General features: G+C 46.6%; 3 protein-coding genes and 1 pseudogene across 3 annotated transcripts; all 4 read left to right on the top strand.

The window, feature by feature from the left end:
* The first annotated feature begins 37,268 nt into the window (after positions 1-37,268).
* Positions 37,269-42,097, top strand: LOC123063246 (auxin response factor 4). The gene is made up of 15 exons (XM_044486990.1): positions 37,269-37,432; positions 37,518-37,624; positions 37,755-37,850; positions 37,977-38,033; positions 38,135-38,299; positions 38,386-38,470; positions 38,704-38,794; positions 38,868-39,032; positions 39,143-39,262; positions 39,371-39,443; positions 39,522-39,690; positions 39,776-40,686; positions 41,094-41,284; positions 41,359-41,528; positions 41,680-42,097. Exons 1-15 carry the CDS (start codon positions 37,378-37,380, stop codon positions 41,697-41,699), a joined length of 2,475 nt encoding a protein of 824 aa, XP_044342925.1. The 5' UTR covers positions 37,269-37,377; the 3' UTR covers positions 41,700-42,097.
* A 2,271-nt stretch (positions 42,098-44,368) lies between these two features.
* On the top strand, positions 44,369-47,668 carry LOC123063244 (thiamine pyrophosphokinase 1). The gene is made up of 6 exons (XM_044486989.1): positions 44,369-44,613; positions 44,760-44,856; positions 45,771-45,843; positions 46,786-46,887; positions 46,979-47,228; positions 47,313-47,668. The coding sequence occupies exons 1-6, from the start codon at positions 44,454-44,456 to the stop codon at positions 47,432-47,434; spliced, it is 804 nt and encodes a 267-aa protein (XP_044342924.1). The 5' UTR covers positions 44,369-44,453; the 3' UTR covers positions 47,435-47,668.
* Positions 47,669-48,225: 557 nt separating this feature from the next.
* LOC123063243 (uncharacterized) lies at positions 48,226-51,752 on the top strand. Its single transcript, XM_044486988.1, has 7 exons — positions 48,226-48,704; positions 49,104-49,222; positions 49,306-49,371; positions 49,659-49,856; positions 50,395-50,513; positions 50,685-50,790; positions 50,876-51,752. The coding sequence occupies exons 1-7, from the start codon at positions 48,392-48,394 to the stop codon at positions 51,479-51,481; spliced, it is 1,527 nt and encodes a 508-aa protein (XP_044342923.1). The 5' UTR covers positions 48,226-48,391; the 3' UTR covers positions 51,482-51,752.
* Positions 51,753-52,265: 513 nt separating this feature from the next.
* On the top strand, positions 52,266-58,053 carry LOC123063245 (uncharacterized; annotated as a pseudogene).
* Positions 58,054-71,541: the final 13,488 nt, after the last annotated feature.

The following is a 71,541-nucleotide window of genomic DNA, read 5'->3' as shown; positions in this document are numbered from 1 at the left end:
GTTGTGCAACATACACTTCTTCTTCAATCTTGCCATTGAGAAAGGCACTCTTCACATCCATTTGATACAGAAGAATGTTATGATGATTTGCATAGGCCAGCAGCATGCGTATAGCTTCAAGCCTAGCCACAAGAGCAAATGTTTCATCGAAGTCAATTCCTTCAACTTGAGTGTATCCTTGAGCAATGAAACGAGCCTTGTTTCTGACAACTTGACCATGCTCATCTTGCTTGTTGCAATATATCCATTTAGTGCCTATGATATTGTGCTTACGAGGATCAGGATGCTTGACCAGTTCCCATACATTATTTAGCTCAAACTGTTGAAGCTCTTCTTGCATAGCTTGAATCCATTCAGGTTCCATGAAGGCTTCATCAACTTTCTTGGGTTCAAATATTGAGACAAATGCGAAGTGCCCATAGAAATTTGCTAGTTGTGTTGCCCTTGAATGAGTGAGTGGACCAGGTGCATTGATGCTATCAATTATTTTCTCAATTTGTACTTCATTTGCAACACGAGGATGAACATGACGAAGATTTTGCTCTTGCTGATCATTGTCATCGTTAGAAGGATTGTCTTCAGGCTGAGTATTGTCTTCAGGTTGATCAGGTGCATAGATGATGAGTTCCTCTTCGGGCTGTGCTTCAGACGGTATGATTTCTCCAGTTCCCATAAGCTTGATGGATTCACTAGATGGAACTTCATCTAGCACACTTGGCAGGTGCTCTCTTTGCGAGCCGTTAGTCTCATCGAACCGCACATCCACAGTTTCAACCACTTTATAGTCAAAGAGGTTGAAGACTCTGTAGGAGTGCGAATCCTTTCTGTATCCAAGCATAAAACCATCATGTGCTTTCGGTGCAGATTTTGAAGTGTGATGTGGATCCTTGATCCAGGACCTGGCACCAAATACTCTGAAGTAACTGACATTTGGCTTCTTACCAGTGAGGAGCTCATAGGATGTTTTGTTCAGAAGCTTGTGAAGATAAACATGGTTGATGACATGGCATGCAGTATCAATGGCTTCAGGCCAGAACTTTCTTGGAGTCTTGTATTCATCGAGCATCGTCCGGGCCATCTCAATGAGTGTTCTATTCTTGCGTTCCACGATGCCATTCTACTGCGGCGTGTACGGAGCTGAGAACTCATGAGTGATGCCCAAAGTATCAAGATAAGTGTCGAGGCCAGTGTTCTTGAATTCAGTGCCATTGTCACTTCTGATGTGCTTGATCTTGACGCCATAGTTGTTCATGGCTCGATTGGCGAAGCGTCTGAACACATCCTGCACTTCAGTCTTGTAGAGGATTATATGCACCCATGTATATCTTGAATAATCATCAACAATGACAAAGCCATAGAGACAAGCAGTAGTAGTAAGAGTTGAGTAGTGAGTGAGACCGAAGAGATCCATGTGTAGCAGTTCGGAGGGTTGAGTCGTTGTCATGATTGTCTTCGAGAGATGCTTGGCCCTCGTCATCTTTCCAGCTTCGCATGCACCGCATAAGTGATCCTTCTTGAACTTGATGCCCTCGATGCCTATGATATGCTTCTTCTTTGCAAAGATGTGCAAATTCCTCATGCCAGCATGCCCTAGCCTCCGATGCCAAAACTAGCATTCTGAAGCTTTTGCAAGAAGACATACGGCAAGCTGTGGTCCTGTTGAGAAATCTACCATGTACAAATCATCTTTCCGATACCCTTCAAAGACTAGAGACTTGTCAGATTCCATTAGAACAAGGCAACGATATTTTCCAAACATCACAATCATGTTTAAATCGCAAAGCATTGAGACAGACATTAAGTTGAAACCAAGGGATTCAACAAGCATCACTTTATCCATGTGCTGATCCCTTGAGATTGCAACTCTACCTAGACCCAATGTAAGTGCATCTAGTCCCACCCCTAGTTGGTTTTGGAGTATTGATGACAAACCTAGTTCAGGGACTAATGTGTTTGTGAGAATTGCAGGATAACACAGGTAGAAGTCCCTCATTGATTCGGTTTTCCTACCAGAGATGACCCCTAAAAATGTATGAAGACATTGATGTCAAAGGTGGTATGTGAAGATATTCACATTGAAGACTATGACAAGAAGACATCGCATGAAGCCTATGGAGCTCGAAGACTTAGATCTTTCATAGTTCTTTTTCTTCTTTATTGAGTCATAGGAACCACCGTACTGTTAAGTGGGGTCCAAGAGAACCAGTCAGAATGACTGAAGTGATGCTTAACCAAAACCTATGTCTTCAAGTGAAGACTATGAGAGCGAATCTTGTCCAGAGTCGGACAAGTCAGCTTTGCTTGTAGCCCAAGTAAAGTTTTCGTGTGTGTTTGAAATCTGACCATTGGAACACGTGTCAGTTCCTTAGTGACCCAGGGTCATTTCGGACAAATCAGGTCGGGTTGCCTAGTGGCTATAAATAGCCAACCCCCTACAACCATAAAAGGTTGGCTGCTCAGAGTTAAAGTACGCCTTTTTTCGTTTGAGAGCAACCCACCTCGAAGCCTTTGAGAGAGAATTCCTTGAGAGGATAAAGCCCTAACCACCCAGAGCCAAAGAGTGTTAGGCATCACTTAAGTCTTCTTGTCTGTGTGATCTGAAGACTTATTACACTTGAGGACTGTGAATCCTCCAGCCGGTTAGGCGTCGTTTTCTGAGCATCCAAGAGTCATTGTGGATTGCCGGTGAACGAAGTATGTGAAGGTTTGGAATTCTACCTTGAAGACTTACCAGAGTGATTGGGCGAGGACTGGGTGTCCTTAGCTCAAGGGGAATACGGTGAGGACTGGGTGTCCTGAGCTGCGTGTTCAGGACTGGGTGTCCGGGACTGTGTGTCCTCAGGTTTAAATACCTAGCCGCCTAACCAGACGTACAGTTGTCACAGCATCTGGAACTGGTCTAACAAATCATTGTCTTCAACGAATCACTGGTTTCATCCTTCCCTTCCTTTTACTTACTGTTGGTCCTTGTGAAGTCATTGTATGATTGCACTATCTTTTGTCTTCACTGAGTGACTGCTTGTTCTGATTGGCTTCATAATATCTTCCTACCTGATCCTTACTACCTAGCTGCTATAGGTCATTGTGCTTTCACTTCATTGAATACTTGACTATGGTTTTCCTAGTGTAGTCTACCTTCCGCTGCATGGTAATAGGTCTATTTCTATCGTTTGTCTTCGAAACTTCCACGTTGTGAAGACTTTCATAAAAATCGCCTATCCACCCCCCCTCTAGTCGATATAACACACTTTCAATTGGTATCAGAGCAATTCGATGGAACTGAATATCCCTACTGGAAGAATAAGATGCGCATGCATCTTGAAGCCATTGATGTCGACCTATGGTATGTCATCAAGAATGGTGTTCCTAAGGCTGGTGAAGGTGACACCGCTGCTGATGTCAAGAAGTTCGTTCAACTGGACTCCACTGCCAAGAATATCATCTGTGGTCATCTGACCAAGGGACAATATGGCCATGCAAGTGCTTTGGAAACATCTAAGCTAGTATGGGACTGGCTCTCCAAGGTCAATGAAGGCGTCTCAACCCAGAGAGATCAGAGAATCAGCGTCCTTCGCAACCTCTTCAACCGCTTCAAGAGAAATGACAATGAGAATGTCCAGCTCACATTTGATCGACTCACTAATATCACAAATGAGCTTCAAGCTCTTGGCGCCACTGAGATCACCAAGCATGAAGTCGTCAAGACACTCCTGAGATCACTTGACAGCTTGTTTGACACCCTAGCCCTGATGATTCAAGAACATCCTGACTTCAAGACACTCGATCCGTCTGACATACTTGAGAGGCTCAACACACACGAGTTTCAGCTTTCTAAGAAAAGAGACATCTACGGTCCCAACTATGGGCGAACTCGTGCCTTGAAGGCAAAAGTTGTCTCCACATCTGAAGAAGAATCTGACAGCAGTTCTGATGATCCTGAAAACATTGGAAAGGAGCTTGCTATGCTTGTGAAGAAGTTCCAAAAATTCACCAAGAAGAAAGGCTTCAAAAAGTCTTCACGATCAAGCTCAAGGAATGATGAAGCTTCTGCTTATGACTACAAGAAAAGATCATGCCACAAGTGCAAGAAACCTGGCCACTACATCTCTGAGTGTCCGCAGTGGGACAATGAGAACAACAAGAAGAAGAAGAGCAAGGAGTATGACTCTGACGACAAGAAGAAGAAGAAATACTCAAAGTTCTCTTCCAAGTCTTCCTCCAAGTCTTCATCACACAAGAAGAGCTCATCTGGCAAGGCACGTGCGTTTGTTGGCAAGGAAATGGATTCAGAGGAGGAGTCTGCTTCTGAGGAGGCGGAGGTGGAGTCTGAGGAGGAGTCCGATTCTGGCGTTGCGAGTCTGGCTACAGCATACGTTGCCAAGTCCATCTTCAACACTGAAGACAACGACTTCATCACCGACACCGATGCAAATGACAAGGACTACTCCGCTCCTACCTACTGCTTCATGGCACGCGGTGCCAAGGTAAACACACGCACTACTCACTATCAAACATCTAGTGAAGATGACTCTGATTGTGATTCCAAACCCAGCTACAAAACACTTGCTAAAATTGCAACTGAACAACAGAAAGCTATGGAACATATTCAAAAACTGTTAGACAAAAGCGATGATCTGCTAGACGCTGAAATGACTCGATCTCAGTCCTTAATTGAAGACATAAAAAATCTTCATGTTAAGTATGAGGAACTTGAAAGTCGTCATGAAACGCTCTCAACAACTCATGAAAGGCTTTCCTATGATTATCTTCAAAGGAAGCAAGATCTTGAGAAATTGAGAGCGGCTCATGAAGATCTTCAAAAGGAAAACGAGTCACTTCGCGCCAAACAGATCAGTTCCGCTCAGGAAGGATTTGAACCACCATGTCTTAAATGCATTGAGCGTGATAACGCTACCTCTGTTGCTGAATGTTCTACTGCTGCTACTATTGCAATATCTTCAACTGTTGATGTGGTAACTAACCCCTCCGCTGAGGATACCACTGCTATTGCTGATGAGAATGCTAGGTTGAAGACACTGCTTGAAACAGGGATGTACAAAAGTCTCAAAGGGCATCAGACACTATGTGATGTCCTCAAAAGGCAGATCCTGAACCGAAACCCTAGGAAAGAGGGTGTTGGGTTCGAAAGGAAAATGAATGCTGATGGCTCTTACTGGAAACCTGAGCAGTACCCCAAAACCACATGGGTTGCTGCAAAGGAACCTTCAGCGGATCCATCCACCCTATCTGGCTTCACTTGTGCTAATCCCATCGTTATTGATGAATCCTTTGATGCAAACTATAAACTGTTTAAGAATCAGAATGGTGAAGTGTTTGCCAGGTATATTGGTACTAACTGCAGGAATGGACCGCCTATGAAGAAGATCTGGGTGCCAAAAAGTGTTTGGAGAATCTTCCTGTGAATGTCATCATGACACCACAGGTGAAGAAGACAAACCCCAGACCACAGGCTTCATACGGTCCAAAGGCTTCATACAGACAGAGGACTCACCTGAGTCGCACTAACGCAAATGTTTTGCAGGGAAGCCATACTCAGGCCTATGAATATGAGTGTGGTTCATCAAACCGCCATGTTCATAAGACCAAGAACTACTCTGCTTATTCTTATGAGTACTATTGTCCACCTGCAAGACTATTTGCTAGGGCTCCAAAGCCAAAGTTCTCAGATGCTGCACTTAGACTCATTGCTTCTAAGCCACCCTTGAAGATGTGGGTGGCTAAGAAAGCTTAACTCTCTTTTGCAGGGAAGGGTCTCCAGCAGAAAACCAAAATCGTCTGACGCTATTGCTGGGGACCTTAAACATCTTGTAGGGCGCAAGATCAAATGCCCAAATGGTCTTATTATGTACTTTGTTCCTGAATCGCTTGCTACTCGCCCTATCAGTCCAAATCTCGATCTAAGCTTTCATAACCCACTGGTTCGTCAAATGTTTTTGCTTCACAATTCTCTTCGTGAAGCCTATCCCCCTAACTGCACTGTAGGGTACGACACCAGCAGCTTCAGAATGGATTATTGATAGTGGGTGTACCAATCACATGACTGGCAAGAGAAGCCTTCTTATGGACTCAACCTTACGTCCATCCGACAAGAGTCACATCACATTTGCTGACACTGGTAAAAGTAAGGTATTGGGTCTAGGTAGAGTTGCAATCTCAAAGGATCAACACATGGATAAAGTCATGCTTGTTGAATCCCTTGGTTTCAACTTAATGTCTGTCTCAATGCTTTGCGATTTAAACATGATCGTGATGTTTGGAAAATATCGTTGCCTTGTTCTAATGGAATCTGACAAGTCTCTAGTGTTTGAAGGGTATAGGAAAGATGATTTGTACGTGGTAGATTTCTCAGCAGGACCACAGCTTGCCGTATGTCTTCTAGCAAAAGCTTCAGAATGCTGGCTCTGGCATCGGAGGCTAGGGCATGCTGGCATGAGGAACCTCCACACCCTTGCAAAGAAGAAGCATGTCATAGGCATCGAGGGCGTCAAGTTCAAGAAAGATCACTTATGCGGTGCCTGTGAAGCAGGAAAGATGACGAGGGCCAAGCATCCCTCGAAGACAATCATGACAACAACTCGACCCTTCGAACTGCTCCACATGGATCTTTTCGGTCCCACTCATTACTCAACTCTTACTACTACTGCTTGTCTCTATGGCTTTGTCATTGTTGATGATTATTCTAGATATACTTGGGTGCACATAATCCTCTACAAGACTGAAGTGCAGGATGTCTTCAGACGCTTCGCCAATCGAGCAATGAACAACTATGGCGCCAAGATAAAGCACATCAGAAGTGACAATGGCACTGAATTCAAGAACACTGGCCTTGATACATATCTTGATACTTTGGGCATCACACATGAATTCTCAGCTCCGTACACGCCACAGCAGAATGGCGTCGTCGAACGCAAGAACAGAACACTCATTGAGATGGCCCGAACGATGCTTGATGAATACAAGACTCCAAGAAAATTCTGGCCTGAAGCCATTGATACTGCATGCCATACAATCAACCGTGTTTATCTTCACAAGCTTCTGAACAAGACATCTTATGAGCTCCTTACTGGCAAGAAGCCAAATGTCAGTTACTTCAGAGTATTTGGCGCCAGGTGCTGGATCAAGGATCCACATCACACTTCAAAATTTGCACCAAAAGCACATGAGGGTTTTATGCTTGGATATGGAAAGGATTCGCACTCCTACAGAGTCTTCAATCTCTTTCATTATAAAGTGGTTGAAACAGTGGATGTGCGGTTCGATGAGACTAACGGTTCACAAAGAGAGCACCTGCCAAATGTGCTAGATGAAGTTCCATCCAGTGAATCAATCAAACTTATGGGAACTGGAGAAATCATACCCTCTGAAGCTCAACCTGAAGAGGAACTTATCATCTCCGCACCTGATCAACCTGAAGACAATGCTCAGCCTGAAGACAATCCCTCTAACAATGACAATGATCAGCAAGAGCAAAATCTTCGCCCTGTACATCCTCGTGTTGCCAATGAAGTGCAGATTGAGAGAATAATTGATAGCATCAATGCACCCGGTCCGCTCACTCGTTCAAGGGCAACACAGCTAGCAAATTTCTGTGGGCACTTCGCATTCGTCTCAATAACAGAACCCAAGAAAGTTGAAGAAGCCTTCATGGAACCTGAATGGATTCAAGCTATGCAAGAAGAGCTTCAACAGTTTGAGCTGAATAATGTATGGGAACTGGTTAAGCGTCCTGATCCTCGGAAGCACAATATAATAGGCACCAAATGGATATACCGCAACAAGCAAGATGAGCATGGTCAAGTTGTCAGAAACAAAGCTCGTCTCGTTGCTCAAGGATATACTCAAGTGGAAGGGATTGACTTCGATGAAACATTTGCTCCTGTGGCTCGACTTGAAGCCATACGCATACTGCTGGCCTATGCAAATCATCATAACATACTTCTATATCAAATGGATGTGAAGAGCGCTTTTCTCAATGGCAAGATTGAAGAAGAAGTGTATGTTGCACAACCGCCTGGCTTTGAAGATCCAAACATCCTGACATGGTATACAAGCTCAACAAGGCACTGTATGGCCTCAAACAAGCCCCTCGGGCTTGGTATGACACACTCAAATACTTCCTGAAGAGCAAAGGCTTCACACCTGGTTCCCTCGACCCCACTCTCTTCACGAAGACATATGATGGTGAACTGTTTGTGTGCCAAATATATGTGGATGACATTATCTTCGGCTGCACCAATCAGAAATACAGTGAAGAGTTTGGATATATGATGCAAGAGCAATATCAGATGTCCATGATGGGAGAGCTGAAGTTCTTCCTTGGTCTTCAAATACGACAGCAACGCAACGGCATCTTTATATCTCAAGAGAAGTATCTCAAAGATTGCCTGAAGAAGTTCGGTATGCAAGACTGCAAAGGCTTCACGACGCCAATGCCAGCCAAACATCATCTGGGTCCCGACGACAATGGTAAAGAGTTCGATCAAAAGGTATACCGCTCCATGATTGGTTCTTTACTTTATCTATGTGCATCTAGGCCAGATATTATGCTTAGTGTTTGCATGTGTGCTCGATTCCAAGCGGCACCAAAGGAATCGCATCACTTAGCTGTGAAGCGAATTCTTCGATATTTGGCTTACACCCCAACTCTAGGATTATGGTATCCAAAGGGCTCAGAGTTTGATCTGGTTGGATTCTCGGATGCTGATTATGCTGGTGACAAGGTGGATCGCAAGTCTACATCAGGCACATGTCATTTTCTGGGACGATCACTTGTATGTTGGTCTTCAAAGAAGCAGAACTGTGTATCTCTCTCCACTGCTGAATCTGAATACATTGCTGCTGGATCTTGCTGCGCTCAGCTTCTGTGGATGAAGCAAACACTCAAAGACTATGGCATTCATCTGAAGCAAGTGCCACTCTACTGCGACAACGAAAGCGCCATCAAGATTGCCAACAACCCAGTTCAGCACTCGAAGACAAAGCACATTGAGATTCGTCATCACTTTCTCAGAGATCATGTTGTGAAGGAAGATATTGATATCATACACGTCAACACTGAAGAGCAATTGGCAGATATCTTCACCAAGCCCTTGGATGAGAAGAGATTTTGCAAGTTACGGTGTGAGCTAAATATCTTGGAATCCTCAAATGTCCTGTGATCAGGCACACATCCTAACACTTATGCATATTGATGACTTAGATGTGCAACACACGAAGTAAAGTATATCTTCAATCAATGAAGACATGCATTCTAAGTGTGAATACATTAATGAGGAATTTGACTTCGGAGCGCCACGATAATTGTGCGCCGTGTCTGGGTCTAATACTTCCTATACGGTGGGTAACGCCACCACCAAATGTTCTGTTTGAAGTGTTTCACTCATGGCGTTACATTTGCTATGTCTTCACATTTGGTTTGGCTTCAATCTCAACATGTCTTCATGATTATCTTCACTATGTTGATTATATATATATACTAGTGTTCTGTCCTCTACAGCATTCACTTATAGCTATGTCTTCTTGTTGAATCTTTTGAACTAAGTGAATGTGATCGGACCCTAACCTCTCTATGCTTTCTATCTCAAACTCTATCTCTCCAAATCATATGCATTCTCTTGAAACTGTCAAATGTCTTCTCTGCGTCCTTGTCAGCAGAAGATACAGAGACAAACATTAAGTCCGCTTTCAATGCTAATTCCTTCACCTGAAACCCGGAGAAGTGGGAACGACCACCCGACAATCCAGGCGTGCGTGGGACGTGGAACAACCTCCGATATGCTGCATGATGGCCACGTGTTCCTCAGATGTGAATCGCCAGGGGCACCTGTGTAATAACACTGAGCCGCCCCTGTCCCTATAAATACACGCCTCACCACAGTCATTATCTCTTCTTCCACTCTCGCACGAACCCTAGCGCCACCGCTAGCCCTCGACGACACCGGCGACGAAGCGCTTAGCTGCCGCAACCTCTCCGACGCCGTCTTCACGCCGACCGCGGACATCGTCTTCTCCGCCGTCGCCGTAGGTGTCCTCCGTCGCCAAGTTAGGGCACGGACGATCGAACTGCTCGGCCTCCTCTTCCACTCCGTCTAGCAGTTCCTTGTGTGGTAAATAAAACTTCCTTTTTGCAGCCCCTTTGATCCTACAGATTCGTCACTTTCTACCACAAGTAGTTTCTGTTCACACATGTTGGATCCACTTCATACTGCATCTCATATTATGCCTAGTATGTTCACTTATGCTTCACAAAGTAGTTAGATTCCTCACTTGTACTGATCTCTGGATTCGTACAAATCTGGAACCAACTCCTTATCTATGAGTGAATGTCTTCGCACGATGAGGTCAATGTCTTCTAAACTGATTTATCTTCAAAATCTTCTGAGAATGCATATGACCTCTTCCCCTTCCCTCGCACCTTAATGCTGTCACAGGTACATGTCCATGGGAGAATCCCTTGGTTCTCATAGTCTGCATTCATTTGCAGAATTCTTACAGCATCATATAAATTCTCCTGAAGCCAGTTCCTGTTTGTCCAGCAAGCGAAAGCCTCTGAAGCCTTTGAACATGTTGAAGCCATTTAGTTTAAAGTTCATGGCTACAGAGATATCTGCAAGGAAGGGAGGCAGACAACGTCGTGGGGGAACATCAAGAGATTTGCCTGATGACCTCTCAGAGCTTTACAAGACAGATCCTGAGGAGGATAAGAATCAGCGCAAGACCCGAATCCAATGGATTCAAAGATATTGGGCAGAACAATGGTTCAAATACCGGTTTGTGACCCAGGAATATGCTGAGAAAAATGCCATCAAGCGACCTTGGGGAGACATCCTATACAAAAATCTTCAACCCAGGTCCAGAGCTGAAGCCATTGAACAAGGCTTTTATCCCTGCATGGTCCGTGGACCACAGCCTGCAGATGCACACCCATCGTCACTACTATGGTGTCGTGACGACAATCTGTTCAAGCACAACTTCCAGTTTGCCAAGAACTCAGCAAAGCAGAACAAGAAGTCTTTGGGACTAGACTTCAACCCTGGTCCCTCTGCTCCCCGTACTGACGGCACACGTGATGCAGAACCCAATGTCATCGGTCCGTTCTACAACCTGGATGGCCTCATTACTCACATTTTTGTTCTAGGTGCCAAAGTGGATCGTTCTGATAATGATGCTGACACTGATGAAGCCCCAGCCCCTACTCCAAAGCCGCAGAAGCCAAAGAATGCTAAGGCTTCAAGATCAGCTGCTCCACCGAAAATTTCACGGGCAAAGCCACTGGCTACTGCACCTCCTGAAGACAGTGTGCAGTCTGAAGATCTGTCACGCATCTCCAAGCCCCAGAGAGTCAAGATGCCTCTGCCACACACCATCCAAGAACTGACTATTGCTGCCATTCTGCGCAATGATGCCATTGATCTGTCCAGTGATGAAGATCTGGCAGATGATGCTCTTGAGCAACTGATCAAGAGCAAAGAAGAAGCAGAAATCTTCAATGATCTGCCTCTCTTTGACGTGGCAATCATCCACAACTTCATTGATGAGTGGTTTGACACGCCCAACCTCAGCTTCGAAGATCTGCAACTTCCAATTGGCCTCAGTGTCGCCTTCCATGGCACCATTTCTTCAGAGCTAGCTCTAGCTCAGCGCATCGTCGAACTGAAGCAAAAGATTGACTTTGAGAAAGCTCAGTTCAAGAAGCATATGGCCAAGCTCAGCATGCAAGAGGTGAAAAACTTCAAGATTATGTTGCACGAGCTCAAAGAAGCCTTTCTCAAGAAACATGCAGAAGCTCAAGGTTCTCGTGAGTGCATGAAGGTCCTGGCTGACAAGAGTGTGCAAGCCTACAATGAGGCTGAGAAGCGCAAGGCCCTTGGTCGTCCTGGCATTGACCCCAGGATGGCTGCAAAGCAGAAGAAGAAGAAGAAGAAGAAGCCCGCTATGGCTGAACCCGACGCACCAAGGCAGGAAGCACATCCCATTGTCTTCCCAACCAGCATGACTGGCTCGAAGCCAAAAGCCAGGTCTACCGCTTCAGAACTGAAGAAGACAAGGACTGCTGAGGCTGAAGCCAGAAATAGGAAACATTCTGAAGCCTCTGATGCTGCTCCCTCCAAGAAGAAGCGGAAGACCAAGAAGGAACGGGCTGCTCCCACAGAGCCCTTACTTGTTGAACCCATCTCCATGGTTCGCCCTGCCGCTGAACATCAAGAGCGCCAACTGACTGTCCATGAGCCTGCTTTCACAGAAGCTCATGAAGCTGAAGACTTTCCAGCAGCTGATCCCACTGCTGTTGAAGACATTGGTCACCATGACCACGTTAAAGATAATGCAGTTCTTCCTCAGATCGAGCACCAACAGGTATCATCGCCTGTGCTTACACACAGTGAACTCATCAGCATTGGTCGTCCTCTAACGCCAATTGCTCAGGATGCATCATGGGCTGATCACTCACAAGAACAAGAAGAAGATGACCTTGAGGCCCAGCCAACTCCTTCTCCAAAAGCGTCGCCAGCATTACGCAGGCTTCGCAAAGGACCAAGGCCTCCAGTCTTTGAATCTGAAGCCAAAGCTGCTGAAGACATTCTGGCTGCATCAGCCGATGACACCCAAGAAGAAGAACGTGTCCCCACTCCGCCAACTACTGACGAAGCTGTTCTCGCGAAGAATGTGTCTGTGCCCGACCCTCCAGCTCATCAAGTGGAGGTAGAAAATATTGAGGCTGCCACCACCAACACCAATGAAGCCACTGATGTTGTCATGGCTGAAGCAAATGTGGAGCCTACACCAACCCAAGAACTAGAAGTCAGCGAAGCCAATGATGCTACTGCTTCTGTTCCTGCGCCTGCTGCTGGTCCTCAGTTTGACTATCATATAGAGCATAAGCCTCAGGTACAGAAGCCAATTCCAAGGTTGCCCAGGTTTCCAGGTCCTGCATCAGCACCTGGATCCTTCAATGTCAACGGCTTCAAAGCAGACAACACTTTCTTCAACAGCTCCAAGAACCCCTACTCAAGGGAACGAATATCTTCTGATCGGTTCTGGAGCTATCCACAGCGAAGCTATTACTCCTGCATTCTGTACAATCAAGGTCGCATCTTCCCACATAAGCGTCTTGACACCAAAGCAATAGCTAGTCTGCCCTGTCTGGAAGAAGCTCTGGATTGTTTCAAAGAGGTTGGACTGTTGCCTTTTGTCACCGACCAAGAGCACTGGAACAAAGAGTTACTGCTCCAATTTTATGCCACACTCCACATACGTGGCTACAATAGAGATCCGAAGACTTGGGTCCTAGAGTGGATGACAGGAAATGTTCATCACGAAGCCAAAGCCTTTAATATCATTGAGCTCACTGGTCTGCCCACTCCTGGAGATCTCTATGAACCTGGCTGTCAGCTTCACAGTGAAGCTCTGGAAAACATCTTTCAGAAGCCTGAACCGAACATGAGTCAGATGCTCAGTATGATGAAGCCCTTGCCACAAGATGCTGCATATCCTAAGGAGTTCTTTGTTGAAGACCTTGAGTATCTGCCAAGGACTATCTATCACATCATAAGGCGAACTCTCTGGCCCATCAAAGGACATTCTCCACATGCCAAGCTGGAAGGTGCAATGAAGACTTTGGTCTTCTATATTCTTCATGGCAAATGCTTCAATGCACAAGACTTCTTCATCCGCCAACTTGCTGCATCAGGCTCTGATCTTTTTGGCTTGAAGTTCTACGCTCCATGGATAATGCGACTGATTAAACTCCACTCCGCTATCTCATATCAGCCATCTGCTCGCAATCATCGGATCTTTCTGCCTGATGTGGATATGTCTGTTGAAGCCATTTATCCTGAGCCTGCCAAGGAGCCTCTTAGTCTTCAGAATGCGGAGCATCAAAGTTTCTCTCAGAACATTGAAGGAGTTGAAGCAGTCACTCGTGTTTATCCTCTGGCTGGAACTACACGTGCACCTCATCGTGCCCTTACTAAAGCCACCGAAAGCACTATTGCCCAACGACCCAAGAAGCGATCTCGTGTTCTCAATGACCGAGAGCTTCTGGTGGCTCTTCATCAGAAACAGGATAGGCATCATGACTGGCTGAAGCGCCAAATGCAAAGCCTCTTGGTGGATGTTAACCGCATTCGCAATCTTGCCACCAAGAATGCCTTTGTTGCCCATGAAACCTCTCGACGCACATGGAAAGGGCTGACGCTTATGTGCTCTGAAGATGATCTTCAAGAGGATGGCTTCTCTGAACGCTTCAAGTTTGACTCCACACCTCCCCGAAGGGCAGTGCTGCGACGAACTCCATATCTTGAAGACTCTGAGTTCTCTTCCTCTGCGGCAACTGTGAATGCCAGAGTGATCGAGGACAAAGACGATGCTACTTCACCGCCCCCTCCTTCAGCACGCTTCGACACTGCTCCAAGTTCTTCTGCACCGCCGAACACCACCGACGACCCTGCTGCTTCACCTACTCTTCATGGGAACGAGTAGATGCTCTATGTCTTCAAACCTTTTTGGTCCTTACTGACAAAAGGGGGAGAAGCATATGAGTTCGATAGTCTTCAAGCGGGTCCATATGGGCGGTTGCTTTATATTTTGCCTAGTGTTTACAACTCTCGTTTTGATACATTTGGTTCTTTGAGTTGTAACACTTAAACTCGATGGTCGTCTGCTACTTATTTGCTACTTGTGATGCGATGATAAATTCCGCATGTGCGACGATAAATTCCGCACTTAGATCATTTTGCAGACGTCCATTTTCCATTATGCATGTCATTATCTTCACATACCTTCACATGCATAATGAATTGTCATCATAAGTTGAAGAGGATCTCCACAAGTACAACCTGCCATGTGCATTTGCATTCCAAAAGCAAATTACTTATATGCACATCTTCAGGGGGAGCCCTTGCAACTTATGAAGACAATTCCTTATCCTTTACAATTTCACATATTATATTCCCCGTTGAAAACTTCAACTAGTTTGTCATCAATCACCAAAAAGGGGGAGATTGTAAGTGCATCTAGTGCCACCCCTAGTTGGTTTTGGAGTATTGACGACAAACCTAGTTGAGGGACTAATGTGTTTGTGAGAATTGCAGGATAACACAGGTAGAAGTCCCTCATTGATTCGGTTTTCCTACCAGAGATGACCCCTAAAAATGTATGAAGACATTGATGTCAAAGGTGGTATGTGAAGATATTCACATTGAAGACTATGACAAGAGAAGACATCGCATGAAGCCTATGGAGCTCGAAGACTTAGATCTTTCGTAGTTCTTTTTCTTCTTTATTGAGTCATAGGAACCACCGTACTGTTAAGTGGGGTCCAAGAGAACCAGTCAGAATGACTGAAGTGATGCTTAACCAAAACCTATGTCTTCGAGTGAAGACTATGAGAGCGAATCTTGTCCAGAGTCGGACAAGTCAGCTTTGCTTGTAGCCCAAGTAAAGTTGCCGTGTGTGTTTGAAATCTGACCGTTGGAACACGTGTCAGTTCCTTAGTGACCCAGGGTCATTTCGGACAAATCAGGTCGGGTTGCCTAGTGGCTATAAATAGCCCACCCCCTACAACCATAAACGGTTGGCTGCTCAGAGTTAGAGTACGGCTTTTGTCGTTTGAGAGCAACCCACCTCGAAGCCTTTGAGAGAGAATTCCTTGCGAGGATAAAGCCCTAACCACCCAGAGCCAAAGAGTGTTAGGCATCACTTAAGTCTTCCTGTCTGTGTGATCTGAAGACTTATTACACTTGAGGACTGTGAATCCTCCAGCCGGTTAGGCGTCGCGTTCTGAGCATCCAAGAGTCATTGTGGATCGCCGGTGAACGAAGTCTGTGAAGGTTTGGGAGTCTACCTTGAAGACTTACCAGAGTGATTGGGCGAGGTCTGTGTGACCTTAGCTCAAGGGGAATACGGTGAGGACTGGGTGTCCTGAGCTGCGTGTTCAGGACTGGGTGTCCGGGACTGTGTGTCCTCAGGTTTAAATACCTAGCCGCCCTAACCAGACGTACAGTTGTCACAGCAACTGGAACTGGTCCAACAAATCATTGTCTTCAATGAGTCACTGGTTTCATCCTTCCCTTCCCTTTACTTACTGTTGGTCCTTGTGAAGTCATTGTATGATTGCACTATCTTTTGTCTTCACTGAGTGACTGCTTGTTCTGGTTGGCTTCATAATATCTTCCTACCTGATCCTTACTACCTAGCTGCTATAGGTCATTGTGCTTTCACTTCATTGAATACTTGACTATGGTTTGCCTAGTGTAGTCTACCTTCCGCTGCATGGTAATAGGTCTATTTCTATCGTCTGTCTTCGAAACTTCCACGTTGTGAAGACTTCCATAAAAATCGCCTATTCACCCCCCTCTAGTCGATATAACGCACTTTCACCCAATACCTTGCTTTTACCAGTATCAGTAATGTGATGTGACTCTTGTCAGATGGACGTAAGGTTGAGTCCATGAGAAGACTTCGCTTGCCAGTCATGTGATTAGTACATCCACTATCAATAATCCATTCTGAAGCAGCTGGTGTCATACCCTACAGTGCAGTTAGGGGGATAGGCTTCACGAAGAGAATTGTGAAGCATAAACATTTGACGAGCAAGTGGATTATGAAAGCTTAGATCGAGGTTAGGGCTGATAGGGCAAGTAGCAAGCGACTCGGGAACAAAACATATAATAAGACCATTTGGGCATTTGATCTTGCGTCCTACAAGATGTTTAAGGTCCCCAGCAATAGCTTCAGACGCATTTGTTTTCGGCTAGAGACCCTTCCCTGCAAAAGAGAGTTAAGCTTTCTTAGCCACCCACATCTTCAAGGGTGGCTTCGAAGCAATGAGTCTAAGTGCAGCATCTGAGAACTTTGGCTTTGGAGCCCTAGCAAATAGTCTTGCAAGTGGACAATAGTACTCATAAGAATAAGCAGAGTAGTTCTTGGTCTTATGAACATGGCGGTTTGATGAAACGCGCTCATATTCATAGGCCTGAGTATGGTTTCCCTGCAAAACATTTGTGTTAGTGCGACTCAGGTGAGTCCTCTGTTTGTATGAAGCCTTTGGACCATATGGAGCCCGTGGTCTGGGGTTTGTCTTCTTCACTTGTGGTGTCATGATGACATACACAGGAAGATTTTCCAGACACTTTTTCGACACCCAGACTTTCTTCATAGGTGTCCCATTCCTGCAGTTAGTACTAATATACCTGGCAAACACTTCACCATTCTGATTCTTAAACAGTTTATAGTTTGCATCAAAGGATTCATCAATAACAATGGGATTAGCACAAGTGAAGCCAGATAGGGTGGATGGATCCACTGAAGGTTCCTTTGCAGCAACCCATGTGGTTTTGGGGTACTGCTCAGGTTTCCAGTAAGAGCCATCAGCATTCATTTTTCTTTCGAACCCAATACCCTCTTTCCTAGGGTTTTGGTTCAAGATCTGCCTTTTGAGGACATCACATAGTGTCTGATGCCCTTTGAGACTTTTGTACATCCCTATTTCAAGCAATGTCTTCAACCTAGCATTTTCATTAGCAATAGCAGTTGCATCCTCAGCAGAGGGGTTAGTTACCACATCAACAGTTGAAGATATTGCAATAGTAGCAGTAGTAGAACATCCAGCAACTGAAGTAGCGTTGTCACGCTCAATGCATTTAAGACATGGTGGTTCAAATCCTTCCTGAGCGGAACTGATCTGTTTGGCGCGAAGTGACTCATTTTCCTTTTGAAGATCTTCATGAGCCACTCTCAATTTCTCAAGATCTTGCTTCCTTTGAAGATAATCATAGGAAAGCTTTTCATGAGTTGTTGAGAACGTTTCATGACGACTTTCAAGTTCCTCATACTTAACATGAAGATTTTTATGTCTTCAATTAAGGAATGAGATCGAGTCATTTCAGCGTCTAACAGGCCATCGCTTTTGTCTAACATTTTTTGAATATGTTCCATAGCTTTCTGTTGTTCAGTTGCAATTTTAGCAAGTGTTTTGTAGCTGGGTTTGGAACTACAATTAGAGTCATCTTCACTGGATGTTTGATAGTGAGTAGTGCGTGAGTTTACCTTGGCACGGCGTGCCATGAAGCAGTAGGTGGGAGCGGAGTTGTCCTTGTCATTAGCATCGGCGTCGGTGATGAAGTCATTGTCTTCATGTTGAAGATGGACTTGGCAACGTAAGCTTTAGCCAGACTTGCAACGCCAGAATCGGACTCCTCCTCAGACTCCACCTCCGCCTCCTTAGAAGCAGACTCCTCCTCTGAATCCATTTCCTTGCCAACAAATGCATGAGCCTTGCCAGATGAGCTCTTCTTGTGTGATGAAGACTTTGATGAAGACTTGGAAGAAGACTTTGAGTATTTATTCTTCTTCTTGTCGTCAGAATCATATTCCTTGCTCTTCTTCTTGTTGTTGTTCTCATTGTCCCACTGCGGACACTCAGAGATGTAGTGACCAGGTTTCTTGCACTTGTGGCATGTTCTCTTCTTGTAGTCATGAGCAGAAGCTTCATCATTCCTTGAGCTGGACCGTGAGGACTTTCTAAAGCCTTTCTTCTTGGTGAATTTCTGGAACTTCTTCACAAGCATAGCAAGCTCCTTTCCAATGTCTTCAGGATCATCAGAACTGCAATCAGATTCTTCTTCAAATGAGGAAACAACTTTTGCCTTCAAAGCACGAGTTCGCCCATAGTTGGGACCGTAGATGTCTCTTTTCTCAGAAAGCTGAAACTCGTGTGTGTTGAGCCTTTCAAGTATGTCAGACGGATCGAGTGTCTTGAAGTCAGGGTGTTCTTGAATCATCGGGGCTAGGGTGTCAAACGAGCTATCAAGTGATCTCAGGAGTGTCTTGACGACTTCATGCTTGGTGATCTCAGTAGCGCCGAGAGCTTGAAGCTCATTTGTGATGTCAGTGAGTCGATCAAACGTGAGCTGAACATTCTCATTGTCGTTTCTCTTGAAGTGGTTGAAGAGGTTGCGAAGGACACTCATTCTTTGATCTCTCTGGGTTGAGACGCCTTCGTTGACCTTGGAGAGCCAGTCCCAAACTAGCTTGGATGTTTCCAGAGCACTCACACGGCCATACTGTCCTTTGGTCAGATGACCACAGATGATGTTCTTGGCAGTGGAATCTAGTTGAACGAACTTCTTGACATCAGCAGCGGTGACACCTTCACCAGCCTTGGGGACGCCATTCTTGACGACATACCAGAGGTCGACATCAATGGCTTCCAGATGCATGCGAATCTTATTCTTCTAGTAATGATATTCAGTTCCATCAAAGACTGAGCACGCAGCGGAGACTTTGATTATCCCTGCAGTCGACATAGCTAAAACTCCAGGTGGTTAAACCGAATCACACAGAACAAGGGAGTACCTTGATCTGATACCAATTGAAAGTGCTAGTGATCGACTAGAGGGGGTGAATATGCGATTTTTATGGAAGTCTTCAAAACATTGAAGTTTCGAAGACAAATGATAGAAATAAACCTATTACCATGCATCGAAAGGTAGGCTACACTAAGCAAGCCATAGTCAAGTATTCAATGAAATGAAAGCATAAAGACTAATAGCAGCTAGGAAGTATAGATCAGGATGGAAGATAGTATGAAGCCAATCAGAACAAGCAGTCACACAGTGAAGATAAATAGATAACGCAAACAGGCAATGACTTTACAAGGACCAATCTGCAAATAAAGAGATGGGAAGGATAGAACCAGTGGCTCGTTGAAGACAATGATTTGTTGGACCAGTTCCAGTTGATTTTACAACTGTACGTCTGGTTAGGGAGGCTGAGATTCAACTCAGAAGACCGCATCTTCACCTTATTCCCCTTGAGCTAAGGACACCCAGTCCTCGCCCAATTACTCTGGTAAGTCTTCAAGGTAGACTTCCAAACCTTCACAGACTTTGTTCACCGGCAATCCACAATGATTCTTGGATGCTCAGAACACGACGCCTAACCAGCTGGAGGATTCACAGTCCTCAAGTGTAATAAGTCTTCATATCACATAGACAGGAAGACTTCAGTGATGCCTAACACTCTTTGGCTCTGGGTGTTTAGGGCTTTGTCCTCGCAAGGATTTCTCTCTCAAAGGCTTCGAGGTGGGTTGCTCTCAAACGACAAAAGGCGTGCACTAACTCTAAGCAGCCAACCAATTTATGGTGTAGGGGTGGGCTATTTATAGCCACTAGGCAACCCGACCCGATTTGTCCGAAATGACCCTGGGTCACTAAGGAACTGACATGTGTTCCAATGGTTAGATTTCAAACACACACATCAACTTTACTTGAGCTACAAGCAAAGCTGACTTATCCAGCTCTTGATAAGATTCGCTCTCATTGTCTTTGCTCGAAGACATAGGATTTTGGTTAAGCATCACTTCAGTCATTCTGACTAGTTTACTTGGACCCCACTTAACAGTACGGTGGTTGCTATGACTCAACAAAGAAGAAAACGAAACAACGAAACAACTAAGTCTTCGTGCTCCATAGTCTTCACACAATGTCTTCTCTTGTCATAGACTTCAATGTGAATACCTTCACATACCACCTTTGTCTTCAATGTCTTCATACATTTTTAGGGGTCATCTCCGGTAGGTAAACTGAATCAGTGAGGGACTACTACCTGTGTTATCCTGCAATTCTCACAAACACATTAGTCCCTCAACCAGGTTTGTCGTCAATACTCCAAAACCAACTAGGGGTGGCACTAGATGCACTTACAGATTGCTTCCTTCCTTGGTCTTTTCTTGATTCGGCGGTATTGTTGGATGAAGCGGCCCGGACCAACTTTACATGTCCACGTACATGAGACCGGTTCCATCGACAGACATGTGACTTTGCTGCATAAAGATGGTTGGCGGGTGTTTGTCTCTCCCACCTTAGTTGAATCGGATTCGACAAAGGCGGTCCTTGTAGAAGGTTAAATAGAAACTTGCATATCACCATTGTGGCTTTGCATAGGTAAGAATTGTTCTTGATAGATACCTATAGCAGCCACGTAAAACGTGCAACAACAATTAGAGGACGTCTAACTTGTTTCTACAGGGTATGTTGTGATATGATATGGCCAATGACATTATATATTTGATGTATGTTGTAATAGTTTAATTTGTTCACCCACCTTATGTTTTCTTTCAAGAGAGAGAAGCCTCTAGTGAAACTTATGGCCCTGGGTATATTTACCATCATATATTTTCACATCTATAAAACCAAAAAAACCAAAAATATCTCATTGCAATTTATTTACTTTACTTTGTTTTATGTTTTGGTAATCTTTTATATTCATCTCTATCATATCTCATCCTTGCAAGTGACCGTGAAGGGATTGACAACCCTTTATCGCGTTGGGTGCAAGTGTTTAATTGTTTGTGCAGGTGCATAGATTGGGGACTTGTTCGTACCTCCTACTGGATTGATACCTAGGTTCTCAAATATGAGGGAAATACTTATCTCTACTTTGATACATCACCCTTTCCTCTTCAAGGTAAAAACCAACGCAAGCTCAAGAAGTAGCACTGGATTCGAGCACCAAATTGTCGGCCACGTCATTTAGATATCGACATTGTCTAAAGGGCTCATCTAGATCAGAGCACATGTTGTGGGGCCATGTCATATAGATCCTAGCACCATCGAAAGGGCTTTGGATGGATGCGAGCACCGTAGACCCCTCTGTTGCTGCCAAATTCAGTGGTGGCAAGGTAGGACACCAACTGGAGCACTGCTTTCATCAAGCAATACTCCATGTCATCTAGATCCTAGCACCGCCGAAGGGCTTTGGATGGATCTGAGCACCGTAGACCTCTCCGTTGCTGCCAAATTCAGTGGTGGCGAGATGGGACACCAACTGGAGCACTGCTTTCATCAAGCAACACTACATGTCATCTGAATCCTAGCACTGCTGAAGGGCTTTGGATGGATGCGAGCACCGTAGACCTCTCTGTTGCTGCCAAATTCAGTGGTGGCGAGGTGGGGCACCAACTGGAGCACTGCTTTCATCAAGCAATACTCCATGTCATTTGGATCCTAGCACCGCTGAGGTCCATATGGTTGCCAGGTTTGGTGGTGGTAAGGTGAGGCACCAAGTGGAGCACTTCCTTTATCAAGCAATACTCCATGCCAGCCATCTGTATCTTGGCATCCACTGGTGCGCGTCGGTCCTAAACTAATGGTTTTTAACCCCTTTCCGCGATGGCATTTGGAACCGTCGCCAAGTGAGTGTGGGCGATAGGGGGGTCCTTCCCACATGACCCAGAAACCGGCGGGGATAGGGAGCCTTGATACATACAGTTGTCCCTATATAACCGTTTTCGATATCTCGAATATCCCAAACGCTTCATCCTTGCTACTCATTTGTGCTCGCATTGCCATCGCAGTCGAAGTTTTGTGGTTCTGCCTAAAACCAGGCAGATTCCAGGCACATGAGTTTTCCAGGCGGATTCTAGGCACGGGAGTTTTACGATGCCTGGCACATCACAAACAGTTCATGATTATAAACCGTGTACGATGGGTAGACAATCACACACATTTAGTTTTCCCGCATTGTATGTGATAGTGTCTGACATCACACACGCTTTGCAAACGGCAATTGTGTGCATGCTTGCACACGTTTCCTCTCTGTTAACTGTCTCGGATTATGGTGTATATTGCAAATGTTTGTGTTTTACCAACCGTGTGTGCCGTAATGACCTACACAACGTAATTTCGCCCTAATTTAATTGTTGCTATTTAAAATTGTACCTAATTTAAACTTGAAAGTAGGTTATATCTTTATTCATATCCATCAGGTTCAAACAACCAATGCATTATTCGACTCATAGGTACATATGTTTAAGAATTACATAAGCACCAAATAAAGAATGATGTACCAGGGTTTTATACTTGTACTATTATAGATGGTAAAGAAAGAGGCGACAGACATTCCAGTTGCTGAATAAGATGAAGCGGAATGGCCCTATTGTGCTCTCCTGGATGCAGAAGGCATGCAGGACTCTAGTCCAACCCCTTGTGATGGTCGGCCGCCAATCATGTAGTTTGAGAGGTAATCTTGAGTAAACTGCTTCAGGATCCACTACAAAAAAAAGATTCAGATATTGTCATCTAACATAACTCATTATGGGCAGTAATAAGAAGGCTACAAGGTTCTTACTTACCATCCTGCAGTTCACTGTTGTCTTGCATAAAGTGTAAACAAATAGTTCGATTGACATCTTTTGACCCGTTTTAATAACAATCTTTATCAGTTTCCTCACATGATGTTGGTTCATGAATATCTCATTGCCCCATACGTAGAAAGGGTCAAAGTGTGGATCTTCGGCAATGATATATGTACCTAAAAGCACCAAGTTAATATTAGAAGCTAAACAACAATTAAAAAATGATGTAGTACAACACTCCATCCATCCCATATATAAGATTTTATTACATGTACATCTAGACATCATCAGAACATTAAGGTAACACTCTTCTTGGTTGCTATGTAGCATGGGATTGCATATTTAGTCATTCAGTACAATGCATGTTGCTAAACAACAATTGAAAAACGAAAAGGCATGTTAACTGCAATATCCTTAATAGCAACCAAACATCGTAATTCATAGTGATATTGTTGAAACTGTTATTGATGAAATTGAACTGCACGCCAAATAGTTGCATATATAGAGCATCACATTGTGAAGAACTGAAATAAACAAGTCATAAGGACATCTCTAGGCGATCCTTAAAAAGTTAAAGGACTAAAACCCTTAGTGGATATATATATACTCCAGCAATTTTTGCCCTTTTCTAGTCGATCCCCTAAACTTAAGGTTGTAAACTTCAATTTGATCAAGTTCAAAGCAGGTTCAACTGAAAGTAGCATGCATTCAAACATAAACATAGATACTTTTGCATAACCGAACATAAAACATAAATTTAAACTAAGCTAAACTACTTTCGGTCGAAGTAGAGGTCAAGCCAATCCTTCCTCGTCATGTACGGTGTGCCGCAAGCTGGGTCCGGGCCAGTACCGTCGTCGGGGTCGTTGGGGAAGGCACTCCTCCACTCATTGACGTCGATCTCCTCGTCCTCGGGGCCCACCTCGATGCCCTCCGCCCTGCCGTCGCCGCCGCCTTTAACCTCGTCATCAGAGGAGAGCGCGATAACCTCGCCGCCCTCCGCATCGTTGTCCTCACCGCCTTCGACCTCGTCATTGGAGGAGAGCGCGATAACCTCACCGCGCCGGCAAAGATCACCCGCTCCGCCTCCACGAGCTCCGGGTGCTGCCGGCGGAGCTCTTGCATGTAGGCCTCGTCGGCGGCCTCGGCCTCGAGGCGCTCCCACGCCTCACGGTCCTCTCGCGCCATAGCCGAGCTCACCACCCCTGGTTCCAGCGGAACGAGGTGGACCGGACGTGTGCCGAAGGGGAAATTGAGCCTAGCCGCCGCGTCGTGGTAGCGGACCTGCCAGTGGTCGTACTCCATGGTCGCGAGCTCGGTCGTGTGGAAGCTACCAAGCCACCAGTGGGTGTGGGTCTCTCGATCTGTAATCTCGGTGACCCATGTCCCCCACCACTGCTGTCGGACTTCGAGGTAGGACTTTGTCGGCTCTTGGGTCCGAGGGAGGACGGGGAAGTCCTCAAACCGGCGTAGGGGCGCGACGGCGGGTGGATCGGGCCCCCGGAGGATGACGGGGACACCTCGGCGGCCACCTCGCCGGCGTCGGGCGAAAAGGCCGTGATAAACCTATTTTTGGCCATTGGCTCCTCGAACTCCCCGACACATGGGCAGAGGTTGAGGATGGAGGCGCCGGTGATGGCGGCGACCTACCAATGGTTTTGAGGGTTGTGTGTATCTGTGTGAATGGAGGTTTTGGGGGGGTGTGGAGGGGGGCAAGGTTGTGTTTGAGGAAATACTGCGTCAACTGAAAAATTTACTAGGTGGGAGTAACAAGTCGGGGCTACTGAAAATTTGGATCAAGGGTGAGCAGATATTTTTGAGATTGCGAGGGATGCAGAGGCGGGAGTAAAATGCCGGGGCTACTAAAAATTTGAATCAAGGGACTGAAGCAGAGAGGGAGTAACAGACATTGCACATGGTCCGCACATACTAATCGTATGCTATCAAACATTAAAACCTTCCAGGCGGTAGATATTTTCAAGATTGCGAGGGATGCAAAGGCAGGAGTTTTTGGGGAGTGAGCTAGTGTGCTTGACACGCCGGCTGTAGACTGTAACCGACGCACCTTCTCGCGTAAACCATAGGCGTACTATACACCGATGATGCTCCAAGATATTTTGTACTACATCTCACACGGTTGGTGATAATAAACTGTGTGGGATCTACTTGATTTGAATTACAAAATGGGGTCACAACGACAATGGATGATGTTTGAATTGCTAGACATTTTATCTGTAGTGAACATGCAACTATATGTGTGTCGTAAAAGAATTGGAATTATTCAGGGTTCGTTTGGACATTTTATACAATAAAATGGTTTTCTAGCCATTTCACGTGCACAATTCAAAATTAAACTACATGCACATGCTCCAGTGCATACAAATTGGTTGAAAAAACAAATCTATGTCCTTCTGTGCATGCTTAGGTCCCATGCAAGAAATGGGAATGAATTTTTCAGGGTTTGTTTGGCCTTTTTATACATTAACTGGGTTTCTAGGCATTTTATGTGCATAATTCAAATTTGAACTACAAGCACATGCTCTAATGCACCAAAGTTGGTTGAAAAATCACATGTGTGTCCTTGGGTGAATTTCTAGGTCCCATGCAAGAGATGGGAATGAATTTCAAACACCATAGCACTGTTGATTGCTGGCAAAACATTGAGATACCTGGTTCTTAAATTCTAGTAAATCCAAAACTCGTCTGAAATTCATGATACTTGGCACGCTATCATGGAGTGGCAACAACATGACGTGGTGAAAATTTTGTCCCATTTTGGGCAGGTTTGGGTATAAGCTTCTCACAAACCAGAGCTTCTCACAACAAGCATGATGGTTTCGATAGGGAACGTACCACCTTTGGGGATGGACGATATCCGTTGCCTCTTGTTGCTTTAAATTTTTTTCTAGTGTCAACATAGAACAACAGGAGTGTTGTGTTTAATCTTGAATTTTTTGGGGTTCGTTTGGCCTTTTTTATACATTAACTGGATTTTGTAGGCATTTTATGTGCATAATTCAAATTTGAACTACAAGCACATGGTCGAATGCACTAAAGTTGGTTGAAAAATCACATGTGTATCCTTGGGTGAATTTCTAGGTCCCATGCAAGAGATTGGAATGAAATTCAAACACCAGGGCACTGTTGATTGCCGGCAAAACGTTGAGATGCCTGGTTTTTAAATTTTAGTAAATCCAAAACTCGTCTGAAATTCATGAAACTTGGCATGCTATCATGGAGTGGCATCAACATGCCGTGATAAAAAACTATCCCATTTGGGGCAGGTTCGGGTATAAGCTTCTCACAAACCATAGCTTCTCACAACAAGCATGATGGTTTTGATAGGGGACGTCCCACCTTTGGGGACGAAATGATATCCATTGCCTCTTATTTCTTTCAAATTTTTCTCGTCTCAACATAGAACAACAGGAGTGTTGTGTCAATTTTTGGAATTTTTCGGGGTTCGTTTGGACATTTTTATGCATTAACTGAGTTTTCAATACATTTATGTGCACAATTCAAATTTAAACTACATGCACATGCCCCAGTGCATATAAATTCGTTGAAAAATCAAATATGTGTCCTTGGGTGCATGCTTAGGTCCCATGCAAGAAATGAGAATGAATTTCAAACACCAGGGCACCGTTGATTGCCGGCATAACATTGAGATACCTGATTTTTAAATTCTAGTAAATCCAAAACTCGTATGAAAATCATGAAACTTGGCATGCTATCATGGAGCGGCATAAACATGTCGTGGTAAAAAAATTGTCACATTTGGGGCAGGTTTGGCTATATGCTTCTCACAAACCAGAGCTTCTCACAACAAGCCTGATGGTTTTGGTAGGGAACGTACGTCCCACCTTCGGGGACGAAACAATATCCATCGCCTTTTATTGCTTTCAAAAAAATCTCGTGTCGGCTTTTGGGATTTTTCGGGGTTCGTTTGGACATTTTTATGCATCAATTGAGTTTTCTAGGCATTTTATGTGCATAATTCAAATTTGAACTACATGCACATGCTCCAGTGCATATAAATTGGTTGAAAAATCACATGTGTGTCCTTGGGTGCATGCTTAGGTCCCATGCAAGAGACGGGAATGAATTTCAAACACTAGGGAACTGTTGATTGCCGGCAAAACGTTGAGATACCTGGTTTTTAAATTCTGGTAAATCCAAAACTCGTCTGAAATTCATGAAACTTGGCATGCTATCATGGAGCGGCATCAACATGCCGTGGTGAAAATTTTGTCCCATTTGGGACAGGTTTGGGTATAAGCTTCTCACAAACCAGAGCTTCTCACAACAAGCATGATGGTTTCGATAGGGAACGTACCACCTTTGGGGACGGGACGATATCCGTTGCCTCTTATTGCTTTCAAAAAATTTCTAGTGTCAACATAGAACAACAAGAGTGTTGTGTTTAATCTTGGAATTTTTCGGGGTTCGTTTGGCCTTTTTTATATATTAACTGGGTTTTGTAGGCATTTTATGTGCATATTTCAAATTTGAACTACAAGCACATGCTCCAATGCACCAAATTTGGTTGAAAATCACATGTGTGTCCTAGGGTGAATTTCTAGGTCCCATACAAGAGATTGGAATGAAATTCAAACACAAGGGCACTGTTGATTACCGGTAAAACATTGAGATGCCTGGTTTTTAAATTCTAGTAAATCCAAAACTCATCTGAAATTCATGAAACTTGGCACGCTATCATGGAGCGGCATCAACATGCCATGGTAAAAAATTTGTCCTATTTGGGGCAGGTTCGGGTATAAGGCTCTCACAAACCAGAGCTTCTCACAACAAGCATGATGGTTTCGATAGGGAACGTCCCACCTTTGGGGGCGAAACGATATCCAATGCCTCTTATTGCTTTCATTTTTTTTAGTGTCAACATAGAACAACAGGAGTGTTGTGTCAATTTTTGTAATTTTTGGGGGTTCATTTGGACATTTTTATGTATTAACTGGATTTTCTATGCATTTTATGTACATAATTCAAATTTTAACTACAAGCACATGCTCCAATGCACTAAAGTTAGTTGAAAAATCAAATTTGTGTCCTTGGGTGAATTTCTAGGTCGCATGCAAGAGATGAGAATGAAATTCAAACACCAGGGCATTGTTGATTGCCAGCAAAACGTTGAGATGCCTGGTTTTTAAATTCAAGTAAATCCAAAACTCGTCTGAAATTCATGAAACTTGGCATGCTATCATGGAGCGGCATCAACATGTCGTGGTAAAAAAATTGTCCCATTCGGGGCAGGTTCAGGTATACACTTCTCACAAACCAGAGCTTCTCACAAGAAGCATGATGGTTTCGGTATGGAACGTCCACCTTTGGGTACGAAACGATATCCATTGCCTCTTATTGATTTCAAAAAAGTTCTCATGTCAAGATAGAACAACAGGAGTATTGTGTCAATTTTTGGGATTTTTCGGGGTTCGTTTGGATATTTTTATGCATTAACTGATTTTTTAATGCATTTATGTGCATAATTCAAATTTGAACTACATGCACATGCTCTAGTGCATATAAATTGGTTGAAAAATCAAATCTGTGTCCTTGGGTGCATGCTTAGGTCCCATGCAAGAAATGCGAATGAATTTCAAACACCAGGACACCGTTGATTGCCAGCAAAACATTGAGATGCCTAGTTCTTAGATTCTAGTAAATACAAAATTCGTCTGAAATTCATTAAACTTGGCATGCTATCATGGAATTGCACCCGATATGTTGTGGCATTTTTTGTGTCCATTTTGATAGAAGGCACACTCGAATAATGACAGCCAACAAAGGCATTTTGAAAAATTAGCTGCCACTTTAATATCTCAAACATTTGTAGAATTCAAACTGTGTGCATTCTTTTAACCATTCACGTGACGCCACATGTCTTGGCTTTAATTGCTGTAGGAGGTGTCATGCGGACAGCTATTTGACCTTGACTGAACGGGAGGCATGCGAGCGCAGTCCGGTGCGTAGGCTGACCGAGAGGCATGCAAGCTGTCCTCTAATGCGCAGGCTCAACGGGAAGCGTGCGAGCTGTACGCTGCGCATGCTCACTGGGAAGCGAGCCCTTTGACTTCCATGGCCGCCTGCCTTCCTCTCCATTAATGGCGCCAGAGCCGCTGTTTAATATAGGCGGCCTTACTGTTCGCCTCCCATTCCCCTCCCTCCCCCAGACCTCCACCAACGCCATGGCGCGGAACGATCATCTACCAATAGTCTTCAAGTTTGATGAAGTCGACTCTGAGCCGGAGGAGATAGAAAATAAGGAGGAATGGAGCCTCATGGACATGGCCCAGAAGAAGCTGGTTGCGATGGTTGATGCCCCCGCTCCCGTCCCAGCTCCCATCCCCGCACTCGCGCCAGCGACCATCCCCGTAGCATTGACGGGCTGGTAGCCGAGCACTATCACAGAGCTGGAAGCCGCAAGCATCAGCGAGGTCTCGGCGGACCCGCGCAAGCTCGTGTACATGCCAGCACCAGCGCCCGTGCCCATGCGTGCCCCTCCACCCACCATGGTGCCGGCCCCCATGCGTTTGGCTGCACCCGCCGCGCCCGTGCCCGTGCCCCCCTTAGTGGCATGGGACGCTACCGTCGACCGCTACCTTTCAGCGATGCCAGTTGCCGTCCTCCCGCGCCCCGCTCATCGATCACGCGACGACATGATGTTTGATTTACATGTGAAGAACATTTCGTGCTGCCTTGAAGACTTCAACAACGGCGTCTCGGAGGACGACAACGACGGCGACGGCGCGGCATGCCGCCTTCGCCACCGCCGAAAATAGTTTATTTGGGGTTTAATACTGTATCTTGAATTCTCGGTCATATGAATATAAATTCGTAGTGTGACTGAATGAAAGATATGGTTTGAACTAACTTGCGTTTTTCTCTCTTAGTGTACAGACTTATCAAACGATTTTGTTTTAAAAAAAATGCCAATGGTTTTTAAATATAAAACACTCATCGCAAACGTTTTAGTTAGAACACCCAGATGCAAACCGATAGCTTCCCCAGGAAGCCAAGGGAAAATGTGCCGAACAGGATTTCTGCATCCCTTCAACGCAAACGGTTGTTTTGCATGACCTGTGTGCAACCACGTACAAACAATTGGGTAAGATTTGCATATCTATCATTTTGGGTATGTTGCCATTTGTCAAACTGGAAAGGTTGACATTTGTTTATCTAGTAATATTGCCATTTGTCAACCTTGTAACACTGCGATTTGTCAAAATATGCAGCTAAAGATCACTAGCACTATCTAATTTTTGCAACTAAAATCACTAGCACTGTTCATATGGACACCACTAGCAGGCGTGAGTTGATGGACACATATGCAAATGTACCATTGATTGCATACAACAAGTCATCAGCCCACAACGACAACGAGGATACACGTTGGATTATAGATCATTTCCAACAAAACATTCTAGTAAAGTTTTTCTCACACAACAAATAACAAAGCGATGAAATGAACTTTAGCTCAACCACTCATCAGCATTGGAAACGCTTGCTCTGAACCGGAAGTGATTCTCTGGGAAGGGCCAGCTACTATCAATCTCGAGACCAACGCAGGACTGATCATCCAGGCTGAAGCGGTCTATGTCAGGACCCATATTGGGATGGTAGGGAAGCATAGCAATGTCCGAGGTATAGATACAATTGCTTCTCATAAATGGTAGTAACGTTGTGTCAACAGCAGATGGATCGCCTTACACCATCATTGGATAGTTTTGTCCAAGGAAGAGCGAGTCTCCTCCAAGACTTTCAATACTGAACCAGGGAGAAGGTGTTGGCGCTAGTACACTAGTATCCATCCCGAATACCCTGCAACGGATGTTGGAATAGGTTTGGAGAGTGCGACCATGCGAGACAACACCTGCTTCCTTAGTAACATCAGCAGTACCCTGTATACAGACAAGAAGAGGTGATCCATCGGAATAAGTTGCCAGGCGCCACTGAGTATATGGGTCTAGCTCGTCCTCATGCTCGTGATCATCAGAATCGTCATCTCCCCCTTGGTTATAATTTTTTTTTTCAATTATAGGTGATGGAATGTTCACAGTACCTTGGAAACACAAGAATGTTAATTAATTAGTAAAGGGAAACTAGCTAACCCACATGCATGTGGATGAAACAATTATAATTACGGTGAAAGAAAAACGTACCGAAAGCATGATAATTCCAAGCAAAAACAGTGCCACGAGTGGTGGCAGCAAACACAAGACCCTCGTATTGAATTGCATCACAGTACTCATCCATATACAAAAATTGATTTTTGAGCAATATCCATCGAGGCGTGGAAGTAAGGAAGGCAACAAGGTTGTCGAAGATAGCAACAACTTCATAGTTCGAGTAATCCCAATAGCGGTTGGGAACTCGACAAATTGCTATCTCCCGTAGACGACGGTCACCATGATCGTATTTGAACTCACGTAAACGACGGCCTAAGATTTTTGGAAGTGGAACCCGGTGATGAGTGTACACATTCACAAGTTCCCACTCGCAACTATACCCAATATAAACAAACCAATCTCCATTTGCGCCTGCCCAAGCCTTGCCCTCAAGCGATGGCATCTTAACATCATACGTATCAGTATCAAGCGGCATCAACTTGCACAAGGCGAGGCTTCCCTCGTCCCCGCGCCAGTCAGCGGGGTCACGACGAAGAAGATAGGGGAGATCAAACCGCTCCTGGACCCTTGGGTTCCTTGTAATGATGTTATTAGTTGAGTCAAGAATGGCCTTGAACGAACCTGCCATGCTAGCCGAGGTGATGACGTCGCACCGATCAATGAGTTCCTCCACCAGGTCATCTTTCAGATCGGGGCAAGAATAACAAGGTCGTTTCCAGCCTGTTCCCTCCATGGAGAAGATGATCGAACAATGGCAGAAGGAAGGGTGAAGGCAAATGGAGGAAGGAAGAGCGTGCGACAGCAGTTTCAAATCAAGAGGGAAAGGTGAAGAGGCGGTGGACGGTTGCCATGGTACACGAAGATGCGCCTGGAGAGCGGACGGTTGCCACAGAGGTCACACACTGACGACAAGGGCCGAGTGAACCGCATGCGTGTATCGCACACACCTTGATCTGGCTGACCGTTTCTTTTGTGTTGCCTAATCATAAACAGTTTATCCGAGTGAACCGTATGCTGTATATCGCACACACCTTCATCCGGCTGTCCGTTTCTTTTGTGTTGCCTAATCACAAACAGTTCATCCGAGTGAACCGTACGCTGTGTATCGCACACGCCTTCATCTGGCTGCCCGTTTCTTTTGTTCCTCCTCATCGTAAACAGTTAATTGAACTGAACCATATGCCCTTCATCGCACACGCAACTAAAACCTGAACCGTGTTTGATGCATCTGTCATCGCAAACGTTTTATACATTTCTGACGGTTTCCATACATCACCGTTTGTGATTAGTGTATCACACACATTTTCTCGAAGGGTCTCTGATCGTAGTGTCGTGTTAGCAGCATCCTGCAGTAGTGATCGCTGAAAGGGCTCGATCGGATTCGAGTATTGACAAGGTCCATGTAGCTGCCAATTCAGAGGTGGCAAGGTGGGACACCATGTGGAGCGTTGTCCATGTCATTTGGATCCTAGCTCCTCCGAGAGGGCTATGGCTGGATTTGAGCACCGCTGAGGTCCATATGGTTGCCATGATTGGTGGTGGTAAGGTGAGGCGCCAAGTGGAGCACTTCCTTTATCAAGCAATACTCCATGCCAACCATCTGTATCTTGGCATCGCTGAAAGGGGTCGATCGGACTCGAGTACTGACAAGGTCCATGTAGCTGCCAATTCAGAGGTGGCAAGGCGGGACACCATGTGGAGCGTTGTCCATGTCATTTGGATCCTAGCACCTCCGAGAGGGCTATGGCTGGATTTGAGCACCGCCGAGGTCCATATGGTTGCCAGGTTTGGTGGTGGTAAGGTGAGGCACCAAGTGGAGCACTTCCTTTTATCAAGCAATACTCCATGCCAACCATCTGTATCTTGGCATCGCTGAAAGGGATCGATCGGACTCAAGTACTGACAAGGTCCATGTAGCTACCAATTCAGAGGTGGCAAGGCGGGACACCATGTGGAGCGTTGTCCATGTCATTTGGATCCTAGCACCTCCGAGAGGGCTATGGCTGGATTTGAGCACCACTGAGGTCCATATGGTTGCCAGGTTTGGTGGTGGTAAGGTGAGGCACCAAGTGGAGCACTTCCTTTATCAAGCAATACTCCATGCCAACCATATGTATCTTGGCATCGCTGAAAGGGGTCGATCGGACTCGAGTACTGACAAGGTCCATGTAGCTGCCAATTCAGAGGTGTCAAGGCGGGACACCATGTGGAGCGTTGTCCATGTCATTTGGATCCTAGCACCTCCGAGAGGGCTATGGCTAGATTTGAGCACCACTGAGGTCTATATGGTTGCCAGGTTTGGTGGTGGTAAGGTGAGGCACCAAGTGGATCACTTCCTTTATCAAGCAGCACTCCATGCCAGCCAGTTGTATCTTGGCATCGCTTGAAGGGCTCGATTGGATTCGAGTACCGACATGGTCCATGTAGCTACCAATTCAGAGGTGGCAAGGCGGGACACCATGTGCAACATTGTCCATGCCATTTAGATCCTAGCACCATCGAGATGGCTATGGCTGGATCCAAGCACCTACGGGGTCCATATGGTTGCCAGGTTTGGTGGTGGTAAGGTGAGGCACCAAGTGGATCACTTCCTTTGTCAAGCAACACTCCATGCGAGCCATTTGTTTCTCGGCATCGCTGAAAGGGCTCGATCGGATTTGAGTACTGACATGGTCCATATAGCTGCCAATTCAGAGGTGGCAAGGCGGGACACCATGTGCAGCGTTGTCCATGTCATTTGGATCCTAGCACCTCCGAGAGGGCTATGGCTGGATCCGAGCACCCACGAGGTCCATATGGCTGCCAGATTTGGCGGCAGTGAGGTGTGGCACCATTTGGAGTGCTGCCTTCACCACACAACAATTTCGAAGGTCATGTTCTTCAGTTTCCCAAATTCTTTCGAGGATGGTCTAAAAGTCAGGCCGAAGACTTCAAAAGTTTTATTTGCTGGATATTTAAAAACGTCGTTGAATTATTTCTTAAGCTTTTTTAATCATACCTATGAAAGTTGGGCCAATCATTTCGAAACCCATCTCCAAAGTCTCTGAAAGTTCTCCCAACATTTCTCACATTTATGAAAAAGCTCACTCCGAAATGTTGAAACCATCTTGGCTTCTTAGTTGAATCTTTCTGTTCTATATACCGAAACTCCTTGAATCTCAAAACCGCTCACCCATACATTCTTTTCCCTATAATATGAGCGTCGGACGGGAGAGGAGGGGGGGGGCACGACAATGTCGAAAACGAGGAATTTCTCTCGCAACCGTAAGACGCTCCGTTGTGATGACTCTTAGTACACCGGGTGGCCTCGATGAAGGCCCTTCACATCATCCGATCAGCGCCTACTAAACCTCAGTTCCAAGAAATTATATCTTGTAGCAAGACGTTCACCGCGTTGCCCAGGTAAGGCTGGTCATAGTGGGGAGTAACTTAGACTAGTGTCATGCATATAACACTAGTCTAAGTTACTACCTTCATAATGCAAAGTAACATACTAGTAGTATCATAGATGGCTTCATTTATTAACTCGTAGACTTATCTTGTCTTGAAAAGCGTTATGTTACAGTAACATATTATGTTATCACCTCTCATTAATTATGGAAAACTCTTTGTGTAAACCGACTGATTTTTGCGTTGGGTAAGCCGCGTCCCAAGCCATCCGATTGAGCTCATCGTGCGGTACACACGCTTCTCTTTCCCATGGACACACGCAAGCCGCCTCAACCTTATCCTTTGACGCGAGCATGTGAGCCGCTCATCTTCTCAAACTGCTCTGCTCTTTCTCCAAGTGCATGGCAGCGATGGCTGCTTCCCATCCGCAGCCACCAGCACTACCACACTGTCCACACACGATGCTCCAACGCAGCATTCGCCGTTGGAACCGCGCCATTGCCGGCGCCGCGTGCTGTCGTTGCATCCATCGTCGTCGCTGCATCGCAGCATGCGCCGTCGCCGCCGCTGCATCGTAGCAAGTTTCCGTCGTCGCTCGCATGCTGCATACGAGCATGTGCCATCCCCGCAGGGTGCTGTTGCTGCATCCGCCATCGTTGCCGCGTGCTGTCGTTGCATCCGCTGTCGCCGCCGCATGCTATCTCTGGATCCGTCGCTGCCACCGCGTGCTGCATAGCAGCATCCGCCGCCGTCGCTGCCATGTGTTGTCGCTGCATCCGTCGTTGCTGCGTGCTGCCGAGGAGCCGGAGCAGCGACGAAGCATCGTTGGGTTTGCCGGTGCTGCGATGAAGCATTGCTGAGGCGCCGGAGCAGCGACAAAGCATCGTCGGGTTCGTCGGTGCTGCGATGCAGTATTGCCGAGGCGCCGGAGCTGCGACCAAGCATCGTCGGGTTCGCCGGTGCTACAATGAAACATATCCGAGGCGCCGGAGCTGCGACGAAGCTCGGGTTCGCTGGTGCTGCGATGAAGCATTGTCGAGGCGCCGATGCTGCGATGAAACATTGCCGAGGCGCCGGTCCTCGGGTTCACCGGTGCTGCGATGAAGTATTGCCGAGGCGCCGGAGCTGCGACCAAGCATCGTTGGGTTCGCCGGTGCTACGATGAAACATATTCGAGGCGCCGGAGCTGCGACGAAGCATCATCGGGTTCGCTGGTGCTGCGATGAAACATTGCCGAGGCGCCGGAGCTGCGGCGAAGCATCCTCGGGTTCGCCGGTGCTGCGATGAAGCATTTGTCGAGGCTTCGGTGCTGCATTGGAGCATCGCCGGGCGGCCAGTGTTGCGTCAGAACATCGTCTGTGGCCGATGGCGGGGTTGCTGCGACCAGACGAGACTCTGGCAAACGGCAGCGCTTCATTGCCTGCTGAGGAGGAGCTGCTGCTTCCAACAACTGAGCACTGCGAGAGAAGAATACAAAGGAAGAAGAGGAAGACGCGTTGTTGGGAGCCTACGATCTAACGGCCACCTACACCTAAATCAGACGGCTGCGCAGGCGGCTGATCTTTTCTAAGATCAGCCGGCTTACACCTAGCAGCCGCCATAATTATTTGCTACATAAGGGCATCTCCAACAGGTTGTATGTTAGTCTTATTGATAAAATGTCCATGTCATCAACCAATAAGCTATAATACAACTACTTCAATGGGTTGTATGTAAGCTATCCAATAGATGGTGAGACAATAAATATGATTGCTCTCTATTTCACCTTGGAGCTTGTGCAAAGGTTGTTGGTTAATCTACATAGTACAACTTTAATCTCTCTCCACATTTAATACATGCCACATCATCACTATGTCCTACTTCCTCCGTCCGGGTTTATTAGGCCTAAAGACAACTTCTCTTAGACCAAGATGTGTAGTAATTTGCGCACATTAAATTCTTCCATTTCACTCCCAATGCACTCTCTCACATGCATGCAGCCAATGAAAAACACGCATGAAGTGTATTAATTTCCCAGACATGGCACCAACAACAATGACTTTCAATGCAACCAATGAAATGGTTGCATGCATGCACCTTTCCAAAACGAGGCCTTATAAAAAGGGACATGCTTGTGATGCTGAGAGGCCTAATAAACCCGGACGGAGGGAGTAGATGACAAATTACCAACACCTATCTCACAACTGTTGGAGATGCCCTAAGCAGAATTTTTTCGAAGTGTGTTATGTTACTAGCTAAGTTACTTCACTATGACTAGCCTAAACAAGAAAAAAAAATCACCACTCGGAAGGTAAATAATTGGAGGGAACAACCATGTGGTAGGACGCGGTGAGCTGGGAGAGGGACAGGCGATCGGAAATATTATACCGGGTGCGCTACTCGGGGGGGACAGGGAGGGCCCCGCGGCTTGGGGGCTGTCGGGGCCGGTGTGTCACGAGGCGCGTGCGGCTGTCGGCGTCGCCCTCCCTCTTTCCGTGTGCGTGTCAGTGTCTGATTCACTCCCCTACTCCCTACCAAGAGACCACCACCAAATTAATCAGCCCCCATCCTTCCCGTCCTCCTCCTCCCCCCCTCCCCACCCCCACATTTCTCTTCTACTGACGCTGCCGCTCCCTCCCCCCACTCCCCTCTCCCTCCTCGACCCCGCGCTAGGGTTTCCCCCCGCGCCGCCGCTGCCGCGACCCCCGGATGCCGCCCGCGGCCATGCCGCCGTCGCCCCCGCCCCCGCAGGGCGCCTCCACAGGTACGCGCGCGCAGATCTGGCCCCCTTTCGTCCCCCTGAGTCTCCTCCTCCTCGTGCCTGATGTCTCGTGGGTTTGGCGGAGCAGGGGATCCGCTGTACGACGAGCTCTGGCACGCCTGCGCCGGCCCGCTCGTCACCGTGCCGCGCGTCGGGGACATGGTCTACTACTTCCCGCAGGGCCACATCGAGCAGGTCCGCCCGCCGCCCCCCTCCTTGTTCCCCCCATCTCCCCTCCCGCGATTCGGCGCGGGAAGGTCGCTGCTCCGCGGTTCGCGCGCTGAATTTCGCTCTTCCGCTTTGGGTTTTGGCTTTTTCATTTCAGGTGGAGGCCTCCATGAACCAGGTCGCCGCCAACCAGATGCGCCTCTACGATCTGCCCTCCAAGCTGCTCTGCCGCGTCCTCAACGTCGAGCTCAAGGTGCCCGCCCAATTTCGCACCCCGCCCGCTTCCCGCGCTCAATTCCGCCCAATTTCCACATCCGCTTGCCCTGCTCCGAAATTCGATTCGGTTCCCTCACTTTTTCTGTCGATTATTTTTTGGCAGGCGGAGGCGGACACGGACGAGGTCTACGCGCAGGTCATGCTCATGCCGGAGCCGGAAGTAAGCCCTTCCCTCAATCCCTCCCGCCGAAATGAATGTTTCGGGGATCCCCTTTTCTTCTGCTCGAGGGTGTTCATTTCGTCGCGACATGTATTTTTCAGCAAAGTGAGGCGACGACGGACAAGTCGAGCCCTGCAACAGGAGGCGCCACGCCTGCCCGGCCGGCCGTGAGGTCCTTCTGCAAGACGCTCACTGCGTCCGACACCAGCACACATGGCGGCTTCTCCGTGCTGCGCCGCCACGCTGATGAGTGCCTCCCTCCCCTGGTATGTCTGCATTCCACAATTAAAGTTATAAGGATGTATGGCTTGCCGTCGGTTTGTGCCATTCGCTGACCTGATCTATTTGGCAGGATATGACGCAGTCTCCTCCCACACAAGAGCTTGTGGCAAAGGATCTTCATGGCATGGAGTGGCGCTTCCGCCACATTTTCCGCGGTAACTATGTGTTCCTTGCCTTACCGCGATTTTTAGCAGTTTGACATCACCATGTATATATGCCAGTGTGATCTGAAGCTGACAAATTCAGCAGACCATTTTGTTGTAGGAGCTTAGTTATGACCGACAATGCAATACATATTAAACCTGTCTACAATTTGGAGAATGGTTATCTTGTAGTTGATGCTGATAGCGATCAATAATAATTGTGTCAACTTACTGCAAATCAACAGGGCAACCTAGGAGGCATCTCCTTCAGAGCGGCTGGAGCGTCTTTGTCAGTTCCAAAAGGCTTGTCGCTGGGGACGCCTTCATTTTCCTCAGGTCTGCTGTTGTTTCCTTTCCCCCAAGCATACCAATTCCCAGTTCGTTACTAATTCTGTTCTGCTCCATGCAGAGGAGAGAGCGGCGAGCTTCGTGTTGGTGTGAGGCGGGCTATGAGACAGCTTTCCAACATAGCTTCTTCGGTCATATCTAGTCATAGTATGCACCTTGGAGTCCTTGCAACTGCATGGCATGCTATCAACACAAAAACCATGTTCACTGTCTACTACAAACCCAGGTATATCAACATCTCTTTGGCAATCATACTGCTTTATCTTTATCTATTTATTCGTTTTCACTGTCTCATTCTGATTACTTACCCTTGTCTAATCACCGTGTCGATTTTAGGACAAGCCGTTCTGAGTTCATTATACCATATGATAAATATATGGAGTCTGTTAAGAACATTTATTCTATTGGGACGAGGTTCAAGATGAGGTTTGAAGGGGAAGAGGCACCAGAGCAGAGGTAACTGTTGTACTGTATTTGCTTTCCCTACAAAGTTGGTTTTGTTTGCATTATCCCCTGACAGCACTAAGTCATCATTTGTAATCTGTTGTCCCGTTTGTCATGTAGGTTTACTGGTACCATAGTGGGCAGTGATAATCTTGATCAATTGTGGCCGGAATCAAGCTGGAGATCCCTTAAGGTAACTGGTTGATCACTGTTTTTTTTTGTATACGACCGAAGAGTCTCATGCTTATTGACGATTGCTGCTTCTACTTAGGTGCGTTGGGATGAGTCGTCAACTATTCCACGGCCAGATAGAGTCTCTCCTTGGGAAATAGAGCCTGCCTCATCACCTCCTGTTAACCCGCTTCCTCTTTCTCGGCCCAAACGATCTAGACCAAATGTTCCTCCAGCTTCTCCTGAATCGTCTGTTCGTACAAAAGAAGGTGATCATTGTTAGTCTTACTGGAAGCTTGGTGAAATAAATATACGTTCCATATCTGACTCTTGAAATGCTGCTGCCATTTGCAGGTGCAACTAGGGCTGATATGGATTGTGCTCAAGCACAACGAAATCAAAATAACACTGCCCTGCCAGGTCAAGAACAGAGGAGCAATAAGCTAACTGACATTAATGACTTTGATGCCACTGTTCAGAAGCCTATGATGTGGTCACCACCCCCACCACCCAACATTGGAAAAAACAACTCACTAACGTTTCAGCAGAGGCCCTCTGTGCATAATTCGATTCAGTTGGGAAGGCGTGAAACTGACTTTAAGGACGCCAGTTCTGGTGCTCAACCTTTTGGTGATTCCCTAGGCTTCTTCATGCAGACAACCTTTGACGAGGCTCCAAATCGTCTTAGTTCATTCAAGAACCAGTTTCAGGACCACAGTTATGCTCGTCAATACGCAGATCCATACTTATTTATGCATCAGCAACCTTCCTTGACTGTTGAATCAAGTAGAAAGATGCACACAGAGAACAATGAGTTGCATTTCTGGAATGGGCCGAGCACTGCGTACGGTAATTCAAGAGATCAAGCACAAGACTTCAGATTTACAGAACACCAATCAAACTGGTTAAGTCCGCAGTTCTCCCGGGCAGAACAGCCACGAGTGATCAGGCCTCACGCATCAATAGCTCCTATTGAGCTGGAGAAAACAACAGAAGGCAGTGATTTCAAGATCTTTGGGTTTAAAGTTGATACTGCCAGTGCTGGTTTTAACCATTTGAACTCCCCAATGGCTGGAACGCATGAGCCTGTGCTACAAACTCAACCATCTGTATCATTAGATCATTTGCAAACTGATTGTTCTCCTGAGGTGTCCTTAAGCATTGCTGGAACGACTGAGAATGAGAAAAACACGGAGCAATGTCCGCAGAGTTCAAAAGACGTCCAAAGCAAGTCCCATGGTGCTTCCACAAGGAGTTGCACAAAGGTAGAGTCTTGTTTTCTCTTATGTTCATGCCAGCTGCAAGTCTTGATGTTAAAATGTTCCTGTGGCATTTTCTTACTTTTGTTCAGTTTCTGCTGTCAGTCGACAATAAATTATCCGTTCATTAGCTAGTTGTGGAAATGTTTGTTTGCCCTCATGTTGCTAATAATATTAAATAGTCCGAATTTGTTTGCCGAAAACATTTGAATTCCCACCTCATGTGAACAAATGCTTGAGTATGTGTATGTTTCAGGCTGACTGATATTAGGGATTATATGTCTCTGTCCGCTTGTATTGTTATGAGCAACACTATTTTATCTATGCATGCGAACACTATGCACATATTATCATGGGGTCGTATCGCATAACCTTGTCTGCTAATGATATATGTATCGTCCATGGTTTTGCAGGTTCATAAGCAAGGTGTTGCACTTGGTAGATCAGTGGATCTCTCAAAGTTCGTTGACTATGATGAACTCACAGCTGAGCTAGACAAGATGTTTGAATTTGATGGCGAACTGATGTCCTCGAACAAAAATTGGCAGATCGTCTATACTGACAATGAGGGTGACATGATGCTCGTGGGAGACGATCCATGGGAGTGAGTCTCTGTCTTGGTGCTTGCTTAGCAGAACTTCCCTTCCTAGTGCTAATACCGCATCATTCTGTGAGCAGGGAATTCTGCAGCATAGTGCGCAAGATATGCATTTACACCAAGGAGGAGGTCCAGAAGATGAACTCGAAACCATCTGGCCCAAGAAAGGAGGAAGGTTCACTGGATGGTGACGGCGCAAGTGAGAAGGCCCATCTTCCTGCATCAAGCGATTTAAATTCTAGCCAACTAGGTATGTGCTTTTTTTATAGCATTCAATCCCCCCATTTACCTAAACCGACTAGCCGCAAGCATGGTTTGCATGATATTGTTGTTTGCTATCGCAAGCATCACCCACCGGAAGCGACTGACCGTTCAGATGTTGGCCTTGGCGGTCTCTGCAGGTTGTGTTAAGGCCGACTGAGACGAGGTATCGCGGGGGGCTGGGTCCCAGCAAAGAAGTAACAACCCCTGAAGTATGGTCTATTGCTATTGCTATTGTTGATCACCCCACCCCCACCCCTACCCACCTTCTGATGCAACAACCCCTTGGGTGTAGTGTAGTTACTAGTAGGAAATGTAGAGACTTTGGTGTCTTTGGCAGAGAAAGATCTAGGGCCAAGGTTGTCCCTTGCCTGGGTGCTCATTGGCGATCCGATCCATCCCTGATGTAAATATTTATGTATGTAGGTAGCGTTAGTATGTAATCTTTATGTATTAACCATCCATGAACCAGCGGTGTCTTGCCTATCTATTCCGGGAGTGACAGTGGTAGTAGTACATGTATGGCTGATCCTGCCTGTTTAATGCATGAATTGGATACGGTGGTGGCTTGTCGATTGTTGTGGAGTTGGCAGGGCGCATGATGTGCTCTCTCGACCGTATGTATAAACACACAAGTAGTACCTGGTGTTTTGATGGCCGCTTCTCGATCGATCAACACAAATAGGACGGCCGCATCTCGATCGATCAACGACCTTTTAATGGCTGTTTTGATGCAAAGGAATTTCCTGGCGTAGTACATTAGGATGCTTTGATTCATAGAATTGGAATCATCATGAGAAGATCCAAATGATTGCTTTGCACCCTATTTTGAAGGAATTTTTTCATCCATTCAAAACTTCTTACCATTCCTTTGTCTAGTCCAAATTCCCATGGTTTGCTGATTCTATAGGATTTTTAAGCGGGCGTTGCCATTTCCATCCTATGGTTTGCTAATTCTGTATATGATTTAAGTGGGCATTGCCACTTCCACCCTATATTTTTCGTACTTCTATGTTTTGAAATATCTGTGAACCAAAGAGACTCTGCAAGAGATTATGGTGTATATATATCAATAAAAGAAAGAAGCACATCCCTAAAAGTGCTATTGTGCGCTTGAGCTCACAGAATCTTGAGTGAATAGTAAATTCGAAAAAAATAGTAAAATAATTCACAAATTTTTGATTTTTTTTGGCAACAAATACTGAAGTTTTTTCTACACCCACGCAAAACGAAAATTTCGCAATGCAATCACATTTTTGGAGGTGTAGACAAAAGAAAATTGATGCTCCAAAACACTTCCAAATACTCTTTTTTTAGAGCATCGATTTTGTTTTTTTACCCACACCACCACGAATGTGATTTCAGCCTGAAAATTTGCATGCATGTAGAAAAAGCACCAATGCTACTTGCCAAAAAACCAGAACCTTTTATTTTTAACTAATTTTTTTCTAGTTTTACTGTTCATCCGAGCTCTTTGAGCTCGAGCTCACATGCTCCATTTCTACACATCCTTCCTAGAAAAAGAAGAATAAGCACATAATGTAGGCCGATTATTATCTACAAAGTAAATTGCACACTTGACCGCATTTTTGCCATGTTACAGTATATATAGTCGGGCTCCCAAGCGGAGGTCCCGATCACCAATCGGTCAAAAAATACCGACCCAGGCGGGCTCCTCATCTGGCCCTAAACTCCCGTGCTGACCGACACCTCTCATATCCAACCCACATCTGAGGTGGATATGGGCTGGATAACCCACTCGGTAACCCATCGGTCCGACGGCCGGTGCAGACGCTTTCATGGCGTTACTCCGGCTCGTCGCCTGAGGCTCCAAGTCCAGCTATCTAAGCCAGATGATGGCTCCCAACCCTAGCCGCATCCATTTCCCTCCCCTTCGCGCCACCACCCACCCATTCATTCGCCGTTCGTAGCTATGCCCCGACAGAGGATGACCACCTACGCTATGCCCACTCCGGAGCACCGGCTGCAGCTCATAGAGGAGATCCGGGCACGGTGCGTCGCTCGGTGTGTGGCCAACTGGCCTGCCTCCGGACTCTTCGGAGCAGGAGAAGGAAGAGGAGGAGCAGGCGCCGAACGCGTGATGAAGTAGGAGAAAAAGGAGGAGGAGGAGGAGGAGGAGGAGCCGGCGCTTCCGGTTGCCGAAGCCAGATTCAGCATGGCCGATGCACTAGGGGAGTTTGAGGCCACCCAAGCGGAGGAAGCGGTGGAGCAGTAGGTCGGAGAGTTTGCTAAGGACGTATCCGGCTGTGGGACGTAGACATTTGAGGGGTGACCAGTCATTGTTTAGGGGGCCGGATTAGGTAGGTCCAGCTGTAGACGCTCTCCGAGTGCATTGTACTCCCTCCGTTTCTTTTTAGTCCGCATATAAGGTTTGGTCAAAGTCAAGTTTTGTAGAGTTTGACTAACTTTATAATAAAAAAGATATAAACATTCACAAATATGAAATCAATATTATCAGATGCGCCATGAAACATATTTTCATACTATATAGTTTTAGCATTGTAGATGCTCATATTTATTTATATAAATTTGCGGATCAAACTTTGTGTAGTTTGACTTTGACCAAATCTTATATGCGGATTAAAAAGAAACGGGAAAGAGTACTTATCGTATGGTATGGTCCACACGCCAACGCGTGCGCCCTTGTCGTCAGTCAGCCGCAGTTGGCTGGCCGTCCGCCAACGACTTCCGTCGGCTCCAGTCCAGAGGACCGGCTACGCGCCATCCACACCATCTCTCCTTCGTTCCTTTTGTCCACGCGACCTACGCCACCTCTTTTCCTTTCGTTTCGCTCCTCTTCTCTTCTCCCCTGTTCCAGAATCCAGAGCCCCCCACCGACCCCGACCCGCCCTCCCCGCCACGCCACCTCCACCTCCACCTCCACGGCCTCGCCATGCCGCCGCTGCCCACGATGACCCACTCCTCCTCCTTCCTCCTCCCGTCCCCGCCTCATCCCCCGGCCGACGCAACCGACGCCGAGAACGCGGTCTCCTACGCCGTCGTCGTCCTCAACCAGCGCCTCCCGCGCTTCGCGCCCCTGCTCTGGACCCGAGGTACGTAACCAACCAACCAACGCGCGCCCCTCCCTGCCTCGCCTTTCTTCCGTGGGCATTATCGCCGCCTTCGCTTTCCGTCCTCGCGGACACGTTTTGACGCGCCCGGCTTGTGTCGTCTCCCTCTCTCTCTGTTGTCTGAGCAGCGCAGCTGCGGGTGTGCGCGGACGGCGGCGCCAACCGGGTCTTCGACGGCATGCCGGAGCTGCTCCCGGCCGAGGACCCCGACGAGGTCCGCCTCAGGTGATCCATCAAAGTCTTCTCCGCCTTCCTCTTTTTTGTTTTTTTCTACCCCGATAGCTGCGTGCCTACGCCTCCCACCTGTTCATAGTTGACTCTGCCTCTCCGTGGATCAATGCCCATCACGTGCTTGTTGGAATGCGTCGGAGATGTACTAGCTGTAAACAAAAAATTCCTTTTGGTTTCTATGCCTGTGCTGTTGCGTGCAAGCCTGAACGCTGGCATGCCAACGCATATAGCTGTAAAAAAAAACTCACTCTGAATTCGCTTCTCAATATACCTTTTTTGGCACGCCGCGTCTCGGCATCTGCCTTGTTTGTTTTAGCAATACTTACATTGTACTAGGACTACAGTTGGTATGGTGTGTGTTTAGTCAAAAACTGCAAGTTACCCCTTATATGCCTTGCCCGCATGTGCTCGAGCACAAATTCAGAGTTTTCTTGAGACGAGACGCAGCAACTACTTCGGCTAAAGAACTGTCAGTCTTTGCATCTGATGTAGTCTCTGTCATTTTTAAATGCCTAACACACATTTTCATATGATTTTTCTTTTGAGATGGCATTTTATCTTCTTTTTGAAACATATTACAATGTTCAACTCTGCTTGGGTCATCTATCCATGTAATGCTCAAGAGCTGTTTATATGAAGGAAAAATGTTCTTAAGTTTGCCTAAGGTGCCACCAGAGGGCTTGGCAGATTAAACCATACCACGGCGATATAGTATGCATCACATTTGAAATAGTTTATACTGCATCAATGGAACACATTTAGTTGTTCGCCCATGCCAAATACTACTAGTAGTTGGGAAGAGATTTAAAAACCTATTTATTGGTAGTTGGGAGGTAGGTTTAAGACAGATTTCTTTGCTGGTTGTTTGTATGTGACGATCTCATTAATTTGTCCTTACCTTCCTGCAGGTACAAGCCCGACGCAATCGAAGGAGATATGGATTCTGTAAGGCCAGAAGTGAAGGAATACTATTCCAGTTTGGTAACTAATTTAAAACTCCCTTCATCATACCTTTCTGAAAACGAGATGCTGAAGCTGACAGCTGAACCAAAAAATCATATTGTATGCAGCAACTGTCCAGGGCAGTTTCTATTATGTAAGGGAGAAAGATATCATGCGTAGCAAAAATACAAGCAGAAAGATAGTATCATCTTTTAGCCGTCTTGGTCCACATGAATATGTTTGTGATTCTGTTTTGGACCGTTGTGTGATGTTAGCTATAATGGGCTATAAAAATATCAGAACTTCATGTCTACAAGTTTAGATGACTCTTACTGACACCAATGCGGGGAAGAAATCTATTTTCTTGTGTGAAATCAAACTGCTGAAATAATTACATTGATTAAGTTGTCCTAATTATCCTAGAAAACCAGGAAGGGAGCGATGCCTTGTTTTATTGTATTTTTTAGTAGGCTTTTGTTTCTATACCAGTATTTTTGGTATGCTTGTCCTGGTAAATGCAAGTACTACTTCAGTGTTGATTAAATTGGCATGGCCAGTTGTATCCCTGTGAAGGGAGCGATGCCTTGTTTTATTGTATTTTTTAGTAGGCTTTTGTTTCTGTACCAATATTTTTGGTATGTTTGTCCTGGTAAATGCAAGTACTATTTCAGTGTTGATTAAATTGGCATGATCAGTTGTACCCCTAGCCGTGAACCTCAAGTTTCTTCCTGGAAATGTTGTGGAGTGGCAGCAGGGATAATGTAAATGTAAACCAAGTTTATGTACATTTGATTTGCCCTGCTTTACTACTTTTTGAGAGAGGCAACATGAATGTCAACGCTGGGCATTATTAGTATTCTGTACAATAGATGATTTTTCTGGTTTAAGATTAACCAATGAGGCCTTGAAACTGGGACAGGAACGATTGGTGACTTACAGCAAAATGATATATTGACAACACCCTTCTTTGATCAATTGCAGGGTACCCAAATAATCGACGATTCACATGATCAGGACACCACAGACTTGAACAAGTGCATATCGTTCATCACCAAAAATCTGCCTGGGCCAGACAATTCTAATGTACACCAGATCAGTTACCAGTGTTTACTCCAGATCAGTGTTTGCAACACCAGCTTTTTTACTGATGTTACTGTGTTTTGTGTAACTGCAGCTTTGCATTCTTGTTCTTGGTGCGCTTGGAGGAAGGTTCGATCACGAGATGGGGAACATCAACGTACTGTATCGCTTCTCAAACACCAGGATCATCCTCCTGTCAGACGACTCCTCGATCTTCCTGCTCCCAAGGACGCACAGTCACGAGATCCGCATCGAGCGGTCGATCGAGGGTCCTCATTGCGGGCTGATCCCCATGGGTGCGCCATCAAACAGCAGCACCACCACCGGTCTGCGATGGAACCTAGGTACAGGAATCTAAGCTAAAATGCAACCTCATTTTTGTATGGCAACAACATGATCTGATAGCCCTGCTGAATTTCTCTCTCCAGATAGTACCAGCATGAAGTATGGTGGATTAATGAGCACATCAAACATTGTGGAGGACGAGATTGCAACGGTCACTTCGGATTCTGATTTGATTTGGACAATATCTCTTCGGAAACATGCTTAAATTGTGTTATTGTACAGTAGGTTATGGTCCAAATTTTGGCTCGTCAGTTCTACGTGGAGGGGATTCGACAAATTTTATTGTGATGTGATGATATAGTTCATTCTATTAGATATTTGGCGGAACCGGAGGGACAGGTGTCCATGTATGTCAGCATCTTATTGTCTTATTTGTGCATTTCAAATTGTCAAAAAGCAACATGCTTATTCGAGCTGTGGACCCGTCCACAATTTCTGACATGGACTCCAGGTATGTGTGTGCACGTTCTTGTGTGGTGGTTCAAGTTTAGTGTCTCTTGGTTTGTGTTTGCATTCGGAGCACAGTAAAAAGTGAATATCACAATACCCAAACTAAAGAAGAACTCATGCAACAACAAAAAAAAAACCCTCATCTTTTGAGGTTTTTATCGCAAAAGCACAACTTATAGGCTAATGATTGTCAAAGGACCTTATTTGTTTTCAGGTTGCTTACCACACGGGCCAGGTTTTTAACAAAGGTGCCCCGAAGTGGACCATGTATTGAATTTAAATTCAAATTTTGACCACGCTTTGACCGAATTATGACTGAAAAAAAAGGTCAAGGTTTCATAAAAGAAAAGAAGTTTCTAGACGGTCAGCCACATCCAGCCACGTCCCCATCGCGGATGACGTGGACCGTGACTCTCCCCCCGAGGTGGCGTCCTTATCGGAATCCAAACCCACCATTCTCCCGCTGCCACCGGGCCCCAACCCATCAACCAGTCAGGCCCCACCCCTCAATCCACGATATTTTCCGGGCCCCCTCCCACCCACTGCGCGCGGGCCCCGCCACCACATTCCTTTCGTCCTCCCCAAGAGCCTCCTTCTTTCTTCCGCTTGTGATTTGTTTATCAAAGTCGCGGATCGGAACCCGCCGACGCCGCTGAGCCGAGCTGAGCGACACCCGCGGCCGAGCAAACCCTAGCCTGCTGACCGTTCCTCCATGGCCAACCCCTCCATGGCGGCCGGCGGCGGGGTGCCGTGGGCGGAGGGGGCCCGCGCCGTCGGGGCCCAGATCCGCAACCGCCTCCGCGTGGCGCCCGTCGACCGCCGCTGGCTTTGGCGCCGCCCCGAGGGCCGTGCCGCATCCGAGGCCGTGCGCCAGTGGTCCGACCGCCTCCGCGCCATCCTGCACCGGGACAAACAGAATCAGGGGCCCGACCAGCAGCAGCAACAGCAGGGCCCCGCGACCCCCGACGCCGCCGCCGCGGCCGCGAGGCCCTCGTCCAGCGCCCTGAGGTTCTACAGGAAGAAAGGTATACGATTCTATCCATCGGTGCCATTGGTCTGTCTGATAGCTCTATGCCAAAACAAAACCATTGCGAAATGAATGCTTGTTTGATGTCACCATTGTTTGTGTATTCTTTGTAGTGCCTGTATCCCTAACAATCTGATTTCAGCCTAATGAGATTATAAATGTGGCGCTCCTGGTTATTCATTTTTTGTTGTGCTCTCATGATAGGAGGGGGGACAAAGATAATACCCCCTCCGTCCGGAAATACTTGTCGGAGAAATGGTTGAACATGGATGTATCTAGAACTACAATACGTCTGGATACATCCATTTCTTCGACAAGTATTTCCGGGCGGAGCCAGTAGATTTTACTGTTTAACTCTTTGTACCAGTTTCTAAATCGCGTCTCTTCCTCAATGCAGTGGGCAAAGAAGTTAACGGGGTTGAAGACTCCGTGATTTTCCGCTCGCTCCAGGCGCTGGCTGTTCCTCTCATTGGAAATGTTTGCCATGTTTTTATGCACGGCCTTAACTCTGTCCAGGTATTGTAGCCGAAGAGTGATTGTTTACCAAAATACTTGCCCGAGACTACTACAGGCTTCTGCTAACCTATTTAGCTGTGCAGATTTATGGTGCAGAGAAACTTCAGCAGGCGTTACAAGAGAGGCCTAAAGACAAACCTCTTCTAACGGTACGTGCCTATTTCATTGCATGACATGTTGTCTGAAGGGTAGCTAGTAGTCATAAACCCATACTCTTATATGTCCGCAACTTCTACTGTAGTGATGGATCGGTGGTATTCTTCCTTATAGAAGACGGTGATGACCTGCATATTTTCTCTATGAATTGTCGCATCACCTGACTTCTTAACCGCGGTCGCTTAAAGTTTTACATGGCGCATTTCTTCCTTACAGCATATTTTTCTCCACTATGCATTCTTCTAATCATACTATGCTTCTATCATTTTTATAATCCTAGGTCAGCAATCACGTGGCTGCTATGGATGACCCTTTTGTAATTGCCTCCCTTCTGCCACCATCTGTTATGTTGGAAGCACAAAAGCTGAGATGGACACTATGTGCGACTGATCGTTGCTTTACAAATCCAGTTCTGTCCACGTTCTTCAGGTCTGTTAAAGTGTTGCCTGTTAACCGTGGTGAAGGCATCTACCAAAAGGTATGAGATACATTTCGTTTATTGTATTTAGGGGTCTAAAGTTATTTACCTCAAGTATGTTTGCAGTAGATTGGCCATCCAAATTTTGATGTTAGTAAACCAGTTTATTTATGGTATATACTTGGAGAAATATTGATATTTAGTTTGTTGACTAATGGTGCCATTTAAACCAGTATCTCATTGTTGGGAGATACTCACTGGGCTTTGCCTAGCTCAGTTAAACTTCCTATCATTGTATTGAACCATGAACTTAACTAACATGCTACATCCTTGTATTCAAAACAAAGTTTTAGCTACCTGTAATATCTAGTGTCTCATTGTTGTTACAAATTCACAATAGGTTTCACAAGTGAATGCCATTGTATGTTTGGATCAGTGCTCTAATCTGCTAAGGGTCTTAACCGAGCACTGTAGAATGCACACCATCTTTCCTGGTTCTACCTCTGAAATTAATAGAGGGGATGCAGTATGCCTGTACATGGTTGAGTCTCTTGAGTTTTCTCTTCACAGGACACTACTCTTTTTTGTTGTTGTTTAGGGAATGGATATGGCGCTCTCAAAGCTTAATAATGGCGGATGGGTTCACATATTTCCTGAAGGAAGTCGTTCAAGGGACGGAGGGAAAACCATTGCTCCTGCTAAGAGAGGTGTTGGAAGGTTAGAAGTTTATTTCCTTGTACTGTCTGCAATGAATGCCAACTCAGTCTCAGCTTCTTTTTGTATAAAAAAGCCTGCATTTTGCATATGCATATCAGTTCATCTGAACTTTGTAGTTTTTGTTCATTGTTGAGGTGCACCTATTTAATTTCTCTTTTTTCTTCTTACCAGATTGATTATGGATGCTGACAGCCTACCGGTTGTTGTCCCCTTTGTCCATACTGGGATGCAGGACATAATGCCTGTTGGGAAACGTATCCCAAGAACAGGCCAAAGGGTGTGTGCCCCTGCACGCAACTCATATTTCTTGTTGTCATGGAATTTAGCTGAATACTGAACTACTTATTTATTTGATTCTGTAGGTGACAGTGGTTGTTGGTGACCCAATCAACTTTGACGACCTGATGGCTGAGAACAGTAACGACTCCCAACATATTTCTAGAGGTGACCTGTATGACAAAGTAACCGAAAGGATTGGGCAGCGGCTGCAGCAACTCAAGGTGGAGGTCGACAGATTGGCGGCAGAGCAGAAGGCCGAGCTCCAAAACCGTCACACAGACAACACAGTCAATGACGGGTACAAGGTGTGGCAGCAGGTTGACTGGGAATCGTTCGGCATAGGGAACATGCTGTCGTCAGCCGAACATTCGTCGGCCCAAGAGCCGCCAAAGCAGATCCAGCACGAAGTGCTCCTGGCGGAACAAAGCGTTTCTCCAGCAAAGCAGGCAGAGCCCGAGCCGCGCCTCGAGGAGGAGCAGAGCGTTTTTTCTCCAATCTCTCGCGTTCCGCACTGGTTCAGCCGCCACATGGACGCCTCCGAGCTCATGGGGTTCGCCGCGCGCGGCCTGGTCCGGAACGGCAGGTCCATGCAGGAGGGGTACCGGCAGTTCCAGGAGCCGTCGGCGTTCAACGCCTGGTGGGAGGCCCAGACGAGCAGCGCGATGATGCCCAGGTGGAGCACCGCTTGACCTAGGCCGCCCTGAAGTCCCTTTTGTACAGTTTTCCGACAAGGACGCCGACACGAATTTAGATAGAATGCCTCTGTTTTTGTTTTGCTATTGCTGGCAGTTTTGGAGCTAGCATGAACGAACAATGAACTGGACACCATAAGTTGTCTTGAGAAGAGATGATGTGAAATTTCGATAGCTGAAGTCGGGCTTGGTGTAAGCAATGTCGGCTTGTTATGTGTAAGAAGTAGGTAGCTCTTTGAAATGAAGGCATGCAGAAGTTTTTTCCTCTTGCCTGCACTCTTTTCGAAAATGGAAGTCTCCTTTGGAGGCAGTGAGGCAGGGGTGGCAATGACAACTCCAGCAGGTGGTCCACCATTCTCTGAGGTTTCTCTCGGTTATCTCGTGATCAATTTTCTTTCTAGAACTATCTCGTGATGGTGTCAGTAGCAGTTGCATCTGTTATTTTTCCTTTTAAATTACCGAAATCGCGTTGAGATCGCTTCATTGTCTTTTCCATAGATCGAAGTCTCAGTCAAGTGACTGAACATATAAAAAGATGAAAGAAAATTTTACACGGATCTTTATGTAAGAGCTATAAATATTACATCGACTAAGACTGAGATTTAGCAATCTTGTTTCAATAAATTAGATTTTCTTTTAGGGGAATTCAGTAAATTAGGTACAGATCTCAAGACTGAGATTTCCTTCCTATTTTTCCTTGACGCGAAACTTTTTGTCTGGCAACGGTGCAAAAAGCAATCAAAGCCCGCACCGCGAAGCAAACCCCCAACGTTCACTTGCCAGTTCGAATCTCAATCTCTTCATAGCCGTTGCAGCCACCCCCCTCGCCTCCACATTTTAAACTCCCACGCCGCCGCAAACCCTTCCTTCCTCCATCCATCCCATCCATACGCCGCAGCGCAAAGCCCTCCTCCAAATCTCTCGTCCTCCCTCCCCATCTCGGCGTCTACATCTCCATCCATCGGCAAGCGACCCCATCCCACCCATGGCCCTCCGCGCGCTCGACAACACGCTGCCGGCCGCCGTGGCGGACCAGCGCCCCAAGAAGGCCGCCAAGCTGTTCGCCGTCACCCGCTCCCCCACCGGCAGCGGCGGCAACGGCAAGAAGCGCAACGACGAGAACTCTGCGCCGACGCCCAAGCCCGCGTCGCCGGTTGCGGCTGCAGCGGAGCCCGCCGTGGAGTACGTCCGGTCCGAGGACCTGCTGCCCGTGCCCGCGCCCAAGGCCCGCGCCGCCGGCCTCCTGGCGGGGCTCGACTCCAAGGACTGGGTCAAGGTCTGCGAGGCCCTCAACGACGCCCGCCGCCTCGCCATCCACCACCCCGCCCTCCTCGCCCCCATCCTGTACGTTCCTTTCCGTCTCCTCTGATTTTGTCTTTTAATTTCTGTCGAATTCCGTTCTGGATCTGACCTGAGATCCGTCCGCGGGTGATGATTGGCAGGGAGAAGGTGGTGCTGGGGATGGTGAAGACGATGAAGAACCCGCGGAGCGCGGTGCTCAAGACCTCCGTGATGGCCTGCACGGACGTCTTCGCGGCCTTCGGCAACCTCATCTCCTCGGCGTCCGCGGACGCGTTCGACAAGCTGCTGCTGCAGCTGCTGCTCAAGGCGTCGCAGGACAAGCGGTTCGTGTGCGAGGAGGCCGAGAAGGCGATGCGCGCCATGGCCACCTCCATGCCGCCCCTGCCGTTGCTGAAGAAGCTTAAATCCTACGTCCACCACGCCAACCTCCGGGTCCGCGCCAAGGCCGCCGTCGCCATGGCGCACTGCGCCGCCAGGATGGTGCGTACCGCTTGCCGACTCAAATCCAGGCAGCGGAACTCGATCTGTCTGTTTCGTTTTACTGACGCAGGAGATCATGTGTCGATTGGCAGGACGTGGAGACGATGAAGGACTTCGGGCTGCCGGCGCTGCTGCAGGTGGCCGCCGAGCTGCTGAACGACCGGCTGCCGGAGGCTCGCGAGGCCGCCCGCAGCATCGTCGGCTCCACGCACGCCGCCTTCTTCTTCAAGGAGGCCGCCGAGAAGGAGCAGGAGCAGGAGAAGATGGAGAATGAGCTCCAGGAGCAGGAGGAGGTGAAGGAGAATGAGGAAGAAATGAAGAAGAAGGACGAGCTGTCTGCCGTGGCGGCTGCGTGGGAGAGCCTGTGCGCGCTGAGCCTGTCGCCCATCTCGGCGCAGGCCGTCGCCAAGATCGTCTCGCAGCCGCAGCCGCAGCCGCAGCCGCAATAATTAATTTCTCGTCGCGATTCTGTCCGCGATTTTGTAGTGATGCATGCTATCTCGCATGATCTGCCCATGTTCTAGCAGGCTCAAATTATTGGTGTTCCCAGTTCCCCTGATAATAAATTATTTATTACATGGTTCCCAGTCACCGGAGTAGCCATTTCCCGGAACAAAAAATATGTGTCGCTCAGGAAATTCAGCAGCTTTTCACTGCCTCGCCGGAGAAAACTTTGACCCGTAGGTAGGCGGCGTAGCTTCCATCGAAAACGACGAGGAGGGATAAGAGCAGCTCCGCGTGCGTCCAATCTTTGAGCCAGCTCCGATCCAAACGCGTCGCCGTCCGGTGAACGAGCGAGTGATCCACGCGAGAGTGACCAGCTGGTGCTTGCTTGCTTCCGGGAATCGAAATCCTCCTCATCATCTTCTCCTCTCCCCCATATCTCCTGTCTCCCTCCGCATTCACGCAGCAGCGGCGGCGGCGGCGGCGACGCATGTCCCTGCTTGCGTTGTGCGTCGCGTCCTTGTTCATTCTTGATTCTTGATGGACGGGGGGCAGAGCGTCGCCAAGCGGCATGGCGCGGCCGCGGCCGCCGGCGCCGAGGAGGACCCTGACCGGCACCGTGCTCCTTCACCGGCCCACGAGGCGGCGGATGATCACGACGACGGCGACAAGAAGGCGCCTCGCAGGGGCAGCAACAGGCGCGTCGCCTCCCTCGACGTCTTCCGTGGCCTCACCGTCGCAGTACGTGGCCCGGCCCTCCCACCGCCTGCTTAATTCCTCTGCCACAAAGTTTCGTGTCCGTCTGATCCAAGTTCCAACCGTGCGTGTTCGTTTTGGTGCTGCAGCTGATGATACTGGTGGACGGCGCCGGCGGCGAGTGGCCGGTCATCGGGCACGCGCCGTGGCACGGCTGCAACCTCGCCGACTTCGTCATGCCCTTCTTCCTCTTCATCGTCGGCATGGCCATCCCCCTCTCCCTCAAGGTGCTCCATTTTACTCTCAATTCTAGTACGTAGTTCGTCGCTGTTGTTTCAGACTGCAACGACTAGCTGAATTTCCAGATTTCTCCTTGCACATAGGTTCATGGCAGCATGGCACCATTCGTTTTCTTATTTTTCTTTTCCATTTTGCGGGCAACCATTCCTGGTTCTCAACTTCGCGTTCGAACAAATTTGCAGAGAATTCCGGATCGCGGTCGGGCCGTCAGGAGAGTGGTCATAAGAACACTGAAGCTGCTCTTCTGGGGGATCTTGCTGCAAGGTTAAACTTACTGATTTTACATCCCAGTTAGCTCTTTGAGTTCGCTGTTATCGAAATGCCTCTGTGTATCGACATTTGGTCACCAAGCACCATTTAGGACCGCCGACAGAACCTGAAGTTTCTCTCTCTGCAAAGAGGAAATTCTAAACATCAGCAATGTGTCACCATATTCAGGTGGTTACTCCCATGCTCCGGATGAACTAACCTATGGAGTTGACATGAAGCACATAAGATGGTGTGGTATCCTCCAGGTACCAGACTGCGCAAATTTCCATTGTACTTGAAAAGAATGTATGCACATACCAGAGAATGAGTATGTCTTTGCTTCTCCAGAGGATTGCCCTTGCATACTTGGTTGTCGCAGTCATAGAGATTGCGACGAAAGACGCGAGGGTTCAGGACCAGTCAAGTTCAGGCTTCTTCTCAATTTTCAGGCTGTATCTGTCCCAATGGTATATATGCATATGCATATGCAAGACCTTCTGATGTCATCTGAATTGTGAAGCATTGCAGATTTCACATACTAACTGTGGCATCTGTGTATCTACAAGGATTGTCGCATGTTGCATTTTGCTGATCTACTTGTCCCTTGTTTACGGGATTTACGTTCCGGACTGGGAGTTCACGGTGCGAAATGTCGACAGTCCAAACTACGGCAAAGTTTTGACAGTATGAAACTACTCAAACTCTGTCATTTTACCTTTTTTTTCGTGAATTTCTTGCGATTTTTCTTATGATCCATAAAAACAATGAATGGCATACTCCCTCCGTTCCAAAATAGATGACTCAACTTTATACTAAATTTAGTACAAACTTGAGTCATCTATTATGAAACGGAGGGAGTACTTAATTAGTTAATTACAAGTTCCTATAGGTAGGTCCCTTCTTCAGTAACAATCCACTGAAACAAGATTTTGTATGCAAGCTTCCTTCTGTTCTTCATCAATTCTTGCCGTGACAAACTGAGAAACTATATTTCAAGTTCTCAGCAGCAATCATATAACTGAGTTCTTTGTAGGCTTGCTGGCGAAATAAAAGAGTTTTTAGTAGGATCAAGTTTTCATGTTAGTTCAGTGATACTAAAGCGATTTCAGTATGCAAATCAATCACTCAATTTCTTTTCCTGTTAGTGTTAATTATTTTGCAGCTGTACAATCAAAGTACTTTTGTGATAGTTCAAACTCATTTACAATGTTGCCTAATGTTCAGGTGACATGTGGCACAAGGGGAAATCTGAGCCCTCCTTGCAATGCTGTAGGTTACATTGACCGTAAAATTCTCGGCATCAATCACCTGTACCAGAAACCTGCATGGAGGAGGCACAGGGTGCGTGTTTTCACTTTTCAGACAACAGAGCATCATCGTGCTGTTCTTCGCAGTTATTTTCAAACTTCTAGCAGCCAACTTATGCACTGGTTGGTTTACGCAGGACTGTACTGATGATTCTCCACATGAGGGGCCTTTCAAAAGGGACGCCCCGGCATGGTGCGCCTCTCCATTTGAACCTGAAGGGTTACTAAGGTAAGGGTAGTATTTTTTGTTACATGTCAATGGTGGGGTTTCTGATCATCTGATGTAATATATAGTTCATTGTTGACACTGTTCCTTGATAATTTTTTGCAGCTCATTTTCAGCGGTGTTAAGTACGATCATCGGCGTACACTACGGGCACCTGCTTGTTCATATGAAGGTGATTTTGCCTAACATGTCAGGCCTTTTCTGTTGGTGCGGATTAGGCTGCTGATTATTTATTGTTCCTGCATGCAATTTCAGAGTCATATGGACAGGCTAAAGCAGTGGGTCACCATGGGCGTAGCTCTCCTCCTCCTCGGAATCATTCTGCACTTCTCTCATGGTAACCAGAGTACACAATACACATTCATCGAAAAAAAGTTAGAACTCATACATGTCTGAATACGATTCAACAAAGTTTGCTCTTCCGCATTTCGTTGCAGCGATTCCTCTGAACAAACAGCTGTACACACTCAGTTACATCTGCGTGACCGCCGGTGCCGCTGGCATCGTCTTCTCCATGCTTTACTTCCTTGTAAGTCCCTCTCAATTTTACAGAACTAGTTTTATTTCTGAAATTGGCGTGTGAATGAACAATTGAACATCAGTAGAAAAAACAAATAGAACATTCAGATCCTCCACTCCACCTAGAATAAGTTAGGCATACCCATATGGCATTCCATGAGTCCACTTCGATCCTGAGTGTATGTGACCTTCCATGGCTGACATCCTGAGCATCGTCGACGACAACATTGTTGAAACCTGGTGGCTTCCCCAGGAAGACGTCGTGCGCCTGCGCTATGTCTTTGCGCCGCTGCGGTGGGTCGGCATGAACGCGATGCTGGTGTACGTGATGGCAGCGGCGGGCATCTTCGAGGGCTTCCTCAACGGCTGGTACTACGACGGGACCAACAACACACTGGTAACTGCATAGAACCTACCTGTCATCGATCGACCGCCTTCGGGCTTCAGCCCACTCTGAGAAATTCTGTCACTGCTGCAGGTTTACTGGGTGAGGAAGCACGTGTTCGTCCAGGTGTGGCACTCGGAGAGGGTGGCCATCCTCCTCTACGTCCTCGTCGCGCAGATCCTGCTCTGGGCGCTCCTCGCCGGCCTCCTCCACCGGGCCGGCGTCTACTGGAAGCTCTAGCCACCCAGGAGGGCATTGGTGTCATCATTTGCTTGTGTGTTGGAATTGTGCAGAATGTGTGTAAGAAGAGAAGAAAAGAAAGGTGGAAAAGCATTTCAACATGATCCCAAGCAGAAGCATGACTAAGCTTCAAAAAGCTACAAGGGATGCACCTGATGAGATCTATGGTGCAGTGGTGAAGCAGAATTAGTATAGCCTATGGGACTATGGGGGAAGAATTCATACATAAGTACAATCTCTGTAAACAAACAAAAGACATTTTAGAGACTTGTATCAAGTCTGTCTCTAAAACATCCCATAATTGTTTACAGAGGGAGTAGTTAATAATCTGGAATGTCATATTTGTTAACTTATGAATAGCACATTGTTAGCTTATGATTAGCACGTCCATTAGCTTATGATCATCCACAGTCTGATCCAACTTTCCAGAAATATAAACTTGTATCCAGTCTGATGCGTGTAGTAAGCCATCTTTGATTTTCTGAAACTGTTCACGAGGCAGAGGACTGTTAGGCAGTGTTCCAAGCAAATCCAATGCCAGCTGAGTCATCTTCCGTTGCTAGCAAGCTACAAATCATCAGCTAGAATCACGCTATCATGCTTTTTATCCATATTTTTGTGATGTAAACATCTATACGCAAGCATTTATGCTGTGATGTTACAATCATGTGATGATACTACTGTTTTGGCCTCTTTTTGTGGTGTGAAACCAGAGTACTATATGCAAGTTTGGTGTACTGATGCTATGAAGATGCAGTGCTGCTATTTTTTTGACAACTTCCCTGTAGTTTGTGGTATGACATCGTATCCGGATTAAAACTGTGCGAATAGGCGAAAGCGTCTTACCCATCATGGGGGCGCTGTTGCGTGTTATATAGGCCAGGGGCGCACCTCCCTAGATAGCGCATACAGCAGTTTAGATTACAAACTTGAGAAGAAAGAAAGGGGTAGAGATAAGGACTCTAGTTAAGATAAACCTCCTTCCTAACTACCTAACACATATGCGCAAGTGATGCAATCCTCCTGCCACGCTACAACTTGTGTTTAACACCCTCTCTTAATCATAACTTCATCAAGTTGAGATTATGCTTGAAGTCTTCAAAGCTTCGTGTGGGAAGAGGCTTTGTGAATCCATCTGCTATCTGGTCCTTAGAATGCACAAAACGTATGTCAAGTTTCTTCTGAGCCACTCGTTCTCTGACAAAGTGAAAATCAATTTCAATGTGTTTAGTTCTGGCATGAAAAACTAGATTGGCAAATAGGTATGTGGCACCCAGATTATCACACCATAAGCATGGAACTTGAGTACTTTTTACACCAAGTTCCTTCAGAAGTGATTGCACCCATATGATCTCAGCCGTTGCATTTGCCAATGCTTTGTATTCTGCCTCAGTACTGGATCGAGAAACAGTTGCCTGCTTTCTTGCACTCTGTTGGAGTTGTGTCGAATATAGTGTACAAGGTAGGTTACAGTTGGACTATGAGTTGTATTGTGTTTACATAGGATGTGGAGTCGTGTTCAATTAGGACACTTGTATTCTAGGCCTCTCATATATAGCGGGGGTAGACACACGATGTAACCTATGCCAACATAATAGCACCGGAACGCAGGGGAAGCCGGCGGCATGTGCCGGCGTCCAGGGCGACCGGGTGCGGTATTATAGCGGTGTCATGGGGAGGAGCGCCCATAGTCAGGCCTCGGGGATGTAGCCATATCGGTGAACCTCGTTAACAAATCTCAGTGTCGTGCTCGTGTGATTGCTTGGTCCTTGGATGATTGACGGAGTGCCTCAGATTTATTCTAACACACTCCATGAAATTAAATTGGGACCAGAAAATACTGCAAAGCCACCAGTGGACCGCCTGTCATCCAGGCAGCCTGCCCAGTCAGAATATGAGAAACCACTCAAAAGTGTTGATGATGACTTACTAAAATTCAGACCAATATTGAGAGTATTCTTGACATATCGAACTATACGCTTTGCAGCAGTCCAGTGAACTGTGGTGGGTGCATGAAGAAACTGACAGACCTTATTAACAGCAAAAGAGATATCAGGCCGTGTAAGTGTCAAATATTGAAGCGCACCTACCAGACTCCTGTATCTTGTGCTGTCATCTTGACCCAAAGGCTGCCCTTCTGTAAGGGATAATTTTTCTGAGCTTGATAGTGGAGTAGGTGAGGGTTTACACCCTTGCAAACCAGCCTTTTTTACCAGATCTGTTGTATACTTTTCCTGAGAGAGGTGAAGACCATTATCATGTTTCTTCACTTCTATCCCTAGGAAATAATGCAAGTCTCCAAGGTCCTTGAGAGCAAATTCTGCACTTAGATCCTTCAATAAGCCTGTGATAGCCTCATTAGATGAACTTGTGACAATAATATCATCAACATAGATGAGAACAAATATATGAGTGTTGCATTTGTTGTAAATGAACAAAGAGGTATCAGACTTTGAAGGTATGAAACCAAGTGCTTGCATTTTGTGACTCAACCGTGAGTACCATGCTCGAGGAGCCTGCTTCAATCCATATAAGGCTTTGTCAAGTTTACATACATGAGAAGGTGCATTCTTGTTTTCAAACCCATGAGGTTGTTTCATGTACACTTCCTCTTCCAGAACACCATGCAAAAACGCGTTCTGAACGTCTAGCTGTCTAAGGCTCCATCCTCTGGAAACAACAATGGATAACACAAGACGGATAGTGGCAGCTTTTACAACTGGACTAAAGGTATCCTCATAGTCTATGCCATATTGTTGTTTAAAACCTTTTGCTACAAGTCTTGCTTTGTAACGATCAATAGTGCCATCGGATTTTCTCTTAATCCTAAAAACCACTTGCAGTCAATAAGGTTTTTTACCTTGCCGTGGAGGAACCAAGTGCCATGTGTTGTTCCTCTTTAAGGCCATGTACTCTTCTTTCATTGCTTGTTTCCAATTTTCATCACCAAGAGCTTCCTCAAGTGAATACGGTTCACCTGTAGAGCAGATCATGCCAAATTTTGTCATGCGTTTGTAATTTACTGGTTGTATTACCCCCTGTTGGAGACGAGTACGTCATGACGTGGTTGGCTTCGGCGCAGAAGATGTTGGGGAACGTAGCAGAAATTCAAAATTTTCTACGCATCACCAAGATCAATCTATGGAGTAATCTAGCAACGAGGGGAAGGAGAGTGCATCTACATACCCTTGTAGATCGCTAAGCGGAAGCGTTCAAGTGAACAGGTTGATGGAGTCGTACTCGTCGTGATTCAAATCACCGATGATCCTAGTGCCGAACGGACGACACCTCCGCGTTCAACACACGTACAGCCCGGTGACGTCTCCTACGCCTTGATCCAGCAAGGGGAGAAGGAGAGGTTGGGGAAGACTCCATCCAGCAGCAGCACGACGGTGTGGTGGTGGTGGAGGAGCGTGGTACTCCAGCAGGGCTTCGCCAAGCACCGCAAGAGACGAGGAGGGAGAGGGGTAGGGCTGCGCCAAGAAGGAGATTGAATCATGTCTCTGGCAGCCCAAAACCTCAAGTATATAGGGGGAGGGGAGGGGCTGCGGCCCCACCTAGGTTTCCACCCCTAGGGGTGGCGGCCAGCCCTAGATCCCATCTAGGGCGGCGGCCAAGGGGGGAGAGAGAGGGGGGCGCACCACTAGGTGGGCCTTAGGACCATCTGAGCCTTGGGTTTGCCCCCTTCCACTCTCCCTTGCGCCTTGGGCCTTGGTGGGGGGGGGGGGGGGCGCACCAGCCCACCTGGGGCTGGTCCCCTCCCACACTTGGCCCACGCAGCCCTCCGGGGCTGGTGGCCCCACTTGGTGGACCACTAAAACCCGAAACTTTTCCGGCGACCAAAACAGGACTTCCCATATATAAATCTTTACCTCCGGACCATTCCGGAACTCCTCGTGACGTCCGGGATCTCATCCGGGACTTTGAACAACATTCGGTAACCACGTATATCTATTCCCTATAACCCTAGCGTCATTGAACCTTAAGTGTGTAGACCCTATGGGTTCGGGAGTCATGCAGACATGGCCGAGATAACTCTTCGGCCAATAACCAACAGCGGGACCTGGATACCCATGTTGGCTCCCACATGCTCCACGATGATCTCATCGGATGAACCACGATGTCAAGGACTTAATCAATCCCGTATACAATTCCCTTTGTCTATCGGTACGATACTTGCCCGAGATTCGATCGTCGGTATCCCAATACCTTGTTCAATCTCGTTACCGGCAAGTCTCTTTACTCGTTCCATAACACATCATCCCGTGATCAACTCCTTGATCACATTGTGCACATTATGATGATGTCCTACCGAGTGGGCCCAGAGATACCTCTCCGTTTACACGGAGTGACAAATCCCAGTCTCGATTCATGCCAACCCAACAAACACTTTCGGAGATACCTGTAGTGTACCTTTATAGCCACCCAGTTACGTTGTGACGTTTGGCACACCCAAAGCATTCCTACGGTATCCGGGAGTTGCACAATATCATGGTCTAAGGAAATGATACTTGACATTAGAAAAGCTTTAGCATACAAACTACATGATCTTGTGCTAGGCTTAGGATTGGGTCTTGTCCATCACATCATTCTCCTAATGATGTGATCCCGTTATCAACAACATCCAATGTCCATGGTCAGGAAACCGTAACCATCTATTGATCAACGAGCTAGTTGACTAGAGGCTTACTAGGGACATGGTGTTGTCTATGTATCCACACATGTATCTGAGTTTCCTATCAATACAATTCTAGCATGGATAATAAACTATTATCATGAACAAGGAAATATAATAATAACCAATTTATTATTGCCTCTAGGGCATATTTCCAACAGTCTCCCACTTGCACTAGAGTCAATAATCCAGTTCACATCGATATGTGATTAACACTCAAGGTCACATCCCCATGTGACTAACACCCAAAGAGTTCTGGGTTTGATCATGTTATGCTTGTGAGAGAGGTTTCAGTCAACGGGTCTGCAACATTCAGATCCGTATGTACTTCACAAATTTCTATGTCATCTTGTAGATGCAACTACTACGCTACATTTGGAGCCATTTCAAATAACTGTTCTACTTGGAGCTATTCTAAATTGTTGCTCCATTGTACGTATCCGGTATCTCTACTCAGAGCTATCCCGATAGGTGTTAAGCTTGCATCGACGTAACTCTTTACGTCGAACTCTTTATCACCTCCATAACCAAGAAACATATCCTTATTCCTCTAAGGATAATTTAGACCGCTATCTGGTGATCTACTCCTAGATTACCTTTGTACCCTCTTGCCAGATATGTGGCAAGGCACACATCAGGTGTGGTACTCAGCATGGCATACCGTATGGAGCCTATGACAAAAGCATAGGGGACGACCTTCGTCCTTCCTCTTTCTTCTGCCGTGGTCGAGCTTTAAGTCTTAACTTCATACCTTACAACTCAGGCAAGAACTCCTTCTTTGACTGATCCATCTTGAACACCTTCAAGATCATGTCAAGGTATGTGCTCATTTGAAAGTACCATTAAGCGTTTTGATCTATCCTTATAGATCTTGATGTTCAATGTTCAAGTAGCTTAATCCAGGCTTTCCATTGAAAAAACACTTTCCAAATAACCCTATATGCTTTCCAGAAATTCTACGTCATTTCTGATCAACAACATATATTCATCAGAAATTCTATAGTGCTCCCACTCACTTCTTTGGAAATACAAGTTTCTCATAAACTTTGTATACACCCAAAAACTTTGATCATCTCGTCAAAGCATACATTCCAATTCCTAGATGCTTACTCCAGTCCTTAGAAGGATTGCTGGAGCTTTGCATACTTGTTAGCATCTTTCAGGATTGACAAAACCTTCCGGTTATATCACATACAACCTTTCCTCAAGAAAAACATCGAGGAAACAATGTTTTGACATCCTATCTGCAAGATTTCATAAATAATGCAGTAATCGCTAACATAATTCCAACAGGCTCTTAGCATCGCTACGAGTGAGAAAGTCTCATCGTAGTCAACTCTTTGAACTTGTCAGAAAACATCTTAACGACAAGTCAAGCTTTCTTAATGGTGATACTTACCATCATTGTCCGTCTTCCTTTTAAAATCCATATGTACCTAACAGCCTTACGACCATCAAGTAGTTCTTCCAAAGTCTACACTTTGTTTTCATATATGGATCCTCTCTCGGATTATATGGCCTCGAGCCATTTTGGAATCCAGGCCCACCATCGCTTCTCCATAGCTCGTAGGTTCATTGTTGTCTGGCAACATGACTTCCAAGACAGGATTACGTACCATTCTGAAGTAGTACGCATCCTTGTCATCCCACGAGGTTTGGTAGTGACTTGATCTGAAGTTTCATGATCACTATCATAAGCTTCCACTTCAATTGGTGTAGGTTCCACAGGAACAACTCCCTGTGCCCTGCCACACACTAGTTGAAGAGACGGTTCAATAACCTCATCAAGTCTCCACCATCCCCCCACTCAATTCTTTCGAGAGAAACTTTTCCTCGAGAAAGGACCCGATTCTAGAAACAATCCCTTATTGCTTTCGGATCTGAGACAGGAGGTATACCCAACTGTTTTGGGTGTCCTATGAAGATGCATTTACCCGCTTTGGGTTTGAGCTTATCAGCCTAAAACTTTTTCACATAAGCGTCGCAGCCCCAAACTTATAAGAAATGACAGCTTAGGTTTCTCTAAACCATAGTTCATACGGTGTCATCTCATTGGAATTACGTGGTGCCCTATTTAAAGTGAATGTGGTTGTCTCTAATGCCTAACCCATAAACTATCGTGGTAATTTGATAAGAGACATCATGGTATGCATCATATCCAATAGGGTGCAGTTATGATGTTCGGACACACCATCACACCATGGTGTTTCAGGCTGTATTAGTTGTGAAACAATTTCCACAATGTCTTAATTCTGTGCCAAACTCGTAATTCAGATATTCATCTCTATGATCATATCATAGATATTTTATCCTCTTGTCACGACGATCTCTCACCTTCACCCTGAAATTATTTGAACCTTTCAATAATTCAGACTCGTGATTCATCAAGTAAATATACTCAACATCTACTCAAATCATCTGTGAAGTAAGAACATAACGATATCCACTACACGCCTCAGCACTCATTGGACTGCACACATCAAAATGTATTACTTCCAACAAGTTGCTTTCTAGTTCCATTTTACTGAAAACGAGGCTTTCAGTCATCTTGCCCATGTGGTATGATTTGCATGTCTCAAGTGATTCAAAATCAAGTGAGTCCAAATGGTCCATTTGCATGGAGTTTCTTCATGCATATACACCAATAGACATGGTTCGCATGTCTCAAACTTTTCAAAACGAGTGAGCCCAAAGATCCATCAACATGGAGCTTCTTCATGCGTTTTATACCAATATGACTTACGTGGCAGTGCCACAAGTAGGTGGTACTATTATTACTATCTTATATGTTTTGGCATGAACATGTGTATCACTACGATCGAGATTCAATAAACCATTCATTTTAGGTGCAAGACCATTGAATGTATTATTCAAATAAACAGAGTAACCATTATTCTCCTTAAATGAATAACCGTATTGCGATAGACATAATCCAATCATGTCTATGCTCAACGCAAACACCAATCTCGATGATAGAGGGAGCGTGCGATGCCTGATCACATCAATCTTGGAAAAACTTCCAACACATATTGCCAGCTCACCTTTAGCTAGTCTCCGTTTACTCCGCGGCCTTTTATTTCGAGTTTACTAACATTTAGCAACCGAACCGGTATCTAATACCATGGTGCTACTAGGAGTACTAGTAAACTACACATTAACACAATGTATATCCAATATACTTCTATCGACCTTGCCAGCCTTCTCATCTACCAAGTATCTAGGGTAATTCTGCTCTAGTGGCTGTTCCCCTTATTACAGAAGCACTTAGTCTCGGGTTTGGGTTCAACCTTGGGTTTCTTCACTAGAGCAGCAGCTGATTTGCCGTTTCATGAAGTATCCCTTTTTGCCCTTGCCCTTCTTGAAACTAGTGGTTTCACCAACCATCAACAATTGATGCTCCTTGATTTCTACTTTTGTGGTGTCAAACATCGCGAATATCTCAAGGATCATCATATATGTCCCTGATATATTATAGTTCATCATGAAGCTCTAGCAGCTTGGTGGTAATGACTTCGGAGAAACATCACTATCTCATCTGGAAGATCAACTCCCACTCGATTTAAATGATTGTTGTACTCAGACAATCTGAGCACAAGCTCAACAATTGAGCTTTTCTCCCTTAGTTTGCAGGCTAAGAAAATCGTCGGAGGTCTTATACCTCTTGATGTGGGCACAAGCCTGAAATCCCAATTTCAGCCGTCGAAACATCTCATATGTTTCGCGATGTTTCAAAACGTCTTCAGTGCCTCAACTCTAAACCGTTTAACTGAACTATCACGTAGTTATCAAAATGTGTATGTCAAATGTTCGCAACATCCACAGACGACGTTCGAGGTTCAGCACACTGAGCGGTGCATTAAGGACATAAGCCTTCTATGAAGCAATGAGGACAATCCTCAGTTTACGGACCTAGTCCGCATAATTGCTAATATCAACTTTCAACTAAATTTTCTCTAGGAGCATATCTAAACAGTAGAACTGAAGCGCGAGCTATGACATAATTTGTGAAGACCTTTTGACTATGTTCAGGATAATTAAGTTCATCTTATGAACTCCCACTCAGATAGACATCCCTCTAGTCATCTAAGTGATTACATGATCCGAGTCAACTAGGCCATGTCTGATCATCACGTGAGACGGACTAGTCATCATCGGTGAACATCTTCATGTTGATCGTATCTTCTATACGACTCATGTTCGACCTTTCGGTCTTCCGTGTTCCGAGGCCATGTCTGTACATGCTAGGCTCGTCAAGTCAACCTAAGTGTTTCGCATGTGTCCCGAGGCCATGTCTGTACATGCTAGGCTCGTCAACACCCGTTGTATTCGAACGTTAGAATCTATCACACCCGATCATCACTTGGTGCTTCGAAACAACGAACCTTCGCAACGGTGCACAGCTAGGGGGAACACTTTTCTTGAAATTATTGCGAGGGATCATCTTATTTTAGCTACCGTCGTTCTAAGAAAATAAGATGTAAAACATGATAAACATCACATGCAATCAAATAGTGACATGATATGGCCAATATCATTTTGCTCCTCTTGATCTCCATTTTCGGGGCGCCATGATCATCATCGTCACCGGCATGACACCATGATCTCCATCATCGTATCTTCATGAAGTTGTCTCGTCATCTATTACTTCTACTACTATGGCTAATAGTTTAGCAATAAAGTAAAGTAATTACATGACGTTTAAGTTGACACGCAGGTCATAAATAAATTAAGACAACTCCTATGGCTCCTGCCGGTTGTCATACTCATCGACATGCAAGTCGTGATTCCTATTACAAGAACATGATCAATCTCATACATCACATAATCATTCATCACATCCTTTTGGCCATATCACATCACATGGCATATGCTGCAAAAACAAGTTAGACGTCCTCTAATTGTTGTTGCAAATTTTTACGTGGCCGTTATAGGTTTCTTAGCAAGAACGTTTCTTACCTACGCCAAAACCACGTGATATGCCAATTTCTATTTACCCTTCATAAGGACCCTTTTCATCGAATCCGATCCGACTAAAGTGGGAGAGACAGACACCCGCTAGCCACCTTATGCAACTAGTGCATGTCAGTCGGTGGAACCTGTCTCATGTAAGTGTACGTGTAAGGTCGGTTCGGGCCGCTTCATCCCACGATGCCGCCGAATCAAGATAAGACTAGTAACGGAAGTAAATTGACAAAATCGACGCCCACAACTACTTTGTGTTCTACTCGTGCATAGAAACTACGCATAAACCTGTCTCTGATGCCACTGATGGGGAACGTAGCAAAAATTCAAAATTTTCTACGCATCACCAAGATCAATCTATGGAGTAATCTAGCAACGAGGGGAAGGAGAGTGCATCTACATACCCTTGTAGATCGCTAAGAGGAAGCGTTCAAGTGAATGGGTTGATGGAGTCGTACTCGTCGTGATTCAAATCACCGATGATCCTAGTGTCGAACGGACGGCACCTCCGCGTTCAACACACGTACAGCCCGGTGACGTCTCCTACGCCTTGATCCAGCAAGGGGAGAAGGAGAGGTTGGGGAAGACTCCATCCAGCAGCAGCACGACGGCGTGGTGGTGGTGGAGGAGCGTGGTACTCCAGCAGGGCTTCGCCAAGCACAACAAGAGACGAGGAGGGAGAGGGGTAGGGCTGCGCCAAGAAGGAGATTGAATCGTGTCTCTGGCAGCCCAAAACCTCAAGTATATATAGGGGGAGGGGAGGGGCTGCGGCCCCACCTAGGTTTCCACCCCTAGGGGTGGCGGCCAGCCCTAGATCCCATCTAGGGGGCGGCCAAGGGGGGAGAGAGGGGGGCGCACCACTAGGTGGGCCTTAGGCCCATCTGAGCCTTGGGTTTGCCCCCTTCCACTCTCCCTTGCGCCTTGGGCCTTGGTGGGGGGGGGGGCACACCAGCCCACCTGGGGCTGGTCCCCTCCCACACTTGGCCCATGCAGCCCTCCGGGGCTGGTGGCCCCACTTGGTGGACCACCGGGACCCTCCCGGTGGTCCCGGTACATTACCGATAAAACCCGAAACTTTTCTGGCGACCAAAACAGGACTTCCCATATATAAATCTTTACCTCCGGACCATTTCGGAACTCCTCGTGACGTCCGGGATCTCATCCGGGACTCCTAACAACATTCAGTAACCACGTATATCTATTCCCTATAACCCTAGCATCATCGAACCTTAAGTGTGTAGACCCTACGGGTTCGGGAGTCATGCAGACATGGCCGAGATAACTCTCCGGCCAATAACCAACAGAGGGATCTGGATACCCATGTTGGCTCCCACATGCTCCACGATGATCTCATCGGATGAACCACGATGTCAAGGACTTAATCAATCCCGTATACAATTCCCTTTGTCTATCGGTACGATACTTGCCCGAGATTCGATCGTCGGTATCCCGATACCTTGTTCAATCTCGTTACCGCAAGTCTCTTTACTCGTTCCGTAACACATCATCCCGTGATCAACTCCTTGATCGCATTGTGCACATTATGATGATGTCCTACCGAGTGGGCCCAGAGATACCTCTCCGTTTACACGGAGTGACAAATCCCAGTCTCGATTCATGCCAACCCAACAGACACTTTCGGAGATACCTGTAGTGTACCTTTATGCCACCCAGTTACGTTGTGACGTTTGGCACACCCAAAGCATTCCTACGGTATCCGGGAGTTGCACAATCTCATGGTCTAAGGAAATGATACTTGACATTAGAAAAGCTTTAGCATACGAACTACGTGATCTTGTGCTAGGCTTAGGATTGGGTCTTGTCCATCACATCATTCTCCTAATGATGTGATCCCGTTATCAACGACATCCAATGTCCATGGTCAGGAAACCGTAACCATCTATTGATCAACGAGCTAGTTGACTAGAGGCTTACTAGGGACATGGTGTTGTCTATGTATCCACACATGTATCTGAGTTTCCTATCAATACAATTCTAGCATGGATAATAAACGATTATCATGAACAAGGAAATATAATAATAACCAATTTATTATTGCCTCTAGGGCATATTTCCAACAGAAGATCCCATGGGTGCTGGAGATGCTGATCCCGGAGTGGATTCGGTGGGATCCATAGCAACCGCACCAGAAACAGAGGCCGGATCCTCTATGCGCGGAGGCGAGGCAGCGTCAGGGGGCGAAGACACACGCGCCACAGAAGATCCCGCCGGAGAGGGCTCATCCCGCAGCAAGGATGACGCTGGTCCCCCGCGTGCGCCAGGTGTGGGACCTGTTGGGCCCAGGCCAGTTGGCCGACGCAGAACCCGCCGCTTGTAGAAGACAGGCTGAGCCGGAAAACAACTGCCCGTGGGCCCTGGCGAGTGCGGGCCGGTGCCTCCAGCCGCTGGCTGCCGTGTGGCGCAGGCGGGGCCGCCTGCTGACGCGTGGTCGGGCGCAGGGGGAGAAGCGGAGGGCTCGGGCGTGGAATCTGAGGGAGATCCGCCTGACCAAGCCGCGGGCGGCGATCCCAGAGCGGATCCTGCTGGCAGGTCTGCCGCGCCTGCAGGCTCCGATCCCGAGGGAGATTTGCTCCCCAAGTCCTGGCACATGAAATATGGCCCTGTTGGGCGATTTTCTTCATTATTTTCAACTCCATTTTCTTCAGCGTAGCTTCCTGTATCATCACACAACTCATGCAACGTGCTGAGAGGGTTAGTCACAGTAGTATCATCAAAATTATACTCCCCATTAGCAAAGCCAGTTAGATTTGGAGGTAAAAGAAGAATTTCTTTCTGAAGTAAAGCGCCGGCATTTGGGTGTAAATCAGCGAAGGGAAACTTGGTTTCATCGAATACAACATCACGGGATATGTAAACTCGACCAGTAGAGACATCTAGACATTTGACCCCCTTGTGTTGAGAGCTATATCCGAGAAAAACACATTGTTTTGAGTGAAACATGAGCTTGCGAGAATTGTAGGGTCGAAGATTAGGCCAACAGGCACACCCAAAAACGCGAAGTGATGTGTAGTCGGGTTTGACATGAAGAAGTCGCTTGGTGGGTGTGTCATTGTTGATAACTCGACTAGGAAGCATGTTGATAATGTGAACGACCGTGAGAAAAGCTTCGTCCCAAAATTTAAGGGGCATAGAAGTGCCGGCAAAAAGAGCTAGACCAACCTCAACTATGTGCCTATGTTTGCGTTCGGCCGATCCGTTTTGTTGGTGAGCGTGAGGGCATGCCACATGATGGGATATGCCGAGGGTTTGAAAGAAGGAGTTGAGCTTCTCATACTCCCACCCAGTCGGATTGGACACCAATAATTTTGCTGTCAAACTTGCGTTCTACAAGTGCTTGAAATTTTTTGAACACTTGAAAAACATCGGATCTTTTCTTGAGAAGGTAAATCCAAGAAAATTTGCTATAGTCATCAATAAAGCTAACATAGTATGTGTGTCGACCAACCGAGGTGGGAGCAGGACCCCATACATCAGAGAATACTAATTGCAACAGTTGAGTGGAAACACTAGTAGATATTGTTGGGAAACATAGTAATTTCAAAAAATTTCCTACGCACACACAAGATCATGGTGATGCATAGCAACGAGAGGGGAGAGTGTGATCTACGTACCCTTGTAGATGAACAACAGAAGCGTTTGGTTGATGTAGTCGTACGTCTCCACGGCCCGACCGATCAAGCACCGAAACTATGGCACCTCCGAGTTCTAGCACACGTTCAGCTCGATGACGATCCCCGGACTCCGATCCAGCAAAGTGTCGGGGAAGAGTTCCATCAGCACAACAGCGTGGTGACGATCTTGATGTACTACTGTCGCAGGGCTTCGCCTAAGCACCGCTACAATATTATCGACGACTATGGTGGCAGGGGGCACCGCACACGGCTAAGAATATGATCACGTGGATCAACTTGTTTTTCTAGGGGGTGCCCCTGCCTCCGTATATAAAGGTTCAAAGGGGGGGGGGGTTGCAGCCGGCCTAGAGGTGGCGCGCCAGGAGGAGTCCTACTCCCTCCGGGAGTAGGATTCCCCCCTTTCCTAGTTGGAATAGGATTCGCGGAGGGGGGAGAAGAGGAAGGGGGCCGCCCCCCTCTCCTTGTCCTATTCGGACCAAGGGAGGGGAGGGGCGCGCGGCCCATCTCTGGCTACCTCTCCTCTCTTCCGCTAAGGCCCACTAAGGCCCATATAGCTTCCGGGGGGGGGGGTTCCGGTAACCTCCCGGTACTCCGGTAAAAATCCCGATTTCACCCGAAA

The sequence above is a fragment of the Triticum aestivum genome, chromosome 3A, assembly GCF_018294505.1.
Source record: "Triticum aestivum cultivar Chinese Spring chromosome 3A, IWGSC CS RefSeq v2.1, whole genome shotgun sequence".
Taxonomy (NCBI): Eukaryota; Viridiplantae; Streptophyta; class Magnoliopsida; order Poales; family Poaceae; genus Triticum; species Triticum aestivum.
Note: the sequence above shows the minus strand (reverse complement) of the source record. Positions and strands in the feature narration are given on the sequence as shown.

Bases quoted from the DNA above. Each gene is read 5' to 3' on its own strand.
- LOC123063246 (XM_044486990.1), top strand. From the start codon at position 37,378: ATGCCGCCCGCGGCCATGCCGCCGTCGCCCCCGCCCCCGCAGGGCGCC. The intron at 37,433-37,517 runs GTACGCGCGCGC...TTGGCGGAGCAG, and splicing joins CCCGCAGGGCGCCTCCACAG to GGGATCCGCTGTACGACGAG. The intron at 40,687-41,093 runs GTAGAGTCTTGT...ATGGTTTTGCAG, and splicing joins CCACAAGGAGTTGCACAAAG to GTTCATAAGCAAGGTGTTGC.
- LOC123063244 (XM_044486989.1), top strand. From the start codon at position 44,454: ATGCCGCCGCTGCCCACGATGACCCACTCCTCCTCCTTCCTCCTCCCG. The intron at 45,844-46,785 runs GTAACTAATTTA...GATCAATTGCAG, and splicing joins AGGAATACTATTCCAGTTTG to GGTACCCAAATAATCGACGA. The intron at 47,229-47,312 runs GTACAGGAATCT...TTCTCTCTCCAG, and splicing joins CGGTCTGCGATGGAACCTAG to ATAGTACCAGCATGAAGTAT.
- LOC123063243 (XM_044486988.1), top strand. From the start codon at position 48,392: ATGGCCAACCCCTCCATGGCGGCCGGCGGCGGGGTGCCGTGGGCGGAG. The intron at 50,514-50,684 runs GTTAGAAGTTTA...TCTTCTTACCAG, and splicing joins GCTAAGAGAGGTGTTGGAAG to ATTGATTATGGATGCTGACA. The intron at 50,791-50,875 runs GTGTGTGCCCCT...TTGATTCTGTAG, and splicing joins TCCCAAGAACAGGCCAAAGG to GTGACAGTGGTTGTTGGTGA.